This window comes from Peromyscus maniculatus, chromosome X, assembly GCF_049852395.1.
Source record: "Peromyscus maniculatus bairdii isolate BWxNUB_F1_BW_parent chromosome X, HU_Pman_BW_mat_3.1, whole genome shotgun sequence".
In the NCBI taxonomy this organism is placed as follows: domain Eukaryota; kingdom Metazoa; phylum Chordata; class Mammalia; order Rodentia; family Cricetidae; genus Peromyscus; species Peromyscus maniculatus.
In genome coordinates, this window is record NC_134875.1 from 3,475,117 (window position 1) to 3,547,205 (window position 72,089).

Consider the following 72,089-nt stretch of genomic DNA (forward strand, 5'->3'; position numbering starts at 1 on the left):
GACTGTTACTCCTTTTGTGATTCCGGGCCTGCCTGTTAATCTTTGGGGAAGGGACATACTTTCACAAATGCAAGTAATCTTATATAGCCCAAACTCTACAGTCACACAACAAATGATAAGGATGAATTATATCCCTGGCACAGGCTTGGGCAAGGCAGCTCAGGGGCAAGTCCAACCAATTCAGCTCCTTCCAAAGGAGGATAGACACGGGCTGGGATATTCGGGTTTTTAGTAGTGGCCACTGACCCTCCTGTACCCCATGCAGACAAAATTACATGGATGACCCAGACCCCTGTCTGGGTGGATCAGTGGCCCCTTACTCAAGAAAAGCTACAGGCCGCCACTATGCTTGTACAGGAGCAGCTTATGGCTGGCCACATTGAGCCCTCCAACTCCCCTTGGAATACACCTATATTTGTTATCAAAAAGAAGTCAGGAAAATGGAGGCTCCTTCAAGTCTTAAGGGCAGTAAATAAGGTAATGAGGCCTATGGGGGCACTTCAGCCTGGATTGCCTTTGCCTGTGGCCATTCCTGCTAAATTTTACAAGATGGTCATTGACCTTAAAGATTGTTTCTTTACTATCCCCTTGCACCCTGAGGATAGAGCCTATTTTGCATTCAGCCTTCCCCGCCCCAATTTTCAGGGACCCATGCTTCACTATCAATGGAAGGTATTACCCCAGGGCATGGCCAACAGCCCTCCTCTCTGCCAGAAATTCGTGGCTCGGGCTGTAGACCCTGTTAGACTTAATTGGCCCCAGATATATATCTTACATTATATGGATGACCTTCTCCTCGCTGCACCTGACCCCATCTCCCTTGAGCGATGTTTTTCAGAACTCAGTAGAGCCCTTAATGGATTGGGACTACAGATTGCTCCAGATAAGGTCCAAACCCAGGACCCTTACCTGGGGTTGGAACTCCATTCAAACCAGGTCCTCGTTCCTCGCGTCCAGTTACGCACTGACCATCTCCATACCCTAAATGATTTCCAACAATTGCTCGGCCATATCCAATGGCTTAGGCCTTATCTTAAACTTCCTACGGACTCTCTCCTTCCCCTATATGAGATCCTCCAGGGCGACCCTGACCCCACATCACCCGGTGTGCTTTCCCCTGTAGCCAACAAGGCTTTGATTCAGATAGCCATTGCCATTAACCAACAGTCTTGTTTTCAAATTTCCTATGCCATACCACTATATTTTATAGTTCTGCCCACACCACACACCCCCACAGGAGTCTTTTGGCAACATGCTCAGGAACCAAAACTTAAAGGCAAGATACTCCTCTGGGTCCACATGCCCGCTGCCCTTTCAAGAGTCATTTCCGTCTACCCTGAACAGGTGGCCTCACTCATTATAAAAAGACGACAGACCTCTCGCCAATATTTTGGTAAGGACCCTGATATCATACTCACACCCTATCCCAAGGACCAAACCCAGTTTTTGTTCCAAACCTTAGATAAGTGGGGGGATGCCTTGGCAGGGTTTATGGGGACCTTGGATAATCACCTTCCAGATGACCCCTTGCTCCATTTTGCCCGGCTACATCCCTTCATCTTTCCAAAAATTACAAAAACCGGTCCCATTTCTCGTGGACTTACAGTCTTTAGTGATGGTTCCACTAATGGTGTTGCAGCCTTCATGGCCCAAGGCCGCCCTACCTCCTTCCTAACGCCTTTCCGGTCAGCGCAGTTGGTTGAACTTTCAGCAATTTTAAAGGTTTTTCACACCTATTCTGATCAACCTATTAATATCTATACAGATAGTGCCTATATTGCCTTTTCCATCCCCTTGTTAGAAACCTCTCCAGCCATAAGGCCTACCTCCGACGCCACCCCACTTTTCTCCCAGATTCAACAGCTTGTCCTGATTCGCCAACACCCATTTTTATAGGCCATATTAGAGCCCATAGTGATCTTCCTGGACCGTTAACCGATGGCAATGCACAGGCCGATGCTGACACCAGGTTAATTTTCCCTGTCATGGTCGGCTCAGTCCTACAGGCCCAAGCTGCCCATAAGATCCACCATTTAAATTCTCAGACCCTCCATCTTCTTTTTAAGATCTCTAAACAACAGGCCCGAGAAATTGTCAAACAATGTCCCTCTTATGTTGTTTCTCACCCTGCCCCACACTTGGGAGTCAACCCTCGAGGCCTCCTTCCCAACCAAATTTGGCAGACAGATGTTACTCATTGCCCTGAATTTGGCAGACAAAAATTTATCCATGTCTCTATAGATACCTTTAGTGGCTTTATCTTCGCCTCTCCTCATGCTGGGGAAGCAACAAAGGATGTTCTTTCTCACCTGATTCTTGCTTTTTCTGCCTTGGGGAAACCAGCTAAGATAAAGACAATGGTCCTGCTTATACCAGCACAGGCTTCAAAAATTTTTGTGATTGTCTACAAATTATTCATACCACAGGGATACCTTACAATCCCCAGGGACAGGGCATAATAGAATGAGCCCATCAGACCCTAAAGACCTGGTTGGCTCATCTCAGGTCTTCTAACCTTCATTTTACCTCCCCCAAAGATCAATTGAGCCATGCTCTGTTTGTTCTCAACTTCCTCACCTTAGATGCTGCAGGGCACTCTGCCACTGACAGGCACTGGCACCCTTCTCCAGATGCCACCCAGCCACTAGCCATGTGGTGAGATCCCCTCACAGGGCATTGGAAGGGCCCCGACCCGGTCCTTATTTGGGGATGAGGTTTGGCCTGCATTCTTGACCAGATACACTCTGCTCCCAGATGGTTACCAGAACGCCTGGCTAGAGCTGTAAATATACCTGATCTGCCCAGGAGAGATAGCCCCTCTCCTGAGGAAACTTCTGTTTCAAATGCTGTCCCTCTGGCAAGCAATCCAGGCTGTGGTTCTCACCCACAGCAACCCCCACCAACCCTTTAGCTCTGTTATCACTCTGCTCAGGATTCCTGTGGGGGGACAGTGGGAACTTTACAGCAAACTGTGTTTGAGACCTTTCACACAGTATACAAGTCCCATAGTCAATCATGTTCTGGGCTGAGCAGGGACACTGCTTGTCACAAATCCAGTCTGACAGCAGGGGTCATGTTTCCAAGGGCAGTGCTGAATTTTTCATCCAAAGTGTCAGAAAGGCTTGTTGGACTTGCTGGCCTTGGTGTCACAGGTGGTCATAGCCATGTTGGGCCAGCTTGACACATCCTGTGGCTGGCAGGTAGCACAGCAAACAGGGTAGCACTCAGAGATGCCACTCAGGACACTTAGGTCCCTTCCACCTAGACTAACCTATTCCTCAGATCAATTCCTAGATCTCTAGGAAGAGAAGCCACGATGAGACGACTGCCTTGACGGGAGCCTGTTACTACCATCATCTAAGTAGTCCTTCTGGGGGTTGGAACAGCAAAAACAGGCACAGAAATTGCCTCTCTGGTCCTGTTCAACCATCATTACTCTGAGCTTCACCTGTCCATAGATGAGGATATTGCCCAATTTGAACAGGGAATTTCTGCCCTCAAGTCATCCCTTTCCTCCCTAGCTAAGATAGTTTTACAGAACAGGAGAGGACTGGATCTCCTCTTTTTAAAACAGGGTGGCCTTTGCACTGTGCTCAAAGAGGAATGTTGCTTCTTTACAGACCACACCGGGGTAGTCAGAGATAGTATAGTAAAGGTTAAAAAAGGACTAAAAAAAAAAAAAAAAGAAACAAGAAAACAAGAGCTTGGGTGGTTCTAGAATTAGTTTTTCAAACTCCCCTTGGCTAACAACCCTTCTTTTTGTTGTAGGCCTGCTCCTGGTCCTTGCCTTTGGGCATTTTCCTGGCTCACTCAGTTCATCCGAAGCCAAATAACAGACCTGCCAGCCAGGCAGATCCAGGTTCATTACCACTGCTTTGATATGCAGGACTCCAGGGTTGAAATTTCCCCTGAGGAGAGATGTCCCACACAGACCCCTTCACTGGGGGAGGCTGCACCTGTGTGTGGGAAAAGGGCTCACTTAAGGCATGATTGGAGTGCAGCTGGGACTGCACAGGCTGGGGACCTTGGTACCCCAAAATCCAGAGAGTTTGGATTATATGCCCTGTTGCATAGCAGTTGTGCAGTAGCAGCCTTGCACTTACCCATTTCTGCTCCCTCAAAAAATGCACGGTCCATTGATTCCCACACTATGGGGACGCCTGTGGCGCTTGAGTCTGGAGAGACATTCCCTCTCGGACCTTTTTACAACCTTTAGAGGGATAGGGCCTCTGTAATTCTCCATGCAAAGCCTCTTTCAGAGCCCTCCTTTTAGACCATTCGAACCTGGTTTATGTTGGCCCTTAGATTATTACTAAGAAGGGGGATATTTTCAGCTCATTTTTCCAAAACACCTCCCAAGTAGGGCGGGAAGTTGGATGATGCTAGATACCCACAACTCACTGATGAGAGCCAGTCTAGTGAACCCTAGCTCCTCAGGAGAGTCATATTTCCAACTACTCTGCCATTTGCACCCCACCTACAGCTGTGGACAGTGAGGGACATGGGGAGAGCAAAGTGAGGGTGGCTTCTGGCATAGGGTTTCCTTGCATGGGCCTTCTTTCTGTTGAACACCCTACACTGACACATTTATTCTTAGTACTTTGACCAGTTTTGACTCTCTGCTGTTACATTTTTTCTGTCCCCCTTTTCACATGTGGGTGACTACACTACAGTCTCACACACACACAGCAGTGCCAATAATGTAATGTTATTTTGAGAAACAACCTTGGAAATTTAACCTAAAGTCTGTTCTGATTCAATAAATTTAAGCAAAGAATTTGTTCTTTCATATTAAAACTGGTAGAATTCTGGATCTGTTTCTCTCACTGTGAAATAAGTTCCAGGAGTACAGATACCTTGTGTGACCTTTTCAGTAGATTCTAGGAAAGGGTGTGATCCACACACATAGAGAAATTACATAGAAATTCAAGAGAAATAAGAAATAGGAAGAATGCACATTTTTGAGTAATGCTGGAATACTTAGGAAGTGTTAGGAGGCAAAGAGCCAAAGACTGAAAACTCAAATCACCTGAGGAAGGTGCCATTTCTGAAGAATATTCTTGCAATTGTGAAATAGAAATTACATATACAAGCAGTGTGAAAAACAGCCAGACGTGTGTTTGTTAGGAGTGCCATTACATCACTATCATCCAATTAGAAGGCTCATTCATGACCTGCTGTGCAGCTCAGTTGGGATTTTTGCCTACAATACTAGGGCTTACTTCAGTCTGTTCATTGAGAGGGTAGCAAAACAGTGTTCTGGGGTTCTAACAACTGAAAATAACCATGATGGAGGATCCTGATACATACTCAGCCCATCATCAGAAATTCTGCTATAGAAGTAAAAAAGAGAAAAGACATAGAGCCTACCTGGAGAAAAAGGTAGATAAGATGTTATCCAATGAGGATCAGAGGGCTGACTGGGAAAGGATAGGCCTGTAGGAATTATATGAATGCTCTGCACAGCAAATAAACCAGAGGGAGAGAGAATCAGATATCACAGTACCAGGGAGCAGGAGACTTTTAAAGGCTTTAGAACAAAGACTGAATTTGACATCCAACTTCTCAAAGTCCAACTGCCAACAGATAGGCCATGGAGTACACAGACACCAACTGAATGACACAGGACCTCTGTCAATACTGTGTCTTCCACCATTCCTGGCTCTGATGTGTCTTAAACTTGTGTTCCTATTGTTGTTGGCCACTGTAGCAGTATAAATTCACATCTGGACTTTTAGAACTGCTTAATGTTTCTGCTGTATTTTTTCAGCTATATCTTGACTCACAATCATATTTTCTTTTATATTTTTAATTTCAATTATTATGTGCATAGATGTGTGTGTGTGTGTGTGTGTGTGTGTGTGTGTGTGTGTGTGTGTGTTTAGGGGGGTGCATGTGTACATAGTACCTATGGAAGCTAGAAGAGGGCATTGTATCCCCTGGAGTTGTAGGTACAGGCAGTAGTGAGGAGCACCACAATGGTGCTGGGAACTGAATTTGGGTACTCTGCAAGAGCAGTACTCTTAAGCACTGAGCTATCTCTCCAACTTCCATGTTTTCTTGTGTTATACATGTTTCTTAAGCACCTCACAACAGCATATTACCTTACTCTACTACTTCAAGGAGAAAATAAAGGCCTCCATCTCCCAACTGGAAATGCATCCAATCTTGGCAACAAACTTTAACCTCTTGTCTTTCAGAAAGAATTTACACAGGGAATGTGATTGTCTGTGGCTCTGTATTCTAACTGTGTGGTAGTCTACTGCCTTGGTACTTCTGCACACATCATCAGTTAGTTTGACTTAGTTGCTCAGACAGTTCATCCATGCAGCCAAAACTGAAGAAAATGGCAGGTGCTACAGTTTCAGTTGCCCGCCTTCCTGCATTAGATTCTCTGGGTAAAACTTACATAAAATGAAGGTTTCTTTTTTCTGTCTCTCCTATACTACATTTTAAATGTACAATGTTTTAAAAAGATATTTACTTATTTTTTATTTTATGATATATGGGTTTCTAGCCTGCATATATGTCTGTGTACAATGTGGATGGAATGCCTGAGTAGGTCAGAAGAGGGCATCAGTTTTCCAGGGACTGGAGTGACAGACTGTTATGAGACACCATATGGGTGCTAGAGATTGAACTTTAGTCTTCTGAAAGAGCAGCCAGTGCTCTTAACTGCTGAGCCATATCTTCAACCCCTTTGTATAGTGTTTTGAAAACCACTAATTTCTTTTTACATTCTGTTATGCTTTGTTATGATGCAATAGCTACTTCTTTTTCTCTATACATCAACTGTTGCTTGTATGCTTCCCAGCATACATCTTTACACTCATTTGAAGAAGTGATGATATAATTATTATAATTATTTTGAAAATATATTTTAATTAGTTCTTTGATAATTTCATATATGCATAAAGAGTATTTTGATCATCCTCCCACAAACTCCTTCCAGATACAACTACAACCTCTACCCATTCTCAACTTCATGTCCTCTTTAAAAAAAATGGACCAAGTCCAGTTATCACTGCCCATATATTCCAGAGTGTGAGCCATCCATTTGTATATGGTTGATCTACTGGAGGCCTTTCTGTTACACCCCCCACCCTCCCCACAAAAAACCCAAACTGACTCCCTCCCCCAGCAGACATCAGTTGTCTATGTAGCCTCAGATAGGCATGGTGGATCCTGTCATATCCAGTGGACATTGTTTTGCTCCAATCCTCCTCAACTTGTGGCTGTAACCATCCTTCCATTCCCTCTTCTTCAATGGCCTCTGATTTTTGAGTGGAGGGAGTGTGATAGTGATGTCCCATCTGAGGACAAGAACTAATTTTGACAATAAGTTTCTTCAATAAAAATGTGCTGGAGTAGATCTTTTATCACAAATAAAGGTGGAGTTGCCTACATTATAACTGTGGGTTAACCTTTTTTTTAAAGTTAGGGCAAAAGGCAAACTAAAAGAATTCTCTTACCTAGATCATCTTTTCATTGAAAATTTAATGGATCTGTTCACCACCCAAACAAACATATATACCCAGAGTCTACTCAAAGATTCTACTCTGATGGAGGGACAGACTAATCTCCAACCCCAACAGTATAAAGGATTTAGGCTGTAAGAATATCATAGTATCACATAATACCTGAGCCACGCTTGTGAAATACAACATATATACATAAAAATACAGAACTACAACTAAGGTGACCATTCATGTAACCACTTCTCAAGTTAAAAAAAAGATCAGTCTTCCAGAAAGCCCCCTTCCTCTTTCTTTTTATTTTATTTTACGTTAGCTCCTTTGATTAGTGTATATATATATATATATATATATATATATATATATATATATATATATATTTTTTTTTTTTTCCTTGGTTTCTGAAGACAGGGTTTCTCTGTGTAGTTTTTGCTGTCTGTCCTGGATCTCAATTTGTAGACCTGGCTGGCCTCAAACTCAGAGATTCTCCTCCTGGCTTTGCCTCCTGAGTGCTGGGATTAAAGGTATGTGCCACTGCTGCCTGGCATATTTTTGAGACAGTACCTCATTATGCAATTCAGACCAGCATGCACTACTATGTGCTTTCTCTCTGTACTTTTAGATTTAGGTGCTGAAGACGGAACTGGGGGCTTTGAGAATATTAAACTTGCAACTGGACCACTGAACTACAACTCTATTACTTTGTGTATAGCTTTTGAATGTGTGTTGTGGCTTCATTCAGTATATATACTTGTATGTCTGGATTATTAATTCAATATTCCACCTAGTTTGTTGCATTTAATTGAATGTGTTCATTTCATTTTTCAATGATATTCGGTCGATGGTACATTCTATATATTACATACACATCCAACTGGTGTTAATTTTGAAGCTCTTACAAGCAGTGCTGTGTGTCTCACTATAGTGATATTGTGTTCCCCAAAATATTGTGCACCCTAATAAACTTATCTGGGGTCAGAGAACAGAACAGCCACTAGAATGGTGGCACATACGCCTTTAATCCTACCATTCCAGAGGCAGAGATTGTCTGGATCTCTGAGTTTAAAGCCACATTGGAAATAGCCAGGCATGGTGACTCACACCTTTAATCCCAGGAAGTGATGGCAGAAAGCAGAAAGGTATTTAAGGCATGAGGATGAGGAACTAGAGTTTGGTTAAGCTTTTAGGCTTTTGAGCAGTAGTTCAGCTGAGATATATTCTAGATGAGGACTGAGAGGCTTCCAGTCTGAGGAAGCTGGATCAGCTGAGGAACTGGCAAGGTGAGATAGCTGTGGCTTGTTCTTTCTCTCTGATCTTCCAGTATTCACCCCAATACCTCTCTCCCAGGTTTAATTTTATTAATAAGAACTTTCAAGATTTGTGCAACATCTCACAGTGTTTTTGTACATGGAATTCTCTAAACTAAGTACTTAGCTGTGTTATTACTGCTCAGAGTAAACAATTTTAAACATTATGGAATACTAACATAGAATGTATATTTTTTTGTCAACTTGGCACAAGCTTGACTCATTTGGGAAGAGGAAGTCTTAATGAAAATGCCTCCATCAGATTAGCCTATAGGTAAGTCTGTGGGACATTTTTTGATTAATACTTGATATGAGAAAGCCTAGCACACTGTGGGCAGTGACATTCTTGAGCAGGTGGTCCTGGTTGCTATAAAAAAGCAAGATGAGCAAGCCATGGGGAGAAAGCTAGTAAGCAGCACTCCTCCACAGCCTCTGCATAAATTACTGCCTTCAGGTTACCCTGACTTCTCTGGATGATGTACTATAAGCCATAAAATTAAATACACCCTTTCCTCCTCATGCTTTTTTTCTCACAATGATTTATCACAGGAATTGAAACCTGAACTAAGACAATGTGTATTTCCAAACATCTATTAATTAATTTCCTTCTATCCAAAGGACAGTTAGTATATATTTATATACTTTTGTTTCTGAATAATTTGGTTTTCTAGTGCTATCTTTATGCTATTAACTTCTATATAAGCATTATGGCTAGGGAAACTAGTTTCAGTGATACTAATTGTTTGGAGTTGTGGGGTTTTTTTTATTGATTCTTTGTTGATTTCACATTATGTATTCCAATTTCACTTATCTCACTGTCTCCCTCCCAAATAAAAAATTTTGAAAGAAAAACCAAAAGTCAAATAAAGAAACAAAACAAAAACAAAAACAAAAGAAAAAAAGGAAGTAGAATCTTGTGGAAGCTGTTATGTTGCCAGTGAGACACATATTTTACCCTTTTGTCCATTCATCTTTACTTGCAATTGTTCATTGTCATGAGTTATTGGTCTGGCTTAAGGCCTCTGATTTCTGCTACATCACACTCTTTGGAGTTTAAATGGGCAGTATGATTATTCCTAAAGATTCTGTATTTTCTTTTTGTTGAATACACAATTATGTGTTACCTAGTAGCTCAAATTTATCAATATGTCTTTGTTATCACTGAAGATTTTTGTTTACTTGAATTTTCAGTTTCTAAGAGTGGTAGGTTAAAATTACTAGCTCTGATTAATTTCTTTTGACAGTCTTAAATTTTTGTTGTTATCTAATGAGTCTGAAAGAAGAGAAAATTGTTATAATTATAAGGAAATATATGTAATAATAACCCAAATAGATATTTTAAACACTCCTTTCTTGGTAACTAATAAGCAAAAGCAATGAGCAGCTAAGAATTCAGAAGCTATAAAAATGCCTAACAAATTTGATGTGAAGATAAATAGAGTTAGGTAGCTAGCTCTAACTCTATTTCATACTCAGCTGAGTTGGAAAAATTCTACTTTTCACCAGTTAGTGTATATCTGTGTATCCATCCACCCATTCATCCATCTATTTATCTATTGATTGATCTATCTGTCCTATTTAGGGATACCTTTGTTGTAATGAAACACCAAAACCAACTTGGGAAGGAAAGGGTTTGTTTGGCTTACATATCTAGAATAACAGTCTATTGAGGGAAACCTAGGCAGGAATTCAAACTGGGCAGGAACCTGGAGACAAAAGCTGATGCACAGGTCATGGAGGAGTACTGTTTACTGACTTGCTACACCTGGCTTGCTCAGCCTGCTCTTTTTTTCTCATTTTATTGAAAATAGATGTTTTTCTCACATATATATTCTGATCATGGTTTCCCTTCCCTCTACTCCTCCCAGTTCTTCCTCATCTCTATTTTCATCCAGATATACTCCTATTCTGTCTCTCATTAGAAAACAAGCAGGCAACTCATCATTGCTGCAGTTGCCAGCCAGCAAGGAAGACTCCTGCGGGCAGGCTCCCCCACCAAACCCACCCATTGGACCCTGCAATTTATAAGACCCACATCCTATCTCCAAACTTACCCATCTTCCTAGGACCCCAGTGGCTTCCTGTGACATAGAACCCACTATCTCTGATTGGACCAAGAGATGAGTGACTCTTCTCCCACCCAGAGAGCCCCACCTCTAGGACCTAGGCCCTGGGATACAACCAGTCCCCAGGAATCGCCACCCCTCACTGCCCCAGTTGCCAGCCAGCAGGGAAGACTCCAGTGGGCAGGATCCCCCACCAAAACCTCCCATCAGACCCTGGAATCTACAAGACTCACTCCCTACCCCAAACCGACTCATCCCCCTGCAACCCCAGTGGCTTCCTGAGATATAGAATCCACCAGCTCTGATTGGACCAAGAGTTATAATAGGACCAAGAGCAGACTCCTGAAACACAGAATCAGCCAACTCTGATTGGACCAAGAGCAGCTCCCTGAGACACAGAATCCACCAGTTCCAATAAGACCAAGGGCTAAGATTGGACCCAGAGTGTCCTCCTGAGACACAGACACAGCAAGCACAGATTGGACCAAGAGCAGCTTGTTCAGACACAGGCACCTCTTGCATCTATTGGAGGAAGATATGGGTAGATGTCAGTGCAAAAGTACATAAAACATAAAGAGCAATATGGAACCACCAGAATCTAGCAGTTCTAAAACGACAAGACCTGAATATCACAATGTAGAAGAAGCAGAAGAAAGTGACCTTAAAATAACTTTATGAAGATGATAGAGACCTTTGAAGAGGAAATGAAAAATTCCCTTAAGGAAATTGAGGAAAAGACAAACAAAAAGTTGAAAGAAATTAATCAATTCCTTAAAGAAAGCCAAGAAAACCACAAAAAAGCAATTAAACAAGTGAAGGAAACAGTTCAAGACCTGAATATTGAAATAGAAACAATGAAGAAGACACAAACAAACCTAGATGCCCGTCAACTGAAGAATGGATGAAAAAAATGTGGTACATATACACAATGGAGTACTACTCAGCAGAGAAAAACAATGAAAGCATGAAATTTGCAGGCAAATGGATGGAACTAGAAAAAATCATCCTGAGTGAGGTAACCCAAACCAAGAAAGACAGTCATGGTATGACTCATAAGTGGATTCTAGATATAAAATAAAGAACAATCAGACTACAACCCACAGAACCATGGAGGCTATATATATAGCATGGAGGTCCCTAGGACGACTGTGGCTTATAATAAATTTCGGTTTTACTCAATTACTGAGCAAGCCTCAATGAAACATCTCACTATTAAGATAAGAATACATACTCTATCAAGCTGATAATAGAAAAAAATAATTAATTAATTAATTTTAAACAATAAAAAAATAAAAATTAAAGAAAAATTCGAAATATTAAACAAACAAACAAACAAACATTTCACTAAAGTTAAAAAAAAGGGAGAACTAGGGACCTATCATTCCTCTCCACATTCTATTCTTTCCCTTGTTTTATATATTTTAAATTTTTTTATCCGTGGATTCTGCTGGAGTTTATCGGTGGATGCTGCTGGATGATCCGACACAGATAAGCACTGGAGGGCTCCTGTTGCAAATCACCCTCTGGAGCAATGGAAGGATCTTTCTACTAGCATGTGGAGGAGCCCGGATCTAGTGTTGGTGTGGCCCCAGAGTTTGGTTTATGTCTTTCCTCAGGACAATGAGGTTCCTCTTTGGATTCTTGAGCACTGAATGCGCCCTTTGGCTGCTGCTGAAGCCCAACATGACAGAGACCTAATGGGTCTTCATGAAAAAAATCTACCCTTCTGATGTCAATGGAGATTGAGAGCCCAATATGGCCAGCTTTGGCAAGCATTAATGTAAGCCTAGGAACTGTAGCCATGAGACTGGATTCTCCAGAAGAGCTGCCAGCTAAAGTCATGCTGGGATCAAGAAAAATGGGACTTGGCGGTTCGTGTTCCTGGAGTTATATCCATGCCAGTGGATGTCCACACAATCCAGAAGAGAATTTGACATTGCTTGCTGCCACTGTTGCTGTTATAACAATGGCACACACCGATGCTACTGTTTCTGGGATTACCATTTCATAATTGCTTACTATAGCTAGCACAGTGGAGACCCTGGCAACAAAAGTAGTTACCACAGTTAGTTAATCTTTCATTCTATTGGGCATGATAAATTTAATTCAGTAGTTATATGCATCTCAATTGGCTTTGAAAATTATAAATTTATAAACTAAAGTTCCAGTTGCTTTTGGGATACTATCTTACAAGGACTCCAATGTACAGTATGGCTTGTTAAGGAAGGGAATGGCTCAGTTGCCTTTAGCCTACTGGCTATTGGTGAGATAGGACCTCTGTTGGTCTTTTCTGTATCAAACACACAGATTGCAAGTCCAGTGCCACTTTGAGATCTTTGGCAGCAATTAACCATGCAGCTCACACACGACTGAGCCGGTATGATAATGAGTATTCAGAGACGGGTAATGCCTGGGGGGCACTCACCAACCTAAGATAGAGCACCTGTGTGGCCTGGGCAGGTGTCTCCATGATGGGTAAGGTGACCTGCTGATGTCCCACGCAACCCAAGTCAGAAAATCATTTTTTAATAAAAGGGGGACTTGCAGGTCCCTGATCCCTGTTTTGGGTAACTGTTGCCTTGCTTGTGATCCTTGACCTTGATATCTTCCCAATGCTAATTCCCTGCCAGGTTCCACCCTCCTGAATGCTTAAAGGAAGTTCTTTGTCTGTGTATCCTGAATAATGAGTGTTAACAGCTTAGATGCAAGATTGTAAAACATCAGTAGTGAACTTCTGCCCTCCAGGGTCCTCCCATTGTGCTGTAAGCCTGTATTTAAGACCTCCTACCCCCTTCAAGAAATGACATTCGACATTTAAAATTTATATATATATATATATATATATATATATATATATATATATATTTGAATGAATACTGTGAATGTAATCTATAAATACCACAAATGTGATTAATATCATGAGTGTAAGTAATGAATATCATGAGTGTAATTTACAAAATAAATAAAAAAAAGAAGACACAAACAGAGGGAATGTTGGAAATAGAAATCTGAGTAAACAAACAGGAACTACAGATGCAAGCATAACCATACATAAGAATACAAGAGATGGGAGAGAAACTCTCTAGCATAGATGATACAATAAAAGAAATAGATTTCTCAGTCAAAGAAAACACTAAGGCCAAAACAGTTGTAACACAAAATTTCCAGGAAATATGGGACACCATGAAAAGGCCAAACCTAAGAATAATAGGCATAGAAGAAGAATACTAACTCAAAGGCACAAAAAATGTATTCAACAAAATCATGGAAAAAAACTTTCCCAACTTAAAGAAGGAAACACCTATGAAGATACAAGAAGCTTATGGATCACCAAATAGACAAGACCCCCCAAAGTCCCCTCACCACATAATAATTAAACCACTAAACATACAGAATAAAGAAAGAATATTAAGAGCAGCAAAAAAAAGGCCAAGTGACCTATAAAGGCAGACCCATAAGAATAACACCTGACTTCTTAATGGAGACTATGAAAGCCAGAAGGTCCTGGACAGATATAATACAGACACTAGGAGACCCCAGATGCCAGCCCATACTACTGTACCCAGTAAAACTTTCAATCACCATAGATGGAGTGAACAAGACATTCCAAGACAAAACCAGATTTAAACAATACCTATCCACAAATCCAGCTCTACAGAAAGCACTAGAAGGAAAATTCCAACCGAAGGAAATCAGATGTACCCATGAAAACACAGGCAATCGATAACCCCATAGCAGTAAATCCCAAAGAAGAGAAATACACACACACTACTACCAAAAGATAACAGGAATGAACAATCACTGGTTATTAATATCCCTTAATATCAATGGACTTAATTCACCTATAAAAAGACACAGGCTAACAGTATGGATACAAAAATAGGATCCATCCCTCTGCTGCAAACAAGAAACACACCTCAACTTCAAAGATAGACACTACCTTAGAGTAAAAGGCTGAGAAATGACTTTCCAATCAAATGGACTTAGGAAGCAAGCTGGTGTAGCTGTCCTACTATCTAATAAAATAGACTTCAAACTAAAATCAGTCAAAATAGATTGGGAAGGACATTACATATTCATCACAGGAAAAATCCACCAAGATGAAGTCTCAATTCTGAACATTTATGCCCCAAATACAAGGGCACCCACATATGTAAAAGAAACACTACTAAAGCTTAAATCACACATGAAACACCACACATTAATGGTGAGAGACTTCAACACCCCACTCTTACTAATGGACAGATCTGCCAGACAGAAACTTAACAGAGAAATAAGGGATCTAACAGATGTTATGACTCAAATGGACTTAATAGATATCTACAGAATATTCCACCCTAACAAAAAAGAATATATCTTCTTCTCAGCACCCCATGGAACCTTCTCTAAAATTGACCACATACTTGGCCACAAAGCAAATCTCAACAGATACAAAAAAATTTGGAATAACCTCCTGTATTTTACCAGACCACCATGGCTTAAAGTTAGATTTCAATAACAACAAAAATTACAGAAAGCCTACAATCAAATGGAAACTGAATAATGCTCAACTGAATCACCAATGCATCAAGGATGAAATAAAGAAATTAAGCACTTCCTAGAATTCAATGAAAATAAATGTACAACATACCCAAACATATGGGACACTATGAAAGCAGTGCGAAGAGGAAAATTCATTGCACTAAATGCCCACATAAAGAAGATGGAGAAATCTCACACTAGTGACTTAACAGCACACCTCAAAGCTCTAGAACAAAAAGAAGCAAACTCACCAAGGAGGAATAGACACCAGGAAATAATCATATTGACAGCTGAAATTGATAAAATAGAAACAAAGAGAACAAATACACAGAATCAATGAAACAAAGAGTTGGTTCTTTGAGAAAACCAATAAGATAGACAAGCCCCTAGCCAAATTAACGAAAAGGCAGAGAGAGAACACACAAATTTGCAAAATTAGAAAGGAAAAGGGAGATATAGCAACAGACAACGAAGAAATACAGAGAATCATCAGGTCATAGTTCAAAAACCTGTACTCCACAAAACTGGAAAATCTACAAGAACTGGACAATTTTCTGGATAGGTACCACATATCCAAATTAAGTCAAGACCAGATAAATAATTTAAATAGACCTATAACCCCTAAGTGAATAGAAACAGTCATTAAACGTATTCCAACCAAAAAAAGCCCAGGAACAGATGGTTTCAGCACAGAATTCTACCAGAATTTCAAAGAAGAGATAATCCTAATGCTCCCCAAATTGTTCCACACAACAGAAACAGAAGGAACATCGCTATACTCTTTTTATGAGGCTACAGTTACCCTGATACCCAAAACACACAAAGATGCAACAAAGAAAGAGAATTATAGGTCAATCTCCCTCATGAATATTGATGGAAAAATACTCAATAAAATACTGGCAAACTGAATCCAAGAACACATCAAAGAAATTATCCACCATGATTAAGTAGGTTTCATCCCAGAGATGCAAGATTGGTTCAACATATGAAATTCTGTCAATGTAATATACCGTATAAACAAACTGAAAGAAAAAAACCACATGATCATCTCATTAGATGCTGAAAAAGCCTTTGACAAAATCCAACACCTCTTCATGATAAAGGTCATGGAGAGATCAGGAATACAAGGAACATACGTAAACATAACAAAGGCAACTTACAGTAAGCCAACTGCCAACATCAAATTAAATGGAGGGAAACTCAAAGCAATTCCATTAAAATCAGGAACAAGATAAGGCTGTCCACTTTACAAATATCAATTCAATATAATGCTCAAAGTTCTAGCTAGGGGTATAAGACAACAAAAGGAGATCAAGGGGATACAAATTGGAAAGGAAGAAGTCAAACTTTCACTATTTGCAGATAATATGATAGTATATATAAGTGACCCCAAAAATTCTACCAGGGAACTCCTACAGCTGATAAACTCCTTCAGTAATGTGGCAGGATACTAGATTAACTCAAAAAAATTAATAGCTCTCCTATATACACATGACAGACAGACTGAGAAAGAAATCAGAGAAACATCACCCTTTATAATAACCACAAATGATATAAAATACCTTGGGGTAACTCTAACTAAGCAAGTGAAAGACTTGTATGGCAAGAACTTTAAGTCTCTGAAGGAAGAAATTGAAGATCTCACAAAATGGAAAGATCTCCCATGCTCATGGATGGATAGGATTAACATAGTAAAATTGGCAGTCTTACCAAAAGCAATCTACAGATTCAATGCAATCTCCATCAAAATCCCAACACAATTTTTGACAGATCTTGAAAGAACAATACTTAACTTCATATGGAAAAACAAAAAATCCTGGATAGCAAAAACAATCCTGTACAATAAAGCCACCTCTGGAGGCATCATCATCTCTGACCTCAAGCTCTACTATAGAGCTATAGTAATAAAAACAGCTTGGCATTGGCATAAAAACCAACATGTGGATCAATGGAATTTAATTGAAGACACTGACATTAACCCACATACCTATGAATACCTGATTTTTTTTCTTTCTAGTGGCTTTATTACCATATACATGTTTTTGAAAATCTCTTAAAATTTCTTGCTTTTCCAAAAATGTTACCATATAGATCATTTAGTACAGTAGTTTTATGAGTCAAAATGCATTCTATTGCCCAGAAGTATAAATGGGGAATCATGGGTTGGAGACAAGTCTGCCATCCTAGAACTAGGAAATGGGATGCAGAAGGAAGGCAAATTGGAGTTCATACTCTATTACACATGGGGACCCAGACCCAAGAAATACACACACACACACACACACACACACACACACACACACACACACACACACACACACCAACAATAAACTAGCAAACCAGAAACTAAAGCATAATATATCTTAATGTGTTAGGGTTATAGCTTGCCCACAGCATGAAAAAAGGAAAATATTTTAACTCCAGATAATCTTGTCATTGAATATCTCGTATCTGATCTTTTTATGCTGAACTCAATGTTAAGCATATAACTGCTCCAAATGAACTTTGAAAAAGAAGCTAAAATTGTACAATGGAATATAGAAAGCATCTTCAACAAATGGTGCTTACATAACTGGATATCAACATGTAAAAGATTACAAATAGATCCATGTCTATTGCCATGCACAAAACTCAAGTCCAAGTGTATCAAAGACCTCAACATAAATCCAGTTACATTGAACCTGATAGAAGAGAAAGTAGGAAGTAGTCTGGAACACATTGGCACAGGAGACCACTTCCTAAATATAACTCCAGTAGCAGAGAGAGCAACAATTAATAATTGGGACCTCCTGAAACTGAGAAGATTATGAAAGACAAAGGACATGGTCAATATGGCAAAACAACAGCCTACAGAATGGGAAAAGATCATCACCTACCCCACATCTGACAGAGGGTTGATATCCAGAATATATAAAGAATTCAAGAAACTAGACATCAAAATAACAAACAGTCCAATTAAAAAATGGGCTACAGAGCTAAACAGAGAATTCTTAATAGAAGAATCTCAAATGGCTGAAATACCTTTAAGGAATTACTCATCATCCTTAGTCATCAGGGAAATGCAAATCAAAATGACTCTGAGATACCATCTTATACCTGTCAGAATGGCTAAGATAAAAAACACTTATGACAGCTTATATTGGAGAGGATGTGGAGCAAGGGGAACAATCTTCCACTGTTGGTGGGAATGCAAACTTGTACAGCCACTTTGGAAATCAGTATGGCAGTTTCTTAGAAAATTGGGTACCAATCTTCCTTAAAATCCAGCTGTATCACTCTTGGGCATATTCCCAAGGAATGCTCAATCATACCACAAGGACACATGCTCAACTATGTTCATAGAAGCATTATTTGTAATAACCAGAACCTGGAAACAATCTAGATCCCCCTAAACCAGAGAATGGATTAAGAAAAATGTGCTACATATACACAATGGAATACTACTCAGCAGAGAAAAACAATGACATCATGAGGTCTGTAGGCAAATGGATGGAACTAGAAAATATCATCCTGAATTAGGTAACCCAGACTCAGAATGACAAACATGATCCCTCATCCAGTGACTGATGGAAACAGATGCAGAGATCCATGAACAGGTGCTAAGCTGCACTTCAGGAGTCCAATCGATGAGAGAGAGGAGGGATTCTATGAACAAGGGATATCAAGACCATGATGGGAAAAATTACAGAGATGACTAGCCAAACTAGTGGAAACACTTGAACTGTGGACCAATAGCTGAGGAGCCCCCATGGTACTGGACTAGGCCCTCTGGATAAGTGAGACAGTTGTTTAGCTTGAACTGTTTAGGGGGCCCCCAGGCAGTGGGACCGGGACCTGTCCCTAGTGCATGAGCTGGCTTTTTGGAACCTAGTGCCTATGGGTGAGACACTTTGCACAGCCTTGGTGCAGGGGGGAGGGGCTTGGGACCTGCCTCAACTGAATGTGCCAGTCTCTGTCTACTCCCTATGGGGGACCGTGCCTTGGAGGAGGTGGGAATGGGGAGTAGGCTAGGGGGTAAACTGGGGGAATGGGAGGAGGGAGGACAGAGGAATCTATGGTTGGTATGTAAAATGAATAGAAAAATCTCTTAAAAATAATAAAAAATAACATTAAAAAAGTTTAAACAAAAGAACTACCACTTTAATAAAATAAAACTGTAAAAAAAAAATCATGATGGTGAAATCTACAGAGACAATCAAACCAAACTAGTGGGAACTCATGAAATTTAGACTCCACGGGACTGGACTAAGCCCTCTGTGTAAGCAAGACAGTTTTGAGTGGTGACATTTTATTTGTGATCTAACAAATAAAGCTTGCCTGAGGATCAGAGGGAAAAGCCAGCTACTATATTAAATATAGAGGTCAGATAGTGATAGCATATGCCTTTAATCCTAACATTTGGGAGGTAGAGATTCATCTGGATCTCTGTGAGTTCAAGGAGACACTGAGAACATATCCGGGTGTGGTGGCACATGTCTTTAATCCCAGCACTAGTTAACCATAGAGGTCTGGAGGTCTGGACAGACAGACAGGAACTGATAGATCTGGGCAGAAAGAGGAAGTGATGGAGCTGAGTGGAGAGAGGAAGTATGATGGCAGGACACAGAAAGGTATATAAGCCATGAGTATACAGGATATAGCTCTTTCTTGGGCTGAGGATTTCCTATCAGTGAGACCTTGTGGCTGGCTTGTTCTATTCTTCTGATCTTTCAGCTTTCACCCCAGTGTCTGGCTATGGGTTTTTTTTTTTATTAATATGACCATTTAGCAATTCGTGTTACAGTTTTGTAGCTTGATCTGCTTAATTGGCCCCTGGCAGTAGGATCAGGATCTATCCCTGGTGTATGAGCTGGCTTTTTGGAACCCACTACCTATGGTGGGACACCCCAAACAGCCTTGATCCAGGGGGAGGGGCTTGGACCTGCCCCTACTGAATATACCAGGCTTTGCTGACTCTTCATGGGAGGCCTTACCTTCTTGTAGGAGTAAATAAGACTGGGTAGGTGATGAAGGCTGGAGGGGCAGGAGGAGGGAAGAAGGGGATCTCTGATTGGTATGTAAAATGAATGAAAATTTTATTTTTTGGGGTTTTTTTTTGAGACAGGGTTTCTCTGTGTAGCTTTGCACCCTTCCTGGAACTTACTTTGTAGACCAGGCTGTCCTCGAACTCACAGAGATCCACCTGCCTCTGCCTCCCGAGTGCTGGGATTAAATGCGTGTGCTACTACCGCCCAGCTGAAAAATTTCTTAATAAAAAAATTAAAAAAAGAAACAGGCTAATATTTTAGAAATAATTCTCAAATAAGGGATAATAATAGCATAACATAAAATGAGATATAACAATAAAAAACAAAATTAGCACATCAGATTTGTAAAAAAAAAAAAAGCCAACAAACAAAAGGAAAACAGCACAAAACCAAGAAAATGCACAAAAACCAGAGACCCTCTCATTCACACACTCTGGAATCCCCCATAAAATACTAAACTGGAAGCCATAATATATATGCAAAATACCTGTAGAATAAAAAGAGAGAAGAAAATAAAAATTAAAAAAATAAGATAGAATTAAAAATAAAAAAGAAAAGTCCTGACATGACATTGTGAGACAAGGAACTTCCCTGAGTTCATTTACTGTTGGCCATCCAGGGCTGAGCAAGCAGCCTACCCTTAAGAGTAGTTTGTTTTCCCAGTGAGACCTCTTAGTGTGAGACCAAAGCTCCTCCATTTAAAAAACAAGGCCTCCAGTTTGTAAGAATCTCTATTCTAGGTTTAGGTTTTGAGTTTCCACAGTTGACCCAAGTCCTAGGAATCTAGAAGTACAAAGTACCGAATAATAAGTCTATCATGTTTTGGTGACTGTGTGACCATGGAATGTCCCAATCTTGGTCTCCATGGTGATTGTTTAACCACAGAATGTTCCAACCTGCAGGCATCCAAAGAGAAATGTTGACAAACAAACAACCACCTAGAAGTAACATAAAGATAAGGTTTCTGGAAAGTCCCTAGAAGTGAACCAATCAGAATTGTACCTGTACTAGCACCACTAAATGATGTAACCTTGTGGTTTGTGCCTTTAAAAACTGAGCTTGCAGAGGGCGGGCACCTCCTCCTCCAGCCTCCACTGCATTGGGCGTGCTTGACAGGGTCCCTGCCTAGGCTTGTATTGCTCCTCAATGAAGCCTTGCTTTTGAATTCTGGTACGCTCATCTTTGGTGCTCTCTCTGGGGGTCGTGAACTGGGCACAACACTTAGAGGAAACTAATTTTTCATTTGCAAATGGTTATCAATTGGAGATAGCTTCTCAGTTAGAGATGAAGGCATTTGTCCACTTTTCCTTTGAGCTCTAGCGCCCTATCCAGTACAGACCAGTGCAAGCCCTGTGCATGCTACTTCAGTCTCTGTGAGTTCAATTGTGCTTTGATCTTGCTATTTTTAGAAGGCCTTGTTTTCTTGGTGTCTGTGGTGATATTTTGTTTGTGCTTTAACAAATAAAGCTTGCCTGGAGATCAGAGTGCAGAGCTTGCCACTAATTAGCCATAGAGGCCAGGCAGTGATGGCACACACCTTTGATCACAGGACTTGGGATCTCATGCCTTTAATCCCAGCACTTGGGAGGAGGAAACAGGAAGTGATATGACTAGGCAGAGAGAGGAAGTAATAAGGTGGGGTGAAGACAGGAGCTTGGCCATTTTCAGTCAGGGTAAAAAGTCTCTCTAGTGGCTGGCTCCTTTACTTTTCTGATCTTCTCCTTCTGGCTCTTACACTCTTTCCGACTTCTCTTCCTCAAGGTTCCCAGAGCCCTGAAGGGAGAGATTTGATGGAAGGTATCCCATTTAGGGCTGAGTGTTCCGAGGTCTTAGTCTCTGCATAATGATGTCTGGCTATGGGTCTCTGTATTTGTTTCAGTCTGCTACATGAGGAAGATTCTCTTAGGATGGCAGAGTAAGGCATTAATCTGTGAGTACAGTGGAATGTTATTTTGTTTTACCCTAGTTCCCTGGGCTATCTAGTCTTATGTTCTTGGTCATTCAAGCAGTGTTGGGGATGGGTTCCATCTTGTGGAGTGAGCCTCTAGTCAAATCAGTGGAATTTGGCTAGAAATAGCAACAAACTACCAACTAGAAAAATCCCTACATGCTTGAAAAGAAAATACATTCAAAATAACGCAGGAAATTTGCTGGGGAACATCTGTGAATATATGTTGCTCTGATTGGTTGCTAAATAAAACTGTGAAGAATTGTGTTTGGGATTTTGATGGGGATTGCATTGAATCTGTAGATTGCTTTTGGTAAGATTGCCATTTTTACTATGTTAATCCTACCTATCCATGAGCATGGAAGATCCTTCCATTTTCTGATATCTTCTTCAGTTTCTTTCTTTAGAGATTTAAAGTTCTTATCAAAAAGGTCTTTCACTTGTTTAGTTAGTGTCATCCTAAGGTATTTTATATTATTTGTGGCTATTGTAAAGGGTGATGTTTCTCTGACTTCTTTCTCAGCCCTTTCATCATTTGTGTATAGGAGGGCTACTGATTTTTTTGAGTTGATCTTGTATCCTGCCACTTTACTGAAGGAGTTTATCAGCTGTAGGAGTTCCCTGGTAGAGTTTTTGGGGTCACTTATGTATACTATCATATCATCTGCAAATAGTGAAAGTTTGACTTCTTCCTTTCCAATTTGTTACCCTTTGATCTCCTTTTGTTGTCTTATTGTTCTAGCTAGAACTTCTAGTAGTATATTGAATAAATATGGGGAGAGTGGACAGCCTTGCCATGTTCCTGAATTTAGTGGTATCACTTTGAGTTTCTCTCCGTTTAATTTGATGTTTGCTGTTGGCTTGCTATAAATTGCCTTTATTATGTTTAGAAATGTTCCCTGTATTCCTGATCTTTGTAAGACCTTTATCATGAAGGGGTGTTGAATTTTGTCAAAGGCTTTTTCAGCATCTAAGGAGATGATCATGTGTTTTTTTTCTTTCAGTTTGTTCATATGGTGTATTACATTGACTGATTTTCATATGTTGAACCATCCTTGCATCCCTGGGATGAATCCTACTTGGTCGTGATGGATAATTGTTTTGATGTATTCTTGGATTCGGTTTGCCAATATTTTGTTGAGTATTTTTGCATCAATGTTCATGAGGGAGATGGGTCTGTAGTTCTATTTCTTTGTTGCATCTTTGTGTGTTTTGGGTATCAGGGTAATTGTAGCCTCATAAAAAGAGTTTGGTAGTGTTCCTTCTGTTTCTATTGTGTGGAACACTTTGAAGAGTCTTGGTATTAGTTCTTTGAAAGTCTGGTAGAATTCTGCACTGAAACCATCTGGTCCTGGGCTTTTTTTGGTTGGGAGACTTTTGATGACTGTTTCTATTTCTTTAGAGGTTATTGGTCTATTTAAATGGTTTATCTGGTTTTGATTTAGTTTTGGTATGTGGTATTTATCCAGAAAATTGTCCATTTCTTCCTGGTTTTCCAGTTTTGTGGAGTACAGGTTTTTGAAGTATGATCTGATGATTCTCTGGATTTCCTTGTTGTCTGTTGTTATGTCTCCCTTTTCATTTCTGATTTTGTGAATTTGGGTGCTCTCTCTTTGCCTTTTGGTTAATTTGGCTAGGGGTTTGTCTATCTTGTTCATTTTTTCAAAGAACCAAGTCTTTGTTTCATTGAGTTTTTTGTATTGTTCTCTTGTTTTCTATTTCGTTGATTTCAGCCCTCAATTTGATTATTTCCTGGTGTCTATTTCTCCTGGGTGAGTTTGTTTCTTTTTGTTCTAGAGCTTTCAGTTGTGCTGTTAATTCATTGGTATAGGATTGCTCCATCTTCTTTATGTGTGCATTTAGAGCTATGAATTTTCCTCTTAGCACTGCTTTCATAGTGTCCCATATGTGTGGGTATGTTGTACTTTCATTTTCATTGAATTCTAGGAAATCTTTAATTTCTTGCTTTATTTCTTCCTTGACCCATTGATGTTTCAGTTGGGCATTATTCAGTTTCCATGAGTTTGTGGGTTTTCTATAATTTTTGTTGTTGTTGAGGTCTAACTTTAAGGCATGGTGGTCTGATAAGATACAGGAGGTTATTCCAATTTTTTTGTATCTGTTGAGAGATTTGTTTTGTGGCCAAGCATGTGGTCAATTTTTGAGAAGGTTCCATGGGGTGCTGAAAAGAAGGTATGTTCATTTGTGTTAGGATGGAATGTTCTGTAGATATCTATTAAGTCCATTTGAGTCATAACATCTGTTAGGTCCTTTATTTCTTTGTTAAGTTTCAGTCTGGTAGATCTGTGTTTTGGTGAGAGTGGTGTGTTAAAATCTCCCACTACTAATGTGTGGGGTTTGATGTGTGTTGTAAACTTCAGTAATGTTTCTTTTATGAATGTGGGTGCTTTTGTATTTGGAGCATAAATGTTTAGAATAGAGACTTCATCTTGGTGGATTTTTCCTGTGATAAATATGTAATGTCCATCCTAATCTCTTTTGATTGATTTTAATTTGAAGTCTATTTTATTAGATATTAGGATAGCTACACCAGCTTGTTTCTTAGGTCCATTTGCTTGGAAAGCCTTTTCCCAGCCCTTTCCTCGGAGGTAGTATCTGTCTTTGAAGTTAAGGCATGTTTCTTGTACGCAGCAGATGGATGGGTCCTGTTTTCTTATCCATTCTGTTAGCCTGTGTCTTTTTATAGGTGAGTTGAGACCATTGATATTGATGGATATTAATGACCAGTGATTGTTAATTCCTGTTATTTTTTGTAGTTGTGTTGTGTTTTTTTTCTTTGGTGAATGTTGGTGTGGGATTATCTATTGCTTGATTTTTCATGGATGTGTTTAGCTTCTTTGGGTTGGATTTTCCCTTCTAGTGCTTTCTGTAGGGCTGGGTTTGTGGACAGGTATTGATTAAATCTGGTTTTATCCTGGAATATTTTGTTTACTCCACCTGTGGTGATTGAGAGTTTTGCTGGGTATAATAGTTTGGGTTGGCATCCGTGTTCTCTTAGTGTCTGCATAAGAGTTGTCCATGTTCTTCTAGCTTTCATAGTCTCTATTGGGAAGTTTGGTGTTATTCTTATGGGTTTGCCTTTATATGTTACTTGGTTTTTCCTTTGCAGCTCTTAATATTTTTTCTTTGTTCTGTGTGTTTAGTGTTTTGATTATTATTTGGTGAGGGGACTTTTTTTTGGATCCAGACTATTCGGTGTTCTGTAAGCTTCTTGTATCTTCATAGGTATTTCTTTCTTTAGGTTAGGAAAGTTTTCTTCTATGATTTTGTTGAATATATTTTCTGTGCCTTTGAGTTGGTATTCTTCTCCTTCTTCTGTCCCTATTATTCGTAGGTTTGGTCTTTTCATGGTGTCTCAAATTTCTTGGACATTTTGTGTTATGACTTTTTTGTCTTTAGTGTTTTCTTTGACTGATGAATCTATTTTCTCTATTGTGTCTTCAGTGTCAGAGATTCTCTGTTCCATCTCTTGCAATCGGTTGGTTATGCTTGTTTCTGTAGTTCCTGTTTGTTTAGTCAGGATTTCTATTTCCAGCATTCCCTCAGCATGTGTTTTCTTTATTGTCTCAAATTCATTTTTCAGATCTTGCAATGTTTCTTTCATCTGTTTAAATGCTTTTTCTTGGCTTTCTTTGATTTCTTCTCATTTTTTGTTCGTTTTTTTCTTCCATTTCTTTAAGGGAGTTTTTAATTTCCTCTTTAATGGAGTTTTTCATTTCCTCTTTAAGGGAATGTTTTATTTCTTTTTAAGGGCCTCTATCATCTTCTTAAAGTCATTTTTAGGATTGATTTCTTCTGTTTCTTCTGTCTTGGTATGTTCAGGTCTTGCAGGTGTAGAATCACTAGGTTCTGATGTTGCCATATAGGTCTTTATGTTATTGCCTGTATTTTTGCGCTGGTGTCTACTCATCTCTTCCTCTCTGCGGTTCAGGTGGTGTCTGTGTCTGAGAGTGCCTCTCTTGTTCTAATTTTTAGTCTTGGTTCACTAGGAGTTCTTGGTTAAATTGGTGCTATTGGGCTGTTTCTTCAGGAGCAGCTGATATCAGTCGGTGAAGTATATACTTATGATTCTGGTGATCTGGTTTGGTGGCTGGGCAGCGCCTTCTTCTGTGTTCCCAGGTCATGTTTTGTTCATTCGTCAACTCCCCAGCTGATCTTGTTTCTTCAGACTTCAAACTGTAGGGATCTGAATCCTCTCCCAGATGGGTTTCAGCTGAGCAGGGTAGTCTCACCAACACCTCCAAGTTGTTGGGTTTCACAGGATCAGCAGTTGGGCCCTGGGTTGTCCCCAGACAGAGTGCCCAGACTCACCCTGGTTCCGACCCATGGAAATAGCCTCTTCCCCGGGTATTGGGGTTAGAGGCATCCCTGTTCCAAGCTTTTGATTAAGAGTTTGTTTTCACTAGCTCTTCAGTGGGTAATAGCTCTGTTTCTGGTCTTTATTGCGACTGTGTTTCGGCCGCTGCCTGCTGTGCCTGCCTGCCTCCACTCCGGGCCTGCCTGCCTCTGCGGGGCCAGTGTACCTCTGCGGACCGCTGCCCGGCCTGTCTGTCTCTGCCGGCTGCCACGGGGCCTGTATGTCCCTGCCGGCCACCGCCGCTGGGCCTACCTTCCTCTGCCTGTCGCTGCCGCCAGGCCTGTATGTCTCTGCTGACCACCACCGGGCCTGTATGTCCCAATCAGCTCTCTTTATGAGTTCAATTCTATCACTTTGGTGGAGATATTTGCTGTTAATCTTTCCTAAAAGATTACTTCAAGCTCTTTGCCAAAGTTAGCTTTCTGCCTATAACTTCTCAATATCCTCCTTAGTTAAAGATACAACAATTTCTTCTGGGTCTATTCCTGCTACCTGATGAAGTCTTAATTTTCCTTTTAAAATCAAGTCAGAGATGTTTTACACAAAGTTTTTAATTTTTTACTCTATTTGGTAGAAATATCCATTACAATATAATATCTTTCCTCTGAATTAAAATTCCTGTAGGAGAATGCCTAGAGGGTAAATAACCAAAATGCAATTAAGCTTTGGATACTCATGATCCACGTGTCCTTCCTGTACTTTCTTTACCACCAAGGCCAATTCCCTCTCAGCTTCAGCTGATAATTTTCTTGAACTATTTAAGTCCTTGTCACCTACTAAGGTTGGGGACAATATGAGTTGACACTAGTAGGCATACCGAGTTATTGAGATAATTTTGTATCTTGGATGCTAGTTGTACTGGCTGTCTTTGTGTGTAAACTTGAAACAAGATAGAGTCATCAGAGAGAAAGGAGCCTCTGTTGAGGAAATGCCTTCATGAGATCCAGTTGTGAGGAATTTTCTCATTTAGTGATCAGTGGGGGAGGGCTCAGCCCATGGTGGGTGGTGCCATCTCTGGGCTTCCAATCCTAGGTTCTATAAGAAGGTGGGCTGAGCAAGTCAAGGAAAGCAAGCCAGTAGTAAACAGCTCCCCTCTGTGGCCTCTGCATCAATCAGCTCCTACCTCCAGGATCCTGCCCTGTTTGAGTGTCCGTCCTGACTTCCTTTAGTGATGAACAGCAATGTGGAAATGTAAGTCAAATGAACCCTTTCACTCCCAACTTACTTTTGGTCATGGTGTTTCATTACAGCAGTAGAAACTATAACTAAAACACCAAGCTTATTTATTATCTGCAGTCATTTCTACAAAGTTTACTTATATGAGTTTTTCATGGTGAAGACCAAGTCTTAGGAGTTTACTTTGGCAATAGCATGAAGAATGAATTTGTGATGTAAAGATAGGAAAATGGGAGAAAAATAGGGTGTAATGGCAATGAAAAAAATCAGGCAGGAACTAGTCAAAGTCAAGCTGCATGAATAACTGTTATAGTTCCCTTGGGATAGAGTAGAAAAGAATTGCATTCTAGTGAATTTGAACTTGGAATGACTCAATGCCTCAGAAAATTTTTGTTTTCGTTTTTGGCTGTTGCTTTGTTTTAAGAAAACATCTTACTTTACATCTTCCTGAGGCCCCAAAGAGGCAAAATGAAATAAGGTCTTGTTCAAGGGGATTTCACCATGAAATGAACAATGAACATGGAAGGGGAAGAAAGTGAACAATAATCATTCTGAATCTCAATGTAGCATTTTACTGTTGGATGGAGATGTGAAGCATTCCTTCCATATAATTATTGACCATTTGAAAAGTGTCATTTCACTTCATGCCCATTTTGACCAGATTGTTCACTCTTTGAATGGTTAATTTTCTCATTTAAAAATATTATGGAAATTAATCTCTACTAGGTGAATAGTTAGAAAATACTTTTCTCCCATTCTGTAGACTATCTCTTCACTTTGTTAATAACTTGTTTTTCTCTGAAGAAGCTTTTTTTAATTCTGTACAAGGTGGGAGATAGTCATCAGGTTTCATTTCTTTTCGTTGGATATTTAATTTTCCTAGCTCCACTCTTCATTAACGAGTCTGCCTTTTCTCTAAAGTATGTTACTGAGGGATTTTATTGATAATCAGATGGCTATAGATGTGTGGGTTAATTTCTAAGTCTATTATTACATTCCATCGTTCTATGTCTTTGTTTTTGCAAGTACCATACTATTTTTTGTTGCCAAGGCTCTGAAGTATAGTTGGAATTCAGGTGTTATGGTACCTTCATTACTCTTTTTCCTTAAGATAGTTTTAGCTATTTGGGGTCTTTTGTGAGACCATGTAAATATGGAGTATTTCCTTACTTCTATGAAGAATATCACTAGAATTTTGATGAGAATTCCATTTGTTGTGTAGTAGTTTCCTCTGAGATTGAAACATTCCATCTCACAGGGAAGCCTAAAGCTCAAAATAACTCCAGGAAGCCCTTGAAACTTAACCAGATTCACTAGACCCTCCCTCCCAGAGTAAGTAATAAAGATACCTGAGGGTCAGTCTCAGTCAAGCCAAGCTGCAAGGAAGACTCTGAAACTAGCTGAGCTGCTAGGAAAAGGTTTAGACCAACTGAGTCTCTTGGAAAGGATATTCTCCATCCTGTTGAGCTACCTGTGGGGTGTGCCATATGCTCCAAGTTCCCAGCTTTTGTGATCTGTCACCCATGCTGGGGTGGGCTTTGGTGATACAGCTGTCTTTGAGTCATTTCTGCTCCTTTAAGTAGCCCTTTGCCCATATTCCTTTATGTAACCCCAATAAAACTCATTGGTTCACCAAGTTGGACTTCAGTGGTATCTGTACTTTGGTCTGTTGTAGGATCCCCGTCTAGGGTAGTAGATTTGTGTGTTGTACTTCCCCAGGGAACGTCTTATCACACAAAAACATTAAATATGTAAATTGCTTTTTGTAATATGGCCATTTAAAATTTGTATGTATATATGTATGCATGCATGTATTATTTGCTTGTTTGTATGTGTATTGTGTGTGTGGGCAGTTCCTATGGAGAACAGAAGAGGGTGTCCCTTGAAACTGGAGTTACAGGCAGTTTTGAGGTTCAGCATGTAGATTCTTGGAACCAAAACCAGGTCCTCTGCAAAAACAGCAAGTGCTTCTAACCACTGACATATCTCTTATATCTCCCTAGCCTCCATTATGCCTATGTTAACAATATTCCTTTTTGCAAATCCTTGAACACATGCAAACTTTCTATCTTCTACAATTTCTTTCTTCAGTACTTAACAGTTGTTATTTTAAATGTCTTTAGTATCTCTGGTTAAGTTTATGTCTAAGTGTTTTTCTTTTTAATATTTTGAGGCCATTGTGAATGAGATTTCTTTTCTGATCTCTTTTTCAATGAGTTGATTACTAGTATATAGAAAAGCTACTGATTTTTATATGTTCATTTTATCAGTTGTTTATCATATCAAAGTATTCTTATGGCTGTAAATTACATTCACTGATTTTTGTATATTGAATCATCAATACATCTTTGGGATGTTGGAACTAGAAAAAACTCATTCTGAGTGAGGTATCCAAGACCCAGAAAGACAAAAATATAAATGGGATACAGGTTTAAAGTATGTCTTTATGATTCTTTGGATTTCTTTAGTGTCTGTTTTTATGTTCCCCTTTTTTTCTGATTTTGTTAATTTGGGTATTTTCTCTCCACCTTTTAGTTAGTTTGGATAAGGGTTTGTTAATCTTACTGATTTTCTGAAAGAACCAACTCTTTGTTTCATTTATTCTTTGTATTATTTTTTTGTTTGTTTCTATTTTATTAATTTCAGCCCTGAGTTTATTTCTTGCCATCTGCTTCTTTTGTGTGTGATTTCTTCTTTTGTTTTAGAAATTTCAGGTATGCCATTATATTGCTAGTACAAGATATCTCCAGTTTTTTTAATGAAGGCACTTAGAGCTTTGAACTTTCCTCTTAGTACTGCTTTCATTGTGTGTACCTGGAGTTTTTCTGTGTCCACCCAGCTCCTGCAGCCACTCAGACCCAAGTAAACACACAGAGACTTATATTAGTTATAAACTGTATGGCTGTGGCAGGCTTCTTGCTATCTAGTACTTATATCTTAAATTAACCAATTTCTCTAAATCTATACTTTGCCAGGTGGCTTGTGGCTTACTGGTACTTTACATCTTACTTCTCATGGCAGTGGCTGGTAGTGTTTTCTGACTCAGCCTTCCACTTCCTAGAATTCGACTCTCTTCCTATGCTGCCTATACTATACTTCCAGCCTGGCTACTGGCCAATAAGTGTTCTATTTATCAATCAGAGCAACATATTCACAGCATACAAAAAGACATCCCCAGCAATTGTGTTCCATAAATTTGGAGTATATTGTGCATTTATTTTCAATGATTTTTTTTTGAGACAGGCTTTCTCCATGTAGTTTTGGTGCCTGTCCTGGAACTTGCTGACCTTGAACTCACAGAGATCTGCCTAGCACTGCCTCCTGAGTGCTGGGATTTAAGGTGTGTGCCACTACTGCCTGGTCAAATTCTAGAAAGTTTTTAATTTCTTTATTTCTGTCTTGACCCAGTTTTTATTCAGTAGAGATTTGTTCAGTTTCCATAAGTTTGCAAGCTTTCTGTTGTTTCTGAAATCCAGTTTTAACCCATGGTGGTCTGATAGGATGCAGGGGGTTATTTTAATTTTCTTGTATCTGTTGAGACTTGCTTTGTGTCCCAGTATGTGGTCAATTTTGGAGAAGGTTCCATGAGGTGCAGAGAAGAAGACATGTTCTTTTGTGTTTGGGTGAAATGTTCTTTCAATATCTTTTAGGTCCACTTGGTTTATAATGTCTGTTAGATATAATTGCCTATGTTTTGTTTGTGGCAGTGTCTTAAATCTATGATATTATTCTTCTGACTCATCTATTTTACTGGTGATTATCACTTAAACTTTAAATTTGATTTATTGAGTTTTTAATTTCCAAGACTTCAAATTTTCAGTCTCTAGCTCTTTGATGAATTTCTTATTGAAGTCTTGTTTTTTTGCTTCACTTTATTCATTTGTTTATCCACTTTAATATAATTTTTTAAAATTTGGCTTTTGAAATTTTTGTCTGGCATTTCAAGTCTCCAGGGTCCTCTTGTCTCTGCTTGCCAGTGCTGGAGTTACAGGTACCTACTTCCATGCCCAGCTTTTATTTGTATTCTGGATATCCAAACTCAGGTCCTCAGATGTGTGAAGCAAACACTTTACCCACAGTGCCATCTCCCCAGCCCCTATTTTCATATGATTTGATTTTGCTATTGAAGCATTAAACACTTTTAAAGGAATCATATTGCCTTATTTTGTCATGTTTCTGAGTTTCTCCACTCTTTTTTGTGCATCTGTTAGGTAGATATGTCTTTGAAGATAGGAGAAATAAAAGATAAAGGATGAAGGAATGAAAGACAATAGTATAGGAACTAAAAAGAAAACAGTATGCAAAGAAGACCAGTCAATATTTTGTCCTTGCTGAGACAATGGAGGATGGAATACTTCACCTTTCCTAGGCATCTCAATTTACAGTTTACTTGGGAGTGCTGACAGCACATCTCTCACCTTAAACTGTAATTTTACAGACTGACAGAATCTACATCCCTGATGTTCCCTGAGGCTTCCCTTTCTACCTTACTGCCAATTCTACTGAGGGGGATTTCCTTCTTTCCCTACTGTATTGCATAGTACCCAGTATTAGGCTACTTTATTTCTTTTAGAAATCTAAATTTCACTAATTGTGCATTTTATCTGTTATACACCTGTGACTTTCTGTGCCATCTGCCTCTCTCTGTAGCCATGTTTCAGATTCAAGGAGATTCAGTAATGTTCTGGTGTTTCTAATCCTCTATATGTTTTTTCTGTATTATAGAACTTGTAATACAATGGTCAAATTTAAGTTTAGGTTGTGAGACTAGTGGGCAGGGAGGAGGGAGGACAGGGGAATCCGCGGTTGATATATAAAATTAAATTAAATTATAAAATAAAAAATCAATAAGTTAAGGCTGTTGGATGAGGACAAGAGAGGAACCAATTTGTATGTGCCTCTTGAGTGGATAAGATAATGGTTTGAAACTCATTTTATACATAGATTCTTCTGTTCATTAAGTTTTGGTTGCTGTGGTGTAATAACTGAGAAAACATATTAAAGGACAGAGGATATTTTGGTTCATAGTTTCAGCACATTGTTGATTGACTCCATTACTTTGGCCAAAAGTGAGGATAAAGAATACAGTGTGAACATGTGGATGAAGAAGTTACTCACCTCATCATGGATAGGAAGCAGAGATGAGGCAGGAAGCATCCAAAAACAAGGTAAACCCTTTAAAGGCATACCAACAGTGACTTACCTCAATCAGGCTCTACTTCTTAATATTTATATCACTTCATAATACTATTATATTATGTGTTGTGGAATATTATTTTAAGGTGTGTTATATTTGTTTATGCTATGGAACATTTGTTTAATGATGCAAAGATGTATTGCATTCTTTTATGTTGCATTTGTTTAACTCTGTAAGCTGTGCTACTATGCCTGTTTAAAACACCTGATGGTCTAATAAAGAGTTGAAAGGCCAATAGCAAGGCAGGAGAAAGGATAGGTGGGGCTGTCAGGCAGAGAGAACAAATAGAAGGAGAAAAAGAGAAGAAAAGATCAAGGAATGTAAAAAGGAGGAGAGGAGGTCTCCAGGGGCCAACCACCCAGGCACACAACCAGATACAGAATAAGAAGGAAAGAAAAGACTTTCACTCTTCCAGAGTTTAGGGAAATTCCACATAAAATCATTCATCTTGCTATTCTGGATGTTATGACTTGACACAATCTTAGGGTCTGGGTATCTGGAAAATATTCTTTATGCTGATGATACACTTTATTAGGTGAGAAAGGTAAAAACTCAGATGCAAAAGGTAGATGGGATAAAAGCTGGAAAGAAGCAAGCCAAGCTAAGGCAGGGCATTTATAATTAAGAATAAGCCTCCCATGTGTGATTTATTTGGGAGCTGGGTGGTGGGCCACCCAAAAGAGCAAAGAGCCAAAAGAGTAAAGAGTAAAAAAAAAAAAACAACCAACAACAGCTATAAATCCATTAGTGAGTTAAATCATTGATGAAGTTAGAGGATTCATGACTCAATTTCTTTCCAAAAGCTAGATCAGCTGGCAACCAAACTTCCAGCATATGAGTCTCCAGCAGGAATTTTAGCTTAAAAGTTTAGAAATGAGTTCAGTGGCTCCATATTATCTTATAAATAAACAAACATGATGCATTTCTTAGATTTAAAAAGTTAAGTTTCACACTGAAACACCAATCTCACTGTAAGATTTTTGAATCATAGCATTGGACTATATCTTCTGTACAAGAATGGTATGTGCATGCTTAACAAAACTCCATTGTCTGAGAATTCTGACCTCTTAGATTTTTAAAATATGTGTTTATTTTTATTCTTTGAAGTTGTAAACATCTGAAAATAGGTAGCTTAGAGAAAAGTGATTCTTCATGTCTAACTTTAGTATTGTCATGTGATTCTTGACTCCCATGAAATTCTGCTTTTGATCATTCCACTACCTCACCTCCCTTTTATTCTCCCAGTTCTACTTACTCTAAGGACCAAGGAATGAAAGGCAATTTTTCAACCAAGTCCCTTGAAAAGATTGAGTCATGGTCCTAGAGAACATCTTAGAGTGGACTGTGTAGAGAAATCAACCTTTCCCTAGAAGATGCATGAGGAAGTATTGAAATTCTCACTGAGAACATAATTTCTAAGAGTGAAAATAGAAATTTTCTAGCAGTTGGGGAAGAGAGTTTAAGAAACACAAAATATAATGAATTCAGGTGTGAAAGTGCCCCCAGTGAAACCCATTCATTTGTATACTAAACTAAAAAACAAACAAAGAACAGAAGAGGAAACTGTTGATCTTCATCCCTCTTCTCCAACTCCCCTCCTCCATAGGTACTTTCCCTCATTTTGCTTTCATGTCACATATATTCTACTACTCTCTCTCTTCCTACCTCCCATTCCCTTAGAAACATCTTCTTTCCTTCTCAAGGTCTCAGAAAAAGGATGCTTCTTGGTCCAATTCCTCCAGCTCCCTAGCCACAGAGTTGCAGTTAGAGTCCAGACCACCTCCTTTCAGCCCAAGACTTTCACTCTTCCAGAGTTTAGGGAAATTCCACATAAAATCATTCATTTTGCTATGCTGGATGTTAGGACTTGACACAATCTTAGGGTCTGGGTATCTGGAAAATATTCTTTATGCTGGTGATACACTTTAAAAGGTGAAAGATACACACACACACACACACATGTATGTATAAAGAAACCAAATAATTAGAGAAATAATGTTAGAAGCATATGTCTGTAGGGTAGGTAGTGGCAAATGTTGAGTTAACAGATAGGTAACATTGGTCGATACTTTTTTCTTGACTTCTAAATCTTCCACAAGCATCGCTCATGTGGCTTAAGATGACATAAGAGAAAGGGAAATTTGGGAAATGTAATAGTTTAGCTATGTTGACCAAATGCTCTGTGGACAACTGGGTGGAGAATATCCTTTGATTGGAAATTAGGAGAGATGGTATATCTAGAGAAAAGACATAAATGGGAATGAAGTGTGTTTGAGAGTCATAAAGCAGCTCAGTTTGTTGGATGCCTGGGCTTAAACTAATATATGTGCAGATATTAAGCTGAAAAGTGAAGTTTGCAACATTGGGTGACTCTTTCATGCCAGGGAGATAAGACAAATCTTATAATGAACAGAGAAATCATTTAGAGGTGCTGAGCTGGTGAACTGCATTTTGGGGAATTTATTCTGTCAGCAAATACAGGGTGGGCCAGACAGAGGGATGGAGGGATACTAGCAGGAGAGAAGATTGGTGCTACACAGAGGACTTGAGCTCATTTCTACTTCATCCCACCCTTCATGCACTGGAGACACATGAGAAGGAAGAGGAACCACTCACCTGTTCCCTTGTACTCAGCTTTCAACTCTTCTCTGCCTGATCCTGCAGCCCCTATGGTCCTCAAAACAAATTGTTCCCACCTCTTGAATATCCTTTATCCTGTCAAAGAGGTCTTTTTCAAGCACCAATGATTGTTCTGAAATTAGAGAGGTAAGGTTTTCCTTATGATGGGTGCCAGCAATATCTCATGAAGTTTCTAGAAGCTGACTGTACACCTGGGTCAATTAGACTCTGCTCAGGGAGGCACAGATGCACACATTTGCACATTATGGGGGGAATAAGATGAGAGAAGATTCCTCCTTCTGGCTTGAGACTTTGTAATAGCTCTTCAGCCTCCACCTCAGTAGGTGGCTGAGCCTGTGTTTCTTGTCTGCAGGTCCACCACACTTAAGTGTGCCACCGTCAAGTCCAGGCACTCGAGCCACAGCCCTGTGTGATGTGCCCCAGAGCCCCAGGTATAAACACTGGACCTCACCTCACCAAGAGGTCTCCTGTGCACCACTCCTGTTCTCAAAGCCTCAGTTTCTTCATGTGTAGAATTAAAGTCATGCTGATTCCTGCATTACCTACCTCTCACAGAGCTGCAGTAAGGGCCTCAAGAGATATCAGCTGTAAAGAGCTGTGCTCCAGGTCTGAGTCATCACTGTGATTATTATATAAGAGGATCTTTGCTGGGATAGGCAGTGCTGTGAACCCAGTATTGCTCAATAAAGAATTCCTGGTTGTGCTGCTACCACTGATGATTTGATATATGAGACAAAATGACAATTATGAGATGAAATTGGGCTACTTCTTTGGGTAGCAGCCATCAGTGAGGGGGTCATGGAGGAGAGGCCACTCCTGCTATCAACTCCCTTCCTCCATCAACCATTCTCTCTTCTCTGAATGGCTCTCCGTTCAGCCTTTGCTTCTCTTCATTTTTCCTTCAACTGAGCTCATCTCGCTGCCTGATCTCCTTTTTATATTTGTTCCCATTATTTCTTCTTTTCTTGCTTATGAACCTTACTCTTTGCTTGCCTTTGTCTGACTCCATAGTTTACTCTGTCTCCCTTTCTGTTTCTCCCTTCCCCCCTCCTCTTCATGTCTTTCTGCTGCTCTGTTAAGAAGCTCTGGAAGGAAAGCCTCCCAGCCAGCGTTGCTAGGCAACCCACTATCACACGGCCAGCCTTACATTTTATGCTTGCTTCTCCTTCACAGCTCTGCTACTCAGACTCTGTACTGTAGCTCAGATTGAGCTGACCCTAGAGAAGAATGAGCATAATTGGCTCACTTCTAGTTAAGTAAAGGTATCAGCTTTGCTCTGGGATCTCTAAGTTACCAGAAATGTGATAGGAAAACAGTTAACGAACTAGGAATCAAAAAAAGATGTGTATTCTTATGAACAGCTTACTAGAACTGAGGGCTTAAATTTGAATCAAAGTAACTTCCAAGTACACTATAAAGTACTCACCAGAGTTGTGGAATCCCTTGAAATGGGCAAAATCAAATTATACTTACTTGTGACTTCTTTTTGTTATGAAAGTTTATAGGTATATAATCAAAATTATTTTATTTATTTTTAAATTTCTTGTTTTTGAAATAAAAATATTGTAGATTGAAATTTCTTCATCCCACTCTTTCCCATCTTGCAAGATGGCAGGTGAAAAGGGCAAAAAGCCTGACACAAAAGAGAAGAAACCTGCGGCCAAGAAGGCTGGCGGTGATGCCCCTGCCGCTGGTGCTGGTGCCGGTGCCGCCAAAAAGGGTGAAAAAAGGGTGACCCTAAGGTTAAAAAGACCAAGAAGGGGAAGCCCCTACTGCAGCCGGAACCCTTTCCTGGTTAGAGGGATCGGCAGGTACTCCCGATCTGCTATGTATTCCAGAAAGGCCTTGTACAAAAGGAAGTACTCAGCGGCCAAAACCAAGGTTGAAAAGAAGAAGAAAAAGGAGAAGGTCCTTGCTACTGTCACAAAACCGGTTGGTGGTGACAAGAACGGCAGTACCCAGGTGGTGAAGCTTTGAAAAATGCCCAGGTATTATCCTCCCGAAAATGTGCCTCGGAAGCTGCTGAGCCATGGCAAAAAGCCCTTCAGTCAGCACGTGAGAAGGCTTTGGGCCAGCATCACTCCTGGGACCGTCCTGATCATCCTCACAAGGTGCCACAGGGGCAAGAGAGTGGTTTTCCTGAAGCAGCTGGCCAGTGGCTTGCTACTTGTGACTGGACCTCTTGCCCTCAACAGAGTTCCTCTGCGAAGAACACACCAGAAAGTTGTCATCGCCACCTCTACAAAAGTTGACATCAGCAAGGTTAAAATCCCCAAACACCTGACTGATGCTTAGTTCAAAAAGAAGCAGCTGCGCAAGCCCAGGCACCAGGAGGGGGAGATCTTTGACACTGAGAAGGAGAAATACGAGATTACAGAGCAGCGAAAGACTGATCAGAAAGCTGTGGACTTGCAGATTTTGCCAAAGATCAAAGCTGTTCCTCAGCTCCAGGGCTACCTGCGATCTCAGTTCTCTCTGACGAATGGGATGTATCCTCACAAACTGGTTTTCTAAATTGCTAACAACCTAATTAGACAACTTCATGTTTAAAAAAAAGAAATAAAAAAAAAAAGAAATTTCTTCATCCCACCCGGTCCTACCTGGTTCACCCGGGCAGCAGCCATTTTTATAAAATAATCACTCAGTGGCTTAGTATTAATTACAAACTCTTTTGTCTATGGCTCAGGCTTATTATTAACTAGCTCTTTCTTCTTAAATTAACCCATTTCTATTAATCTATGTATTGCCATGTGGCCATGGCATTACCGGTCTGCTGGCATGTTGCTCATTGGGCAACTGGATGGTGTCTCCCCACACTGCCTTTCTTCTCCCTGTCTCTCTGCTTGGATTTCCGGCCTGGCTCTATTCTGCCTGGCCATAGGCCAGAATAGCTTCTTTATTAACCAATGGTAGCAGCACATAGTCACAGCCTACAGAAAGACCATCCCACAGCAAAATATAATTACATAATTTCCATATTCTCTTTCTTCCCTCTAATCGCTCCCATGTAGCCCCATCTCCCTCTCAATTTCATTTTCTTTTTTCTTTAATTATTATCACACACACACACACACACACACACACACACACACACACACACACCATACACTCCTAAATATATAAACACAATCTGTTTAGCCCATATAATATTACTTGTATGTATATGGTTTCAGGACTGGCCATCTAGTATTGGATAATCAACTGGTAGACTCTTCAGGGTGCAAGACTCTCTAGGAAGTTCCAGGAAGTATTTACAACTCATATCAAGTTTTATGCCCTGACTGCTTTGTAGCTGCCAATCCCTGGCAGTCCGACAGCCCACTTATAAAATAAACACACAGACGCTTATATTATTTAAACTGTTTGGCCTAATGGCTCAGGCTTCTAGTTATCTAGTTCTTACATCTTAAATTAATCCATTTCTATAAGTATATCTTGCCATGTGGCTCGTGGCTTACCGGCATCTTCACATGCTGCTTGTCATGGCGGTGGCTGGCAGTGTCTCCCTCCACCTTCCTGTTCTCTCAATTCTCCTCTCTCCTTGTCCCGCCTATACTTCCTGCCTGGCTACTGGCCAATCAGTGTTTTATTTATTGACCAATCAGAGCAACACATTTGACATATAGACCATCCCACAGCATTGCTTTTTACTGGTTCTTCAGGTCTTCCACTTTCTCTAATATGCAGAGATTGCTTCACTTGGTCCATTTGGTCTCTTTCTTGCAGTTGGATTCAACCAAAAGACCGTTCTGAATAGGAGACCAATGGGGGTAGAGTTTGGAGGAGAGTGAAGTCAAAAAACTAGGATTTCTCTGGCTTGACCTGTGCTAGCTCATCATGGATCTGTTGTGATCCACAGCACAGATCCTATCTGATTGCCCCTTTATCATCTTCTGTGTTCTGGTGACTCTTGCTTTCTCTTGCCCCTTCAGACATAAGGATAATAGTTACCATCTCCAGGGACCCTTATTGATTTTCTTAAATCCTGACACCATCTCAGTAAATTCTTTTCTAACTAAATACTTCTTAAATTATCCAGTCTGGGGAAGTGACATGTTTTCTGTTGAGACTCTGACTAATATGTGTGACCACAACAAATTTAAAAGTGGACCTGAAAAATTTTAGATATCAAGTATGTGAATAGAAGTAGTCATTTTCAAAACCAAGTTTTAATGGACAAAGTCTGTAACAGGTAACTTCATGTTGTCCAACCAGAGTAACTTCAGGGAATGGAAGAAACATGACATAACAATTCCAATAGATTGAGATTGGGATAGTTACCTCTACAAAAATGGCCAAATGAGATTTAAAGTGAATTTGTAGCAATGTAAATTTCACCATTCTTGATTTATGGAGTTATTAAGGCATTTCTTTCCCATTTCACAATGTCCAGGCATTGAAGAGTTAAGAGGAACATAGAGTACTGAGCTGTTAAGGTCAGGCATTGTTCCTTTTGCATACTTGATCAATTGGCTTCATGGCAAATAGCTGTTTGTTGCTGGATACTATAGGTATTTAAAAAGATTTCTTTTTTGTGTATATATATATGTGTGTGTGTGTGTGGGCATGTTGTGCATGAGTGCTTTCCACCATGTGTATGTAGAAGTCAGATGACAACTTGGAGGAGTTAGTTCTCTCATTCTACCATGTGGGCTCCAAGGATACAACTTTGGTCATCAGGCTTGGTGACAAGCTTACCCACCGAGCCATCTCACAGGCTCTGATGGAGTTCTTTTTAGTGAAGCTTGTTTCTTACTCTCTCTGACTTCACTATTTTCTCCACAGTTTTTCACCATTTTTCTCCTCACTTTGTGGAATCTGGGACAGAAAGAGAAAACTAGGTTATAAATGCTCCCAAATCTTCTATGTCTTACACCTGAACCTCTGGTTTATGAAACACTCAGTTGTCAAGATTTTGACACCTTTATTCTCCAGTTATCTTTTGACAACTTCTCCTAAAGCTATGGGTGACTCATGTCTAGCATCTCTGATGGGTGGTAGAAGAGGGTCTTAAGTAAAATCCAATGAAACACAGGATGTGAAGGTTAATGTCACCAAATACCTTATCTTGTCATTGCTGTAATATGTTGGCTATAGATTTTGGGAACCCACCCCACCGGGAACTTAGGTCACCTGTAAAGAGGTGGCCTGGAACCAAGGCTGCTCACTGGTTCCCCAGCCTCCCTCTTACCCGGAGACAATCAGATGCAATGGGGAGTCAAGTCAAGCAAGAACTCATTTATTGTTAGGCAGCAAGCCTCTTTTATAGCAAAAACCTCAGAACCTTAGGAGGAGGTGAAGGAACCGACCAATCAATTAAAAGGTCATCCTATTTACAAATTGTTTATGCACTGACATCATCTCCTGTTTTTAGTATCTTATCTTAGCATAAATAACTTTAGCTAACTTCCTTCCTCACCATTTGTCTCTAATCTCCATACAAACAACCCAAGCTACCTTCCTCTTAGCCTTCTTTGTATCTATTTTCTGCATAAACAGCTTAAGCTAACTTCCTCTCTACACCATCCTTTGTAACTACTTTCTGCATAAACAGCTTAAACTAACTTCCTCTAGCACCATTTGTATCTACTCTCAGCGAAAACAGCTTAAAGCTTAAGCTCTATTTGTCTAACTTTCTCTTGGCACTCTCTTTGCAGCCCATGTATGCCCCACAATAGATGACTTGAACATTAGGTTCATCTAACCCTCGAAGCTCTCCCTCTTTTACCATAACTTTAGACCTTGTTTTGACTATTCTGGCTGGGGAGTGCACCTCATTAACAAATTTATGATAATAACAGTATTAATGCTCCCCCTCCTTCTCCTAGGTTGTCTTTTTCCACCAAGTGCACAGCTTCTGGAGTGTTGAGGGAGCTAGATCAACCCATCAATCCTGATGATCAGTAATTTAACAGGTATGACAGCCAGCCAGGTTGCTCACACATTGCTGAACTGAAAGTTTCTTTTAGACTAAGACTGTAAGTAAAAAACAAACCAAATGAACAAACAAGGAGGCTAGAAAAAATTTGACTTCCTGTGGTCTGGAGGGCTCCCTTTATCACTGAAGATACTTTGGAAGGCCTTTGGATCCAGCAGATATGATGAGATCTAGAGATATCACATTTTTTAGGTTAATTGCACATTTTTATGTCTTCATTTCAGTGTTTTGTTTTTATATGGAATTGGTCATTCTATAGACACTGTAGTAGAGAATGCAGCTACTGATAACAGCCTCCTAGACTAAGATACTCTTCTAGGCCACAATGCTGAGCTGAATTCCAGAAAATCCATTGGAATTGCTGATATTATACAAGATAAAAAGCACAGTTTTGTATGCAGAATCCATTTCTTAGTGTTGCATTCCACTTATTGCTTTTTTGTAGCCAGCCTCAATTTTAAGATCCCTGGAGGTTTCACTTTGTTAACCATCTGTCCTGCCTAAATAATGGAATTTTAAAAATACTTTTAAAAACACAAATTGGCTGAGTATAGTAATTAGTATGAAATATATTTTTTTAAGCTTTCACTATTTTTCTTATGCAATAACCTTGGCTGGTGATGGGCTCATTTAGAGGCGGAGGTGGGTGTAGTGGCAAGGTCAATAAAGACATCAGTTTCTTGTGAATTTGGTTACATTGAAAATACATGATTAAAGCTGGGCGGTGGTGGCGCACGCCTTTAATCCCAGCACTCGGGAGGCAGAGCCAGGCGGATCTCTGTGAATTCGAGGCCAGCCTGGGCTACCAAGTGAGTCCCAGGAAAGGCGCAAAGCTACACAGAGAAACCCTGACTTGAAAAACCAAAAAAAAAAAAAAAAAAAAAAAAAAAAGAAAAAAAAAGATAAAAGAAAAAGAAAATACATGATTGAATCATATGAGGACTTGAGGGACCAGGCACTAGGCTATAGAGATGCAGGAGTGCAAGAAATTTTATGGGGAGCATCTGTGAAGAAAAGGGACAGGACTTGTTAGGGAGCATCTCCTTCTCAATGTGTATCTGATAAACTCTTGGGCATTCTAAAATTGAGCCCTGAAGCAAGGGTTTCCCATTAAAGGAATCCTGTGCTGATCAGAAATCATCATTCTTTTCTTTGAAGGCATTATCTTTGGGCTACCTAGGAAGTTCAGTCTCACTTTAAGAAGTGGTATGGATCATTAAAAGAACAATAGCCAGAGGATTTTACTTTAGCATACTCATTTCACTTGAACTGCAAACTCTTGCTTATGAAAGACCCTAATGGTGGCACTTATATGCCTACCATGATGGTCTACAAAGTTTGTAGGGAGAAGTGCTATTGGTTCTTGTATTCTGTCTTTGCATTTACTTTACAAGATATGACGCTGTGGCCATTGAGTAGCATGAATTATATGCACTGAAGTCTCTGTGTATGAAAATGCTTTACTTAGAAACAGGAGTGATGTGTGCTCAATAGGATTCTTCTCAAAAGGATAGCCTTAGCCAAGGGTCTTGAGAATAAAGGTGAATGTAGGATCTAAAATATCTTTGGATGATGGGTATGGTGGGGCACACCTATAATTGTAGTACTTTGTATGTAGATACAGAAGAAGTACTATGAATTCCAGGCTAGACTTGGCAACAGAATGAGACTACACTACCTCTCAACTCCTTTCCTTCTCTTTCTTTGCCAAATCCTTGGGAAGAATACTCTATTTTGGGAATATGTTGGATAGAGAGATGAAGACCCCTATCAAATTTCCTGTGGCCAGAGGAGCACTTGGGTCACAGAATGATGTCTCTTCTAGAAACCTGCAATTTGCAGAACTGCACAAAAGATACTCCACAGTCAATATAGATTCTTTCTTCCTGAACATTCAGATCCACATTAAATATAAAATTTCTATAGAAGTTTTTATCTTAACTATCTTCTAGTCCATTTTGTATTTAGGCTTTGTAGCTCTAGAACTCCTCTAAGAAACATATTCAAAATAAGGTGGTTCAATACAAGGTTATTTCTTCACCTCTGAGATACTTTGGTTCTGTTACCAAACTCTATTGTACATAGAACAAGGTCCTTCCAGGGAAACTTCTCCTAGACATAGCTCTTACCTATAACTAAACTAGTATTGTGGAACCAAAATAAGACCAAAATGCTCTCACCCCAAAACTAAAGGCCTAAGACTGTAAAGGCCTAAGACTGCTCCTTTTAGCTACAGGCCATAAGTTACTGGAACAGGCCAGAAGTTACTAAGACCAGTCAGTTCAGATTCCAGAAACCAGGAAGTGTAAAAGTACAGAGTCACAAGGTAGTCAGGAGGTAATGGCTGCCGGACTATGGAATGTCCTCTCCCTGGCCCCCTAGGCAACTGCTTGACCATAGAATGTCCCAACCCTAGTTTCCATAGTGACTGGGTAATCACCAGATGCCCCCATCTGGGGGCAGCCAATGAAAAATGGTGGTGGGCAACTACTTCCTTAGAAGGAAAACTGAATTGTGATTTCTGGAATTCCTAGACACAAGCCAATCAGAATTGTACCCATACTAGCACCCCCTAAATGATGTAACCTTGTGATTTTTCCCTTTAAAAAATGGGCTTGCAGACAGGTGGGCACTTCCTCCAGCCTCCACTGAGTTGGATGTATTGGACGAAGTCCCTGCCTAGGCTTGTATTGCATTTGGATATCCACGATTAAACCTTGCTTTTGCATTCTGGCTTGCTTGTCCTTGGTGGTCTCTCTGGGGGTCGCGATCTGGGCACAACATTTGGTGGCCCATCCGGGATCCCCAGAGACCCCCCGCCGGGACCCCTAAGAGCTCCGGAGGTCCATCCGCACTGATCGGTAAGAGCGCTCCGTTTTCTTGTCTTTGCTTTCCTTTTCTTATCCAAAGCCGGCGGTTGAATCTGACAGGCTTACCTTGGCGGACGTGCCTGTAAGGTGACCCTGGAGGAGTCGAGAGACGTCTCGACCGCTCGTCAGGACGTGCGGGGGGGGGGGGGGGTCGGGGGTCCTCAGAGGACCCCTCCTCCGTCAGAGGACTCCTGTGTGGAGTCCATCCGGTTAAGGGGACCAGGAACCAATCTTAGAGTTCTGTGGCCCCGTCTGTATGGTTTTTGGATCCGTGTACATCAACACGGGTTCCAGAGACCCTCTGTTGCACCCGGGAATCTGTTAATCTGTTAAGGCCTTGTCATTTCTTTATTGTCTGTTCTTGTGTTTGTTTTTTGTTTCTCTTCCCTTTGTTCATTAGCTTTCTAAACTAACCATGGGGACAACTCCATCTTCCCCCTTGGATTTAACCCTTGCTCACTGGCAGGACGTGCAAGACACGGCGAACAACAACAGTGTGAATGTCAGGAAGCGTAAGTGGGTGAGATTTTGCTCCGCAGAGTGGCCAACTCTTAATGTTGGCTGGCTGGCGGAGGGCACGTTTGATCTGGCCATTATCCAGAAAGTAGAGGAAATAGTTTTTAGACCCCGTTCGGGATACCCGGACCAGATTCCATATGTAGTTACCTGGCGGGGCCTGATTGATCGGCTTGAAGGTCCCCTGCCATGGGTCAAACCTTTCCTCCCTTCTAGGAAAGCCAAATAGACAGGTGGCATGCCTGAGGTCCTGCAGGGAGGGACTGATGAAACTGAACTTTTCCCTCCACCATACTCCTCTAGGGTACAACCGACGGTGCAGCCGACAGCGCCACCACCAGAGCCAGCTTTGGCCCCACAACCCCCACGGGGTCCCGCACAGGCAACGAGAAGCCACCGAGGGGCGATCCCTCAACCTGACACTACAGTTGCCCTCCCTCTGAGGCCGGCGGGACCCCCAGATGAGGACGGGAATCAGCCCTTCCATTACTGGCCATTTGCCACTAGTGATCTCTATAATTGGAAAGCACAGAATGCCCCTTTCTCTAAAGACCCCCAAGACTTAATTAACCTTTTAGAGACTGTTCTTTTCATGCACCAGCCCACCTTTGACGATTGCCAGCAACTCCTGGGCATCCTCTTCACAATTGAAGAGAGGGGACGGATCCTGGAACATGCCCGAAAGCTTGTCCCCGGGCCTACTGGAGACCCCCTGACTGATCCGGCTGTTATAACTGCTGCTTTCCCTTCTACCCACCCCAAATGGGACTATAACGCGGCGGAAGGTAAGGAGAGTCTCCGAGTTTATCGCCAGGCTCTGTTGGCGGGTCTCAAAGCAGTGGCACGAAAGCCGACAAATATGGCCAAAGTCTATGATATAAGACAGGGAGTGGACGAGAGTCCGGCTGCCTATTTAGAAAGGTTAATGACTGCCTTTAAACAATACACCCCGTATGATCCTGAGTCACCGATGACAACACAGGCGGTCATACTAGCCTACATAAACCAGGAAGCACCAGATATTAGAAAAAAGTTGAAGTCATTAGACAGACTAGGAGAAAGAAACCTCAGGGAGCTAGTAGCGGTGGCGGAAAAGGTATATAACAAGAGAGAGACAGAGGAGCAGAAGGAAGAAAGGAAAGGGAAACAAAGACAACAAAGAGAGGATAGACGAGATATGAGGCAGGAAAGGAATCTAACTAAACTGTTAGAACAACAGCAGGCACAATTGGAGAGAGTCCTGTTGGCAACTGAGAAAGGAATTCTCCGAGGAGCCGGAACGCCCCGACCCAAGCCAAAACCCAAGGTAGGAAGAAACCAATGTGCGTATTGCAGGGAAGAAGGACACTGGGTCAGGAATTGCCCCAAGAAGAAAAAGGTACCCCATGTCCCAACCCTAGCAACCACTCTGGAAGAAGAAAGTGACTAGGGGGGACAGGGCTCAGCACCCCTCCCTGATCCCAGGGTAACCTTAAAGGTGGAGGGGAAGCCAATCCAATTTATGGTAGACACAGGAGCTGAGAGTTCGGTCCTCCTGGCCCCTGCCGGACCCCTGTCCTCAAAACGAACCTGGGTACAGGGAGCCACAGTCATATTCATGGACTACTCAAAGAACTGTGGACTTAGGCATGGGGAAAGTAACCCATTCCTTCCTGGTGATACCAGAATGCCCATATCCCTTGCTTGGGAGAGATCTGTCTAAAATGAGAGCTCAAATTCATTTCTCAGACGAGGGAGCTTGGCTAATGGACTAAAAAGGGAGGCTGATACAAGTACTCCTGACAACTGACCTAGTCGAGGAATACAGGCTCCACCTAGAACCTGAGGCTCCCGGGCAAGAAATTCAGGCTTGGCTCCAAAAATTTCCCCTAGCTTGGGCAGAAACTGGGAGAATGGGACTAGCGAAGCATAGGCCTCCAGTCTATGTAGAGATCAAATCAGATGCTGATCCAGTCAAAGTCCGCCAGAACCCCATGTCCCTAGAAGCAAAGAAGGGAATAACACCTCATATAAGGAGGCTTCTGAGTTTGGGAGTCCTGCGACCAATTCAGTCCGCATGGAACACTCCTTTGTTACCAGTCAAGAAACCCCACACAGGGGACTACAGGCCAGTCCAGGACTTAAGGGAAGTGAACAAGAGAGTGGTGGATATTCACCCCACTGTGCCTAACCCATATACCCTGCTGAGCTCACTACCTCCAGACCGGCAGTGGTACTCTGTTCTGGACTTGAAGGATACCTTTTTCAGCCTCCCTTTAGCCCCCAAGAGTCAACCGTATTTTGCCTTTGAGTGGCACGACCCTGAGATCGGGATCAGCGGGCAGCTGACATGGACTAGACTCCCTCAAGGGTTCAAAAATTCTCCAACCATATTTGGTGAGGCTCTTAATGAAGATCTGGGTGAGTATCGCACCCAAAATCCAGACATCAGCTTGTTACAATATGTAGATGACTTGTTGATTGCTGCAGTCGATAGAGCAGCCTGCCTTAAAGGGACTGAGAACTTGCTGCTGACCCTAGGACGCCTAGGGTACCGAGCCTCGGCCAAAAAGGCCCAAATTTGTAAGAGGCAGGTCGGGTATCTGGGGTATGTCCTTAAGGAGGGTAAAAGGTGGCTGTTGGACGCCAGGAAGGAGATGGTCTTGAAAATACCCGCTCCTACAACACCAAGACAGGTGAGAGAGTTTCTGGGGACAGCGGGATTCTGCCGCCTCTGGATTCCCGGATTCGCTGAACTGGCTAAGCCCCTATATGAGGTCACTAGAAACACAACAGATTTTGTCTGGACAGAGAGGGAACAACGAGCATTTGAGGAACTGAAACGGAAACTGCTGGAGGCCCCAGCACTTGGCCTACCAGACATCAACAAACCCTTCCACCTTTATGTGGATGAGAGTAGAGGCATTGCCAAAGGGGTCCTCACCCAGACCTTGGGACCCTGGAAAAGACCGGTGGCATATCTGTCAAAAAGGTTGGACCCAGTGGCTGCGGGGTGGCCTCCATGCCTAAGAATAATTGTGGCCATAGCTCTGCTAGTTAAAGATGCAGACAAACTGACTCTTGGTCAAAGACTGACTATTGCAACCCCGCATGCCCTGGAGGGAATCCTTAAACAGCCACCAGATCGATGGATCAGTAATGCAAGGCTCACTCACTACCAGGCCCTCCTTCTTAACCCAGCCAGATTGACTTATCAAGTCCCAACAGCTCTGAAACCAGCCACCCTACTGCTTGATCCCGACCTGGAGGCTCCACTTCACGATTGTGCTGGGATCCTGGCTCAGGCACACTGCATACGCCCAGACCTGCGAGATGTCCCACTACCAGATGCAGAGGAAAACTGGTTCACGGATGGGAGCAGCTACATGCGTGATGGACAAAGGTATGCGGGGGCAGCAGTGACTACCAGTGAAACTGTCGTGTGGGCCACTGCATTGCTGCCAGGGACTTCAGCACAAAAGGCCGAATTAATAGCCTTAACAAACGCCCTCCAACTCGGGAAGGACAAGAAGCTGAACATTTACACTGACAGCAGGTACGAATTTGCCACTGCACATATCCATGAGGCTATATACTTGGAGAGGGGGCTGTTAACTGCAGAGGGAAAGACTATTAAAAATAAACAAGAAATCCTAGAGCTACTAAAGGCCCTCTGGGCCCCCAAGAAACTAGCAATCATGCACTGCCCGGGGCACCAGAAAGGAGAAGGGCCGATTCAAAGAGGAAACAATTTGGCTGACCAGACAGCCAGGCAGGTGGCCATGACAGCCACTATAACTCCTATGCTTGTGGACCCTGGGGCCCGTGACCTTCCCCCTTTACCCCGGTACACGGATAAAGATGAGGCATGGGCGAGATCTCTACCCATGACGCACATGGTAGAGGGATGGTGGCAGACAGCTGACAATAAGATCATTCTGCCTCAAGAACTGGGACGAACAATGCTCTGAAAAATACATCGGGCATCCCACCTGGGAATCAGGAAAATGCAAGATCTCCTCAGACACTCTGTAGTGAAAATTAAAGAGGGAAACCAGATTATAGAGGACATTGTGGCTAGTTGTCGTGCTTGCCGCCTGACTAACACCAACCCACACCCTGCAAACCCAGGGAGTCGCCTCCGGGGCACCCGGCCAGGTACGTACTGGGAAGTGGACTTCACTGAAATCAAGACAGGAAAGTTTGGCTATAAATATCTATTAGTTTTTATAGACACCTTCAGGATGGAATGAAGCGTACCCCACTAAATACGAAACTGCAAATGTGGTGGCTAAGAAGATACTGGAAGAAATTCTGCCCAGGTTTGGCTTTCCAGTTATGATAGGATCAGATAATGGTCCAGCCTTCATTTCCCAGGTAAGTCAGGGAGTAGCCACCGCATTGGGGACAGATTGGAAATTACACTGTGCTTATAGACCCCCAAAGCTCAAGGGCAAGCAGAAAGGATGAACAGGACACTAAAAGAGACCCTAACTAAATTGGCCTTGGAGACTGGCGGTGACTGGGCTTCTTCCCTTTGCCCTTTTTCGGGTTCGGAATTCCCCTTACCAACTGGGATTAACACCCTTTGAAATCATGTATGGGTACCCACCTCCCATTATACCTAGTCTTCACACTGATTTAGTGACACAGTTGGAGGACCAGGACCTCCTGGATGCACTTCGCGGACTCCGCCAGGCCCATAAAGAAATATGGACCAAGCTCCAGGCTATTTACCAGGCCGCTTCTCCTCCTACTCCCCACAGGTTCAGACCGGGAGACTGGGTCCTGATCCAAAGGCACCAGCACAAGTCACTGGAGCCCAGGTGGAAAGGACCTTACATGGTGATCCTGACCACCCCGACAGCTCTGAAGGTGGACGGAGTCGCAGCCTGGGTCCATTACTCACATGCACGATTCGTTGACCCCTTCACGCTTCCTGAGGAGTACCAAGGCGAGGCGTGGGAAGCTACTCAACATCCCTCTAATCCACTGAGGCTCAGGTTACGCCGTGCCAGGAAAAATGATCAGCCTCTACCTGATTCTCCTACTTCTGCCTGGTGCCACCACGGAGATCAGCCAACCTGATAATCCCCATACACCTTGGAACCAAACCTGGATCATCATCTCTGGAGGGTCCAACCCTAACAGGATAATTAGCAGAATCTCGTCTGTGGCCCCACGAGACACCTGGTTCCCCGATCTATATGTAGACCTTTGTGATCTAGGGGGACGGATGTGGGGACCTTCTGGAAACGATCCTGACATTCTCCCAAATGGCAAGGAGCTCTCAGCATTCGCTGTAGGATGTGACACACCTGGAGGATGCGCCAAAGCAAGGCAACTGCAATTTTATGTTTGTCCTGGCCACTCTATGACCAAAGGACGGCGTCAGAAATGCGGAGGAGAAAACTACGCTTTCTGTGGCAGTTGGGGATGTGAGTCAACTGGATCAATAAGCTGGGACCCCCCAACAAAAGGAGACTTTATCACGGTACAGCGGGTAGGAGATATGTCCATTCCAGGGATTGGGTGGTGTGGAAATCAGCACTGTGGAAATTGCTATGATATAGAACGCTTTTCCGCTTATGCTGGGGCTAGACGTGGTGGGCACTGCAACCCCCTAATCATTCGGTTTACAGAGGCTGGTAAGCAGGCAGATTGGACCACTGGAAAGACATGGGGACTGCATTTACACCCAGGGTCAGGCCAGCTAACTTTTACCATAAAGCGTACCCTCACACCAGTGGAAACAGTAGCAGTGGGACCCGACCGAGTACTTAACCCCACAGTAACACCAAGTCTAACCAAATCCGCCCTGATTTCTGCCAAAGGTCTAACTGTTGCACCTAATAAACCTGCAGAACAGCCCCTCTCCCCTCCGATTCCATCGGATGAGAGTCCCCTGTACACCTTCCTTCAGAAATCTTTCTTGCTTTTGAATGCTTCCAAGCCTGAATTAACTGTTTCATGTTGGCTTTGTTACGATGCACGACCCCCTTTTTACGAGGGAAACTGCAATAGAGGGCAATTATACAATGACTAGCAAACCACAGGAATGCCGATGGCAGGCTAAGGCCTCACTAACTATCCAGCAGGTACAGGCCCAAGGCGTCTGCGTAGGGACAGTGCCAACCAAGTACCAGGCCCATTGTAATAATACCCAACCCCTCCCTGACCAGGACGTTTACCTGCAGCCTCCTGATAATACTTGGTGGGCATGTTCCACGGGACTAACTCCCTGTGCACATGTTCTGGTCCTCAATAGAACTAAGGGCTTTTGTATAATGATCCGGCTTCTGCCACGGTTGATATACTATTCTGAGGAAGAGCTAGAAAGTCTTGCCGGACCAGTAAGCCTCCGCAGGTAAAAAAAAGAGAGCCCTTAACTGCCCTCACATTAAGCATACTGTTAGGGACCAGTATTGCTGGGCTAGGAACAGGGGCTGCCGCCTTGGTCCAACAACAACAACACTACTCTAGTTTACGTGAGTCTATAGACGAGGACATAGAAAAACTAGAATTTCAGATAACTCACCTCCAAGAGTCCCTGACCTCCCTAGTGGAAGTCGTCTTACAAAATAGGAGAGGACTAGACTTAATATTCTTAAAAGAAAAAAGACTATGTGCTGCTTTAGGCGAAGAATGTTGCTTCTATATAGACCACTCGGGAGTAATAAAGGACTCAGTAGCCAAGGTCTGAGAGGGTATAGCCCAATGAAAGAGGGAACGAGAGGACAACCAGGGATGGTTTGAGGCCTGGTATTCTAAATCTCCCTGGTTCACTACCTTAATTTCCAGTATCCTTGGTCCCCTTATTCTTCTGATACTGCTGTTGATATTTGGGCCTTGTATTATAAACATGTTAGTATGGTTCATGAAACAAAGGTTGGGGACCATTCAACTCATGGTACAACGTGGCTATACACCTATTAGCCTCACTGAACCTTATACAGCATCAGAGGAGTTAGGACAAGAATCTTATGAGCTACTCGAGGCCCAAGATTGAGCCTCCCTAGGACTATGAGAAGGGGGAAATGTGGAACCAAAATAAGACCAAAATGCTCTCACCCCAAAACTAAAGGCCAAAGACTGTAAAGGCCTAAGACTGCTCCTTTTAGCTACAGGCCATAAGTTACTGGAACAGGCCAGAAGTTACTGAGACCAGTCAGTTCAGATTCCAGAAACCAGGAAGTGTAAAAGTACAGAGTCACAAGGTAGTCAGGAGGTAATGGCTGCCGGACTATGGAATGTCCTCTCCCTGGCCCCCTAGGCAACTGCTTGACCATAGAATGTCCCAACCCTAGTTTCCATAGTGACTGGGTAATCACCAGATGCCCCCATCTGGGGGCAGCCAATGAAAAATGGTGGTGGGCAACTACTTCCTTAGAAGGAAAACTGAATTGTGATTTCTGGAATTCCTAGACACAAGCCAATCAGAATTGTACCCGTACTAGCACCCCCTAAATGATGTAACCTTGTGATTTTTCCCTTTAAAAAATGGGCTTGCAGACAGGTGGGCACTTCCTCCAGCCTCCACTGAGTTAGATGTATTGGACGAAGTCCCTGCCTAGGCTTGTATTGCATTTGGATATCCACGATTAAACCTTGCTTTTGCATTCCGGCTTGCTTGTCCTTGGTGGTCTCTCTGGGGGTCGCGATCTGAGCACAACAGTATCATCAATTAAGTGCCTGTGTTTCTAGGATGTAGTAATTTGTACAGGCTTGTTGGTTCATTTCTCATAGCCTGTGATAGAAGATTTTTTTTTAACACATTCTATTTGATATGTGAAGAATACAATCTGTGTTAATATTAATGGTGGTATCCAACAATTACTAAGTTCTTATTATTAGCTTAGAGATATAAACTTTTCTCATTTAATCTGTGCACTATTATGGAGGCTTGGAGTTGGGGCCATTGTGAGAACTTTGGGCAAGTTGAAGGCTAAGCAGTATTTAACTTAGAACAAGCATTTAGACACAATGGAAAACACCTTCCTTCAAACCATATACTTTCCAAAATTAAAATTGTACCACTAGAAAAGCACATGAATCCAATTAAGGGGCTGGAATTTGTATTCAGGGAGCCAAATGACACCAAATATAAGACTGAATCTCTCTTCATTTCCTTTCTCTTATCTTTTCCTCTTTCTCCTGATCCCTCTGCCTCAACCCTTGTCTCTTGGACAATGAATCTTGTTATAGTTAATACATTCTATTCAAAATTGTTTTTTTTTGGCTTCTTGGTAGTGAGTGCTTTCAGGAAAAAATTTTCTTTGCAAATATGTATAGTGTAGCTATAGTTTTCCTGCCTTGCCCACAGTCAGGATAAATCTTTGTCACCCGCCAATTCCACAGCTGCTCAGACCCAACCAAGTAAACACAGAGACTTATATTGCTTACAAACTGTATGGCTGTGGCAGGCTTCTTGCTAACTGTTCTTATATCTTAAATTAACCCATGTCTATAAATCTATACCTTGCCACGTGGCTAGTGGCTTACCAGCATCTTCACATGCTGCTTGTCATGGCAGCAGCTGGCAGTGACTCCCTCTGCCTTCCTGCTCTCTCCTTTCCCCTCTCTGTTAGTCCCGCCTATACTTCCTGCCTGGCCACTGGCCAATCAGTGTTTTATTTATTGACCAATCAGAGCAATTTGACATACAGACCATCCCACAGCAGTGTAGTAAGGAAATATTTTTAGAAAAGAGAATTAAAGGTTGGAAAAATCAGTTCCACAGTACTCTATTCTCCTTTGATCCATTTAAGAATTATTAGTACTTGTTAAGAATTTTGTGCTTCTTTTATTACATCAGATTATGTTTTTTGCCAGAGTCATGTTCTTTTTCTCATTTCTACTGGACTGAAGTACTCCTTGAGGGCAAAGACTATGTGTTCTTCATTATTTGACAGGCTCTAAGATAGGATCAAGGAATCAACAAAACATTTTTTGAACAAATACTAAGGCCCTGTTACTAGATTTCTGTGTTTGAATCTATGAGCTGGTCAACTTTTATCAATTGACAAATAAGCTAAGTAAATTGAGTATGTTTAAGTTCCTACTGAGCTGGAGACTCTAGTCTTATCAAGTACATAGAAAAGAATGAAAGTCAAGAATGCTAGGAATATTCACAGAAGCTAGCTAAGCAAGTAGCATCAGTAAATAGTTCTTAATTTTTAATTTTTTTCTCTTCATTTTTCTTTATTAAGAAATTTTCTACTCACTCTACATACCACCCACAGATGCCCCCTTATACCTCCTCCCACCCTCCAGCCCTTCCTCCTAAGTCACCCCACATCCCTACATCCCCCAAATCAAGGTCTCCTATGAGGAGTCAGCAGAGCCCAGCACACTGAGCCTAGGCAGGTCCAAGCCCCTCCACACTGCACCAAGGCTGCGCAAGGCATCACACCACAGGCACCAGGCTGGGCTCCCAAAAGCCTGTCCATGCACTAGGGACAGATCCTGATTCTGCTGCCTGGGTGCCCCCCAAAACAGTTCAAGCCAAACAACTGTCTTCCATATTCAGAGATATGGTTGTGATGGCACATGCCAGTGGGATTTGCTGAAGGAGGCATAGGCAGGAGTATCATGTGTTCGGGGTCAGCCTGGACTACAGTAAATAGTTCTTAAATGTAATGCTTGATACCAGTGTAGAAGAATGTGGAGAATTTGGTTAGCCAGTTCAAATAAGAGGAAGTGGGGTCAGCAGAGGTAGCAGCAAGTGTAATTCCACAGAATCACGCACAGCTTAAAGCAGTAGTTTTCAACTTCCCTAATTCTGTGACCCTTTAATACAGTTCCTCAGGTTGTGGTGACCCCCAATCATAAAATTATTTTCATTGCCACTTCATAACTGTAATTTTGCCACTGTTATGAATCATAATGCAAATATCTGTGTTTTCTGATGGTATCAGATAACCCCTGTGAAAGGACCATTCAGAGTTGCAACCCACTGGTTTAAAAGCTTAAACCACTGAACCACTGACTTGAAGGGTTCCAGACATTGCATGTCATTCAAAATAACTGCAGAGTAAGACTTAGAGAAGAGACATGAGGACTGAGTAGTGAATTTTGTGAGAGCTTGAAGAGATCTGCTTTTGATTTATGACACTGTTAGTGTTATGTTGGATGGACCATGAGAAGTATGTAAAAGGCTATTACAGTAGTTTAGGTGAAAAATGGTTCTTGAATGAGGGTAGATGCAGTAAATATGGGAATAAAGAAATGGGCTCAAATGATACTTATGAGGATGAACTAAGAAGAATCAATTAGCTATGGATGGATAAGAGAGAAAAAGATTCATGATTTCAAACAGTGGTGCCAATAATGTAGAATGAAATAAGAAGAATGGGTATAAGTGAAGGGACAATGTATATAGAAGAAAAATAAACGGTCTTAGTAAATAAGAAACACAGAGCCAAATATATAGTTAAAGCCTAAGAGATCAAAGCAAGAGCCATGATTTCCTTTAGCTTACCACTCACTGCCATCTCTTCCCCTGAGAGAGACCTTCTTCCTGTGTCCTGTCTTTTTATTGCCTTTCTGTTCTGCCTTCTCATTGGCTCTAAACCCAACCACATGACTTCCTCATCACTGCCTGTCTATAAAGACCTCCAGGGCTCTATGGTTGGTACTGGGATTAAAGGCGTGTGTCATCATGCTTGGCTGTATCCTTGAACACACAGAGACTCTGCTTGTCATGTGATCAGATTATGGGTGTGTGCTACCACTGCCAGACTTGTGCTTAATGGCTATGACCTCTGATCTCCAGGCAACTTTATTTATTAATATACAAATAAAATCACATTTCAGCACAAATAAAATATCACCATATTCCCCCTTCTATTCTGGTAAAAAGAAAAAAATGAAAAAGTTATAACTAACATAAGAAAAAGTATATACAATAAGTACAATACTATATACAATATATACAAGCAATAAATACCTAAACAATGTCTAGTCCATTTGCATTTGACAAACTCAGAGAAAATATTCCATTATCTATCCTATTTTGGTAAGTCCAAAATGTACTTGATTCACTTTCTATCCTAACTTATATTACAAACAGAGAACTATCTTATAATGTCTTTCAAATTTACACACTTACACCTCTTTAGTGAGGTCTTTCCTGAAATTTTTAACAAGGAAAACTATAACTATCAAATGTTTAACTATAACTATAATTATCTAATCTTCAACTAAGTATAACCGTAATGATCTAATCTTTAACTCCCTCAGAGACCCAAGAAGGAAATAATATTACCCAGTAAAACAGAAAGTGCAAACAAGCAACTTCCAAGAAAAGTGTGTCAACAGAAACAGCCAGCTGCCTGGACAGTCACCAGAGGTTTCTCCACAGCATTGGGGCATCATCTTCAACCTATAGGCTTAGCATATCTGACAGACTCATTTGTGAAATAGGATGTACACAAGGCCCACAGTTTGATCTCACATTCAGTAAGAGTAGTCCATATACCAGATTAATTTGTATTCCACCAGTGTCCTGTCATGATTCAGAATTTTAAATTCTGGAAATTGTTGATGTTTTTGGAATTTAGCTTGTCCATTTTTCTTGGTTTGTGGGTGGCTTCATCTTGGCATCCTGTTCTTCTCCACATCCCATTCTTCTCAGCTTATGGGTGGCTTCATCTCTTTTATTAAATGCCACTCTACCATTGAGAGGTTAGACTCTGTCAGCTTGATTATTCTTTCAAGAATAACTGTTTCAGCTACTGTTCCACTGCACATTAGAAGCCATTGGTCCACTGCCTGTTCAGCTGCCTTTGAAAAAGGAGCACTGTACCTTTTCCAGATTGCAAAGGCCTCTTCAGTGATAGTGCTATATTGTCCTAGCCTCAGAGGATGCCTTTTGATAAAGTCACAACCACACTTGTCTTGGCAAGAATCAGTAATCCTTTGTTTTGTGTTCTGTTTGTCCATTTTGTCCTGTTGATTCAAGGATACTTTGTTGTCCAGTGACTAACTTTTGCCACAATGAAAGTTAACTCCATATGCAGTTTCTTCAATGCCCATATTTTCTCTGAAGTAGACTGGTACTGCCAGGAGCCGACATGTCTCATAGTCATAAAAAAAGAAAAAATTTCTAAGTTATTACAGCATTTTAAATGCCATATTCTGTAGATCTCTGAAGGGTTTGAGGATGACCTATCTATCTAAAATATATCTGCTCTACCTTGAAAACATACCTAATATGACTCCCAGTTGGATTGTAATGTCTAACTAACTAATGTCTACTAACTTTCACATCTTTATATCCTAATAGTTGGTAATAATATCATTCAAGGATTAGCAAATTGCATTACATTGTTAAATGAACTGTATAAGTACAATATTCTGAACAAGATTAGAAAAAATATATACAGCATTTTCTAAAAATCTCAATATCAATCATATAATTTGTATACAATATATAAAAATCCAATCCAATGTAACGTATTTAAAACTAGTAATTGTCTATTAAAAGTAGATTCAATAATCTATCTTTATATCTATATTGTATATATATCTTCTCTTTACTTTTCAGAGTAGATTCAATAATCTGCCCTCTATTCTATCATATATATGTATATATGTATATGTATATGTATATATATATTTTTTTTTAAAGAAGAACCTTAAATCTGATATCCTTTGCTTAGCCCTTTTCCTAAACCTTAACAACTGTAACTGACCCTCCTAAACAATGCAAATTATCCCAGACCCAAAACCCATTAAAAGAAAAAAAAATCACACAACCACATGTCCTCCTCATCCCTGCCTGTCTATACAGAACTCCAGGTCTCTATGGTTGTTATTGAGATTAAAGGCATGTGTCTCCAAGCTGGCTATGTCCATGAACACACAGACTCTGCCTGCCATGTGATCAGATTAAGGGCATGTGTTACCACTGCCAGACTTCTGTTAAATGGATTGCTATTTTCAATACTAAATTTGAAAGTTAATTCTGATTGGTTTTCATCTTAAAAATGACTAATGATTCTGCAAACTGCTCATATGTGTATATAGACAGGTATGTGACTTGGAAATGTAAGCAAGCTTTAATTGTATGTATGTATGTATGTAACTTGGATCTAACTGTGTGTATGTATGCAAGTAATTATTGTTTCAAAAAATTATATGTAACACCTAAGTACTTATGTCTTTACCAAGTGTTCAACAAGAAGTTTCTAGAAAATTTGAATAGATAACAACATATGTTTGATAAATAAGATATTTGATAAATATTAAAACTACACATCAATGCTTTTACACAGGAATATACCTTGCTCTGACAGCTAAACTTTGTAATTTAAGATTTACCCATGTAAAATGATAATGATTTTAAAGGCATAAAAGGATCATAAGAAAACAGCTAAGGTTTACAAATATATGGCAGGACTAAAGTTTCAAAAAGAGTCTGGTTGTAGTAACGGACCTTAGCAGTTTTAAAATTGGCAGTGTCAGATGATGATCACCGGAAACACCAGCCATAATAAAAATAAAACAGACAGGCTATGTATATGCTGCCAAAGATAGGGTCAAAGAAATCATCCAAGCCTCTGAATAAAGGAACCAAAAAGATTATAAATAAGTCCCAGATATTAAACTTTGGGATTGTTTATACTCTGGAGCTTGGTTTTACTTTATGCCATGTTTTCTCCCCCTTAAAGTACATTTGTAAGAGCTTAATCTTTCAGAGACAGTTTTTATAGTTAAAAACCAATGACTTGAAAATGTTTCTCCAGCCGGGCGTTGGTGGCGCACGCCTTTAATCCCAGCACTCAGGAGGCAGAGCCAGGCGGATCGCTGTGAGTTCGAGGCCAGCCTGGGCTACCAAGTGAGCTCCAGGAAAGGCGCAAAGCTACACAGAGAAACCCTGTCTCGGAAAAAAAAAAAAAGAAAATGTTTCTCCTTACCTAAGGTACACTCAGGCTTAAGAATGTTGTCTAGCCTCCTTATGTTTGCTAAGTTTGCTAAACTTAAGTTATCTGGATAAGCTGATACATATATATGTCTTATGTTGATATTTTGTTTTGATTTCTTTACTGAACCTGTACTTGATGCTAAAAGAAGCTTCAACTTAAAAGCATTGTTTTTAATAATCAGTCATTAGTAATCAAGTTTCTTTTTAATTGTGATCAGGATAAAACAGTACTGGTAGAATATTACAGGGATAAGTTTGCTCATTTATCCAGTCCCTTGCATATATTTTCAGGGTTGAGCTTGAAACAAGTAATTAGAAACAAAGTTTGTCTATTCAGACATCTGGACAGCCCTCATACTTCAGAGATCTGCAGAATATGGCATTTAAAAAAGTTTATTATATCAGACAGGCTTCCAGATCCTAGCAGTGACCCAAGGTCTCCGAAGAAGATTATGCATGAGGCACCACAATGTTTCTGCCTGGATTATGACAATGCTGACCACAGGGCAGGATGCCCCAATGCAACGCCTGCTGCCAGGACCTAGCCCAGACTGTGGACAACAGTAGGACACTGAAATTGATTGCACCTTTTTGCCTGGTCGAGGTCAGTCTCCCGTGTCCCTATTCCACAGGAAAAATACTCTGCCTTATGGGCCTGATGACGGAAGAAGATTGATGCTGTTCTGACTGGTGCCTCCATCACTATGGAGACCTGGGTAGGGATTGATCACTGTAATTTATAGGATTGGATGCTTCTTGGTCTGCACTCAGATATAGTTTATCCTTCTCAGATCTCTGACAGTACTGATGGCTAGGCTAGCTCTAACTGTGTTATCATGGCAGCATCAGACAACCAGATCTTTCTGCAAGGCCATAGCTATCTTGTTAGCTCACTTTTTAAAAAATGTTCTAAGATATAAAAGTTTAAATATGTCATAAAGGATCAGATATAAGTCTAAAATGAGATATATTTCAGATTACTCTCCTGTTCTATGGTTCAGAGTTTAACATTTAAAAGTCCTGATGAGCTGATAGAGTAATGACTACTTACTGTTCAGTCACAAGCTCAACATTTTAAAATTGTTTTAGACGTCATCTAAATATATCTAAATATAAACCTAAAAGTGCTTCTCACCAGGCCAAAAATCTCTGTCCAACTTATACCTGGCTTTCTGGACAGACGAAAAATGCCCAAATCTTGTTGGGAATCAAAGGTATGAGTCCACTTCTGCTGTTTTGCAGATACGCATTACCTGCTTTGTCTACAATATAGATTTCAGTACAGATTGGTAATACTAATGTATCTAAAACTTTTATGTCATTTTATAAGTAGGCCTCAAAGGATCAAGAGAGTCATAAAAACCTAGACCCACTTCACAGAGGTTGAAAAGATCCCAGATAAATATTCCTAAAGATGATATTTTTCTTCTCTCCTGGTCTTGGGACTACTGCTTTTCCCATTACTAAGGGTATGGACCTAATGGTTCCAAATAAGTTCATAAATTGTAACTTCTGTTCCTAGTTTAAATCTGTCTCAACAGATTTCTATTTGGCTGGCAGACACCTCCAAGTTTCAGTTGCTGACTCCACTGCTCTAGACAACTGTGGGCTCTGGACTTGCTAAAGGCTAACATGGACCAGCCCAGCTAACATGATTTTTCTCTGTCCCTATGGGGCCAGGCAGCTACATGCTACTGACAAATGCCCCCTGCCCAGTCTTTGACCAGCTTTTCAGCCTTTTGGGGGAGGGGCCCTGATAACGGCACCCCAATGCCAGCTCGAAGCAGTTCCAGAAGAGAATACGTCATCCTAATTCCTTGTTCAAAAAGGGCTGAAATGCTGGGTCAAAAGAAAACTCCCTGGCATAGAGACAAGATGGCTAGCTATACATGGACTATGCATGGCCATTACAGGCCATGAGTTACTAAATGTAATACCATAATTTTAAGATTAAAATTTGCCAAAAAGAAAATGGGGGAATGAAAGACCCTAGCCCTTCAGGCTTACACCCCCAAGCCTCAGGAAAAGAGAAACTTCAAGCACCAGGAAATGAGAAACTAAAAATCTAGTTCCAAGGGCAACCTCACTTAGCCATTGTTCAATCTCCCCTGCAATCATATAACAATGTAAAAAGATTTCTGTTAAGAGATGTGCTCAACTGTGACTGGGATAGTTGCAGGTGTTCCAGAAAGGACCACTGTGACCTGTGTGTAAACTCCACTCCCGCCCTGATATCCCCCCTTGAGGTTTCAGGAAGAATGTACCTGTTGATGTAACTGTACCCCCTCTGTGATCACTCTGTACCCAGACCATGATCTTGTGAAACGGAACTGTATGGGAATTGTAATCTTATAGCTTTTGTGGGTTTTTCCTTTAAAAACGCCCCATGTGGCTGCAGTAAGATACAGCTCTTGCTCTTAGGAGCAGGGTTTGCCCTTCTATACAGAAGCTTAATAAATCCTCCTGCTATTGCATCAAATGGACTGGAGTCTGGGTTCTTGGGGTACCCACTTGAGACCCTAAACTTTGGGGTACAACAATAGGAGTTCAGGAAAGAAGCATGGAAGGTATGAACTTGCATTCCTGTGGTGACATTGTGTTCCCCAAAATATTGTGCACCCTAATAAACTTATCTGACTGGGGTCAAAGAACAGAACAACCACTAGATACAGAGACTAGAAAAGGGTGGCAATCACACCTTTAATCCTAGCATTCCAGAGGCAGAAATCTGTCTGGATCTCTGTGAGTTCAAGGCCACATTGGAAACAGACTGGCATGATGACACATGCCTTTAATCCCTGAAAGTGAGCCTTTAATCCCAGGAAGTGAGGGCAGAAAGCAGAAAGGTATATAAGGCATGAAAACCAGGAACTAGTCTGGTTAAGCTTTCAGGCTTTTGAGAAGCAGTTCAGCTGAGATCTATTTGGATGAGGACTCAGAGGCTTCCAGTCTGAGGAAATAGGATCAGCTGAGGAATTGGCAAGGTGAGGAGGCTGTGGCTTGTTCTGCTTCTCTGATCTTCCAGCATTCACCCCAATAACTGGCGCTGTGTTTGTTTTTATTAATAAGACCTTTTAAGATTCATGCTACACATTCCATTGGCATAGAAGTAATATATGAAATAATAACATGAGATCAATGAGAGTGTGATAATACTAGAAACTAGAAGAGATTTGATAAACACTAGTGTTTAAAGGATAGATTAGCTACAGACCTACTTGATGCCACTTGATTCAGGTGGGTGGAAGTCACCCACAAGCCAGCCTGGGTCCTCAAGTCCTGGGCTGGCTAGAGACATTCACGGGCCTGTCCAGCTCTGTAAGGCACTAGGTGGGAGGGTACCATTATAATGAGCAAATTTGTGGTGGAGAAATGGGAGAGAAAGAGAAGTGGACTGGTTCATTTGCTGTGGAAAGATGTGGAATGGACAAAGAACAGGCAATGAGGAGCAGGATGATATGGGTAGCCTGCTTGCTACCTGGGGCCATAGCGACATTTGGCTCAGGCTGCTGCCAAGAGCCATGTGTAGGTTCATGGTCCTATTGCAGCTGGGGTCTGTGTTGACATCCATGGTCCATGTTGCCACCAAAGGCCACAAAGATGCCTGGGGTCTGGGCTGCCCCTGTGGCCATGTAGGTGTTGGAAGGCTGTGCTGCTGCAGGGGCCTTAATGATCTTAGTCGACTGTGCTGCCACCAGGTGCCATGGTGACATCCAGGACCAAGCTGCAACTGAGGGACATGGTCTAAGTCTATGACCCCACTGCAGTCAGGGTCTGGTTGATATCCTTGGCTCATGTTACCACCAAAGGCCTTGGGGATGCCTGGGAACTGGCCTACCTCCTGAGGCCATGTGGTGTCTAAGAGCCATGCTGCAGTTGTGCCATTCTCATTTGAGTGGCCTTCTCTGGCCCTGAGAAAGCTGGTCCTGGCCCTCACTGGATACTACAGCAAGAGAGCTGACCCCAATGATCTGGGCTGGAAGAGCTGGCCTCCTGCACTCAGGAGAAATGGTCCCACTCCTCTGGCATAGGTGGCTCTGACCTGCACCTGAAGGGTTGGATGGCCTCAGCAGCCCAGACTGACCAGCTCTGCTACCACCCAGTCCCACATCCAGGGCCTTGAGTTAGCACACCCTAAAATCGATCACATCTATGACTGATGGGGATATGTGAAGGGACTATTCCTGTGGAGCATTACCCACAGGATTTCTATGACTTGGGGTGGCTACAGGAGAAGAGTTTCAGAGAGCATCCAGAGATGAGAGTGTACCAGATTCCTGGGGTCTTGAACCAGACCAGTGAGTCATTACACTGAACATTTGCAAGTAAAGCTGACAAAAGAGTATGGTGATATTTTAATTGTACTGAAATGTGATTTTATTTGTATGTTAATAAATAAAGTTGCCTGGGGGTCAGAGCTAATAGTAAGCCATAGCGGAGCTGTGCGTTTGTGGCTCACGCCTTTAATCCCAGCACTTGGTAGGCAGAGCTAGGCAGATCTCTGTGTGTTCAAGGATACAGCCAGCATTGGAGACACATGCTTTTAATCTCAATACCATAGAAGACCTGGAGGGCTGTACAGACAGGCAGTGATGAGGCAGTCATGTGGTTGGTTTTACATCCAATGAGAAGGCAGAACAGAAAGTCTGTATAAAGACAAACAGACAGGAAGCAGCTCTCTTTCTAAGAGGTCTCTTGGCTGAAGAGGCTAGCAGCAGCAGGTGGATAAGGCTCTTAGCTCTGATCTCTTGGCTTTCTTCTTTGCATTGGTTCTGTATTTCTTATTTAATAAGACAGTTGGTTACATCTACATTTGGTGCCCAACGTGACAAGAATCCATTAAAAACCACTTGACTTGGCTTGGCGGCAGGTCCAGTTTCCCGCCTGGGCTGCCTGGCTCCATAGCCTGGGCCCAGGTCGGTTTGATCTCAGGCCGGACTGACTGTAGCCCCAAGTGGTTACACGCAGCTGGAGCTACTTGGTTAAAGCTGGTGCTACAAACAACTCAGGCCTGCCCTGCTGAACAGGGCCCCTGCCTGTAAAGCCAACGCATGTGATCAGAGCTTAAGGAAGCCAGAGCCTAGGCTTGACTCAGTTCAAGTGGGAACATGTGGCTGATTAAGCTTTTAGTCAGAACTTGTGGCTACACTTTCTTGCACTTTCTCTCTCTCTCTCTCTCTCTCTCTCTCTCTCTCTCTCTCTCTCTCTCTGGATTCACACCTCGGACACTAGGTGGCTGTTTTGAAATTCCCTCAGATTTTTACTGTTCTATGCAGATTTGGTAAGTCACTTAACATATCAGATATTTTAAAGGAAACTATTTAAAAGAGAAATTTTTCGACATTAAAAAATGGGTTTATGTGTACATTGGAAGAAAATTGGGCTTTGTTTGAAATTTTAGGCAGTCTGACAATGGAACAACTATATGAGAAGATTAATGTTGATTGAATTATGCAGTTTATTACTATGCTTATCTTCATTTTACTATTTAAAAAGATGGTCAATTTAAGTGCCAGGATAAAAGTTTTAGAAAAACCTGTCACACCTGTTAAACCTGTTAAAATGAATTATACAGAAATTCAAATTCAGACAGAAGAAATTAACAGTGAAGTTGTTTCAAGATTGGATCATAAGGTTACAGAAAGAAATCCTGTTTTCACAAAGTCACCCTTAATTTATCTGGTAACCATACAGCAGTTGCCTAATCAAATGACTACACGAAATATTTGGGCTCCAATTGAAATGCTAGATTTACAAAGGTTTAAGGAGGCAATAGTATCTTATGGCATGCATTCCTCATATATAAAGCAAATGTTAAACTCTTGGTCAACATATAATAGGATTATACCATAGGACTGGCGGGAGCTGGCACAAGCTGTTCTGGAACCCAGTTAAAGGCTCCAGTGGCTAACTTGGTTCAAGGATGAGGCTAAAAACATAGAAAAACAATGGAGGGATAAAGGAATACAAGTTTGCCAGGATCAGCTTATTGGAGAAGGCCAATATGCTTCAGTACAAACACAATGTTTATATGATGTCCAAACCCTAATTTTATGTCGAACGGCAGCCTTGAATGCATGGGATAGAGTTGAGGAACCAGGAAAAAAAAACTTGAGTCATTTACAAAGGTTATACAAGGACCAAAAGAGTCTTTTACAGATTTTTTTTTTTTTTACAAAGACTGGCTTCAGCAGTAAAGAGAATGGTCTCGGGTTCAGAAGCTGGTAAGGCAATAATTGAATCTTTGGCCTTTGAGAATGCGAATGCAGCATGCAAAAGAATAATCAGGCCATTAAAGGCAAGATCTGCACCTTTGGAAGATTGGATTAGAGATACAGTTAATGTTGAGGCTCATGGCCATGATGATATGTGGGTAGGAGAAGCAATTTCAAAAGGTTTGAGGAATGTTAGATGTTTTGAATGTGGAAAGCAAGGACATTTGAAAAGGGACTGTAAACATGTCATTCCCAGAAACAATGTTTCTTCAAGGAACAATGGCAACAGAATGCCCCTTCCTTCTGGAGTATGCAGAAGGTGTGGTAAGGGAAAACACTGGACCAAGGAATGTAGATCAACAAGGGACAGACAGGGTAATCTGTTGTCGGAGGGCTTCTCTCCAGTTTCCACTAAGCCCCGCAGTCTCACAATCCACTCAGATGCTTATATTACTTATAAACTGTATGGCCATGGCAGGCTTCTTGCTAACTGTTCTTATAGCTTAAATTAGCCCATTTTTATAAATCTATACCTTGCCACATGGCTGGTGGCTTACCGGCGTCTTTACATGCTGTTCTTGATGGTTGACAGTACGAATGCAATGCTGTCCTTTCTGGACAAGCAGGACACAAGGAAAGTGACCACTGTTCTCTGTTAAGACAGGCTAAGATAGTCTTTCAGAATTCCTGCTTCTGAAAATGGTCTGTCAGATACTCTAGGCCTGTAGCCAATTTGAATGCACCAACAATGCTGAGAAACATTAGGTGACTGTCCAGGCTGCCAGTGATATGTAAAAAATTTCCTAAATCTGTAATTTATCATTATATGGATGATATTTTACTAGCTGATACAAATGCAGATACTTTAGAAAGAATGTTTGAAGAAGTAAAGAAAATTTTACCTTGCTGGGGATTACAAATGACTCTTGAAAAGATACAAAGAGGAGATTCTATTAATTATTTAGGATATAAAATAGAGCTACAAAAAATTAGACCCCAAAAGGTGCAAATTTGGAGAGATAGACTACAGTCCCTTAATGACTTTCAAAGATTATTTGGAGATATTTCTCATCTATGAACTATTTTTGGGGTAAAAAATGATGAATTGAATAATTTGTTCAAAACCTTAGAAGATGATAAGGCCATAAATAGTCCAAGAGAATTATCACCTGAAGCTGAGAAAGAATTGGCCTTGGTAGAAAAGAAGGTACATGAAGGGCACATGGATTGTATGGATCCAAAGCTGGATTGCATTTTGGTTATTTTACTTTCTAGGCATTCTCCTACAGGAATATTAATGCAGAGGGAAGATATTATATTGGAATGGATATTTTTACCAAATAAAACAAATAAAAAATTAAAAACTTATGGGGAAAAAGTCTCTGACTTGATTTGGAAAGGAAAACTGAGACTTGGTCAATTTGCAGGAATAGACCCAGCAGAAATTGTCATACCTTTAACTAAGGAGGACATTGAAAAATTATGGATAGAAAGTGAACCTTGGCAAAGAGCTTGCAGTAATTTTTTTGGAGAAATTAAAAGCAGATATCCCAAAAGTGATAAAATTAATCTTATAAAGAGAGCTGATTGGATCTTGCCTCGAATTGTATGGGAAAAACCCATATCTGGAGTTTGTACATTTTATACAGATGCCAACAAACAAGGAAAGGCAGGTTACAAATCAGAAAATTTAAGTAAAGTGGTTCAAAGTCCTTATAATTCAGGTCAAAAATCAGAATTGTATGCTATTCTCTTGGTATTAATGGATTTTTCAGAACCTCTCAACATAGTAACTGACTCTCAGTATGCTCAAAGAGTGGTATTATATATTGAGACTGCAGAATTTATCCCTCATGCTTCAGAATTAACTTTACTATTTATTCAGTTACAAGATACAATCAGGAAAAGGAGTCATCCTTTATATGTAACTCACATCCAATCCCATACTGGTCTGCCAGGCCCATTAGCACAAGGCAATGATGTGATTGATAAATTATTGATAGGAAATGTGCTGGAGGCCTCAGAATTTCATAAAACATCATGTCAATAGTAAAGGTTTAAAAAAGGATTTTTCCATAACCTGGCAACAAGCCAAAGAAATAGTAAAGAAATGTCCTACTTGTTCCTTCTACAATCAAATGCCATTACCAGCAGGATGTAACCCAAAGGGTACTCAGAGGAATGAAATCGGGCAGGTGGATGTGTTTCACTTTGCAGAATTTGGAAAATTGAAATATGTACACCACACCATCGATACTTATTCAGTATTTCAATGGGCAACTGCTTTGAGTTCTTAAAAAGCTGATTCTGTAATCACTCATTTGCCAGAAGTTATGGCCATCATGAGTGTATCTGCACAAGTTAAAACTGACAATGTTCCAGGATATGTCTCTGTTAAAATGAAACAGTTTTTTTTTGCTTATTACAATATAAAGCATATTACAGGTATACCAAATAATCCTACAGGTCAAGCAGTTATAGAAAGATCAAACAGAACTCTAAAGGATATGCTAAATAAACAGAAAGTGGTAACAAAAAGCCCCCAGAAATAGACTGCATAATGCTCTATTTATATTGAATTTTCTCAATGCCAATGAGAAAAGAACAACAGCTGCAGAGAGACATTGGATAATAGAAAAAAACTATAGAATTAAATCATCTATATACTTCAAGGATGTGCTCACCTCAGAATGGAAACCAGGATATGTGTCACATTGGGGACGAGGTTTTGCTTTTGTTTCTACAGGAGAAGATAAGCTGTGGATACCATCAAAATTGAGAAAGGTTCGATTTGAACAAGAGGGATCTCTTAATTGGAGGAGATGATAGTTCATCAACCAGCATGAACATCCAATTTAAACTAACTTATACCAGTAACACATGCCTTTTCATTTAATCAGATAATAACTTGCCAAAAAGGAACATCCCCAAAATTAGTCTTGGGGAAAGGTTTTTGTTTTTGTCTTTTAGGAGAATGAAGGTTAAGGAATCTGAAGAATACAGGACAAATGAGACAACTGAAGAAAAGGGACAAATCACCTATCCCAGGAAACAGAGTGAAATGGCATATGGGTATATCATCTAAATTTTTTTTATAAGTCTTCCTAAATGTTTGTTTCTGCTCTTCTCTAAAGAAATTTAACACTATTGGCCTTCTAATAGTCCCAGTTCAATTAAAAACTAAAGCTGACTTTGGAGTTGGAGAATGGCTCTCTCCTTTAAACTCAAGCATGTTGTTAAAAGGAAAATGCCAACTCCCTGTATCATGCCAGAAGAAAAGAGCCATCTTCTGCTATGGGACAGGAGAAAAACCAAATTAATTAAGGGACTATTCTATTACTAATCTCAACTCTTTGATTCTATTCTGATCCTTTAAACTTTTCTTTAAGTATGAATTTTATATCAAAATTTACAATATTAATATATATATACATTTTAAACTTTGTTAAGATATGAATGGTCATATAGAGTACTAACTAATTCTAGAAAGAAAAAAGCTTCAATTAGCTGCGTATATATGTGTTTGTGTTTGAGTCTCTTATCAGTTTTCTGCAGGAAATCACGGCCAGGCCTAACATTAACTGAAGTCTCCATGAAGAAGATGGGGTCCCACAACAACAACAATTCCTTGTGGACAATAATAATATCACTACGCTGACAAACATCATCTACAGATCAGCTTTGAACTACAAGGTGCTCAGAGCAATTTTGAGAGGGCTAGCTGAGATGATCCAGTCTCAAAGATTACTTGAATAAGGACTTGAGATAAACCCTGAACTTTGGCATTATACACAGACTGGATATGAAGGATATAGTTACCTTTCCTAGAATTTGACAATTAACCTAAATTTTTTCTTTCAGGATAGAGATAACTTTGCCCATACCCAGCAGGAAGCAATTTTAAGAATATGATGCCCACATTCCCGAAGAGGTGTGGTGTGGTGTAGGGTGCGTGGTTTTTTTGCTCTATTTAATGGGTTTTGGGTCTGGGATAATTTTCATTGTTTAGGGGGGTTGGTTACAATTTGTTGTCAAGGTTTAGGAAAAAGGCTAAGCAAAGGAGATTAGGTTTAAGGTTCTTGTTTTAAAAAAGAAAAGAAAAGAAGAAAATGACAATTACTAGTTTTAAATACTTTTCATTGGATTGGATTGTTTTATATTGTATACAAATTTGAAATTGATATTGTTAGAAAATGCTATATGTATATTTCTTATTGTATTTATACAGTTCATTCAACAATGTAATATAATTTTATGCTCCTTGAATGTTATTATTACTAACTATTAGGACATAAAGAAATGAAAGTTAGTAGTTAGACATTACAATAGAACTTGTTGTCATATTAGATATGTTTTAAAAATTGAGCAGATAAATTTTAGATAGACAGGTCATCTTCAAACCCTTCAGAGATCTATAGAATATGGCATTTAAAATATTTTAATAACTTAGAAAATTTTTCTTTTTTGTTATGACTATGAGACATGTCTGCTTCTGGCAGTACCAATCTACTTCAGAGAAAATATGGGCATTAAAGAAACTGCATAAGGAGTTAATTTTCATTGTGGCAAAAGTTAGCCACGGGACAACAAAGTATCCTCAAATCAACTGCTGACTACAGGATAAAATGGACAGACAGGACATGAAACAAAGAACTACTGATTCTTGCCAAAACAAGTGTGGTTATGGCTTTATCAAATGGGATCTTCTGAGGCCAAAACGATATGGCACCATCCCTGAAGTGGCCTTCCCAATATGGAAAAGGTACAGAAAGGTACAGTGCTCTTTTCTTCAAAGGCAGCTGAACCGGCAGTGGGCTGATGGCTTCTGTTGTGCAATGGAACAGCAGCTGAAACAGTTATTCTTGAAGAGTAACTAAACTCACGCCTCTCAATAGTAGACTGGCATTTAATAGAGGGATGTGGAGAAGAATGGGATGCTGAGATGAAACCATATATACACAGCCAAGAAGCATGGACAGCTGAATTAAAAAACCGTCTTTCTTTAGGGTTTTTTTTTTTAACCACATATCTCTTTTAACATAAAACGTTTTTACCTTTTGGCATATGGACTCTTGTATTTTTACGCCTGTAAGGGTAAGGGGTTCTGTTGTAGTTTTTAAGTTTCCCATGGTGAACTTCCTCAATGGAGGGGCCCACCATCTGCCTCCTATGAGATAATGTCTTTTGTCATAAATCACTTTAGTTGGGATTCCCAAAGGATTCCTAGTGGGTGAGTGTTCATTCCCTAGAAGTGCCAGAACCTTTATAATTTCTTTATCTAGCAGCTTGGGGTCTTAAAAAATAGCTCATTTTGCTATATTTAATTAAGATCCATGTCCAGCTTCCCCTTTCCTCCATAGTTCACAACCCAAGCATTCATTAATTTTGGCTGTGCTTCATAGATTAATTAGAACATTGTCAGAAAAGCAGTTATACAGAACCCATAGCTCAGGGAGCTCATGATCTGTGAAGCACGTATTTTTTGAGAAGGAAGCATAACACGGACACCCTGTCAGGGACCTCCAGGGAGCTTAGTCCCGTGGGTTTTGTATCTCCCATTTGCTATTATTGACATAATTGTTCATGTCACATGGACGACACTGGAGTTGGTGTGGCAGAAATTGTGTTTAAAAAAAAAAAACAAGTATAAGGCCCCCCAAAAGAGGATAGATTAGGATAAGAGTTTTTGAAAGAGATTGAGGTGGATCAGCTAGAGAGGCTGTTAGTGTTAAAACCCAAGGCTATATGGTTTCTAGAATTGGAAATTCAGCTCAGGCTTCTGCTTTCAGTATTTTCTTGGCTACTATCATTTTAGGTCTCAGAGATTAGCTTCCTTGCATTTCTTGCAAGCTCAGCTTTGCATTTATAAAGAAATGTATTGAAATTTATCAAGCATCTTAGTTTGTGGAGTGAGAAAGTATGTCAGAATATCAAATCTGCCACATTGCCAGGAGTATTCCACTGTATTACTTTAAAAAATGAAAAAGAATTGGCTTCAACTTAATACAGGGAATCCATGACAGGCTCCCAGCCAATATCTTACTTAAAGGAAAAAAGCTAAGATCAAAAACAAACCAGGACCTCAGCCATCACCATTTCTATTTGGTGTTACACTGCAAATTCACATTAGTGTAATCAATTATAAAACAGCAAGAAATTAAAAGCATACATAGTAGAAAGAGTCAAAACTTGTTATTTTTGAAGATAAAATTTCAATCTTTATAGAAAGTACTAGAGTATAAATTGGTGGCACTAAGTGAGTTATCAAAATTATGATATAAAATTAATATATAAACTCTACTTTTCTCTATATACCTGCAAAGAGCAATTAGAAGTAAAAATTTAGCTATATAAAATACTTACAGGTAAGTTTAACAAAGGCTATTGATAATCCATGTAATTAAAACTAATAATATTTCTGAGACAAACTAAAGACAAATAACTGAAATTATATGTCATGTTCAGAAGTAGAGAAAATCAATCTTATTACTATGTCTGTGTTGATCACTTTTTGTTGTGACAAAGTGCTCGAGTGTGAGATTCATCAGAATGTCTTAGTTTATGGCAGCATGGAAGCAGAGAGGAGGAAGCTAGCCGAAGGATCTAGAGACAAAATGACGCTCTCCAAAGATATACCTCCAATGTTTCCTCAAAGCAGGCCTCATACTCTAGTATCCCATTCACCTATGACTTCATCAGTAGTCTAATCCATTGATAACAGTAGCACTTTCATGGTCCAATCCCATCTCAGTAGTGTCACCAGATTGGGGACCAACTACAACTTGTGAGCCTTTATTGGAGGACATTGGATATCCAAACCAGAATGATGTCAGTTCATGATAGATTTATCTATAGGTTGAATGAAGTTCTAGTTAGAATTCTAGGTAGAATTTTTGTGAAAATTATGAT

The 72,089-nt window shown here is 40.7% G+C and overlaps 1 pseudogene; it reads left to right on the top strand.

The window, feature by feature from the left end:
* The first annotated feature begins 37,335 nt into the window (after positions 1-37,335).
* On the top strand, positions 37,336-38,273 carry LOC102909336 (large ribosomal subunit protein eL6 pseudogene; annotated as a pseudogene).
* Positions 38,274-72,089: the final 33,816 nt, after the last annotated feature.